At 39.3% G+C, this 72089-nt stretch overlaps 1 protein-coding gene across 2 annotated transcripts; it reads left to right on the top strand.

Moving 5' to 3' along the window:
- The first annotated feature begins 19234 nt into the window (after positions 1–19234).
- ankrd50 (ankyrin repeat domain 50) lies at positions 19235–52908 on the top strand. 2 transcript variants are annotated; one of them, XM_022759961.1, is made up of 4 exons: positions 19235–20367; positions 32940–33172; positions 48128–51663; positions 51973–52908. In XM_022759961.1, exons 1-3 carry the CDS (start codon positions 19859–19861, stop codon positions 51658–51660), a joined length of 4275 nt encoding a protein of 1424 aa, XP_022615682.1. In that variant the 5' UTR covers positions 19235–19858; the 3' UTR covers positions 51661–51663; positions 51973–52908. The 2 variants fall into 2 exon arrangements, with proteins under 2 accessions (XP_022615682.1, XP_022615681.1); XM_022759960.1 differs by having other exon boundaries at positions 48128–52908.
- The last annotated feature ends 19181 nt before the right edge of the window (positions 52909–72089 follow it).

The following is a 72089-nucleotide window of genomic DNA, read 5'->3' on the forward strand; positions in this document are numbered from 1 at the left end:
ATCGATAGATTATCTTAAAGTTAACCACGTTGTCATTATTTCATTATTGTAACCATGACAACAAAGATTGAGTAATCTTGAAGATGTATGTTGCCTAAACCTAACCAAGTAGCTTCTGTGCCTAAACCTTACCAAGCCATGATAATCTATTACTGCTGCTGTTTATTAATGTAACCATGACAACCAAGGTTCGGTACGTCTGTCACCGTAGGGGTGCTATTTCAAGAGACACTCCTATGGGTCATATCAGTAAAAAATGCACTATATGGTAATTATTCTTTATCCCCTCGGTTGATAATTAACTTTTTTGTTTTGTAATAATGCAGTTATACATATTGGAAAAAATCCAGTCAAGTATCTTTGGAGACAAATTAAGGAACAGAAAATACTTCTGGCTTCTTCGGAGCAGTAAACACACCCACTCTCTCAACCGGAACTAAACCTGCAACATTAAACAATTCAAACTGTGTATTTGGATAAAAAATAAATAAATAACAGTGAGAATAAAAGCTGGGTGTAGGTGGCTGTGGGCCTGCAGTGTCCCTAAACAGCCTCTTTTGTGTATCCTCTACTTATTCTATTGTATTTCTCCGATCCCACCATCAAAACAACAATGAAGGAAGACAGACTATGTTCTCTTTAAAAAAAAACAAAAAAAAATTGTCACCAACAATTTTAATTCACATGCTTTTTTTAAACTGCAGGGATTTTTTTTTCAGACCTGCACAGGATGAACAGTGCATTGGTATAAAAGGCCCATAGTGGCAAAGAGGAAAAGGAGTTAATGTCAATACACTCAATGAATACCATTCCTACGAAACAGAACTATTCTCAGCACCTGGTTCGGCGTAGAGCCCACCTCAAGCGATAACTGCATATGTGTCGTGGATGGGGCAGGAAGTGGCACGCTGTCAACCGCCACCTTTACAAACGTTGACAGAGCAAACGTCTCTGAAATGCATTGAAGGAGCGCCGAGGCACGCGCAGAGGGAGAGAGGGAAAGACAGGGAGCAGAGCTTCTTGCGAGTGATGCGGATCATTTGTATGTTTCTCAAGGCGTCCGGTCCCTGTTGTCGTGTCCGTTCTGCCTCCAGGTAAACACTCGTGTTTTCTCGTTCTCTTACATGCCGCATTTGTGGAATTAAATTGATGACTCTCGGTTCTATAGGTACGGTTCAGAAAAGCCTTGTTATTAATGACACCGGTGGCCGTTAAGTGAACTGCAGTCAGCATCCTGTTGCTTGTGCACGTGCTTGCACTCTGTATGTGGAGAGCAAGTGTCCTGAGCGACCTGAGTGACGTGACATATGCGAGATTGAACGTGATTGACCGGCATCATGTTGATGGATGAGGTCACTTAAGTTACACTGTTACTGTAGTTTGACGATTGACTATATATTTTGAGACTCTCCAGCATTGGCTCAGTGCTGAGACAAAGTGTGGAGGTAGGGCTATTGAAAACCATATGAAGAAACTATGACTTAAAGTTGGTAAACATGAACTTTCAGTGTGCAGTGAGGTGCCAGTCGAGTTCAATTGCAAATGAAGATGTCTTTAAGTCTCTGATATGATAGGATAGGACAGGACAGGACAGGATAGGATAGGATTTGATATGATATGGTATTACTGATATCACTTATAGTTCATTTTATCATAAATAAAATAGATTGACTGAAGAATCTTTAAAAGCAGACGTTAAATTTGGGGGTTGCAGAGAAGACAGATGTTTGTTAATTTTTTTTTTTTTTCTGGGTAACCTTTTGGCAACCCTTTCAAAAACTAGAGCTCATGGGTGGGTCGCAACAGGGACTCTGAAAAACATCTTCTAATTTTATCATTAAATTCGACTCTGTGAGGAATGGAATGAGATTAATCTCACTTTTCCAGCTGCCTGTGTGTTGCATATTTACTTAAGATCGCTTTCCTCATTATGCAAATGGAATAAAAATGGTTTAGTTGCCTCTTTTAGCCCTCATTTCCATGTGTTTACATTTGCAGTTAAAGCATTTTGCTGATACTCTTATGTTATTTACGATGAGTCTAACAGCAGTATCATCTTTAACACTGTAGATTACCGTGATTACAGTAAACAACCGGTGAAAAACAGCAGTTATCTTTGCGTATTACAATAAAAAAAAAAGATGTGTTAAAATATTGCAGTGACACAGAAAAAAATTAGGGACTTTCAACAGCAAGAGCATTTGCAAGAGCATCTGAGACAATGGTTTTCACTGTCCCTGACTGTCATAGAAGCAAAACGAGCCTCCATAGTATAAAGAGATCCATGTTAAATCCAAGTTTTTTCATTGCAAAGAGTCTTTATGATGCATTTTATGGCTTCTATACAGTTAAGTTGGCATTATGGGGATGTTTTACTGCACCTGACTTCAGCTGCCCTTCATATAACTTTGTGCAAGTTGACTTCTCCTGCAAGGCAGTGGTCATTAAGTCAAACAAATTAGTCCAAGTGGAAAAGAGAGGAGAAAAGTAAAGAGTGCAGTGACCTCTGAACTCCTTGGCCAGTGAACACTTGAGTGAGTGTGTGTGTGACTGTGTGTGACAGCAAGGGGTTAACCAAAGAATGCATGAAGTCTGCTGGTACCTCCGGATAATTGAGCCATTTGTTGCAAGGTCACTGCAGAGCAAACCCCCCGAAAAAAAGCCCCTGTTATCAGCAGCCTTGACCAGAGCAGCAGAATCAGGCTTTTGTAACATCAGCACATGGGAATGCAAGAGTCTTCCCTTGGTCATTTCTACATCTTTATCTTTGATATGGAGCGGTGGTGCAGCCAGAAGCAGAAAACATATATATAGCAGAAAATGCAGAATAGCAGAACAGCAAACTAAATAAAATAATAATAATAAAAAAGAGAAACTGGGGTATATTACATTACTTAACTGTTTTTTTTAATGCACATTATGCCTTTTGGATGAAGCTATTAATTATATCTAAAATTATCTAAATATATTCAGTCCTACACTTTTATTTCAGAAAACATGTCAGTATTTTTGTGGGGTTTTTTTTGTTTTTTTTTACCTGTCTCCAATATAAATCAACTTATTACTATTACTAATACTATTAATACTAATATATGTAATACCTGTAATGTCAATGTTACTGCCAGTGTTATATATACCTGCCAACAGTGTTAGAAAATTTCGCCAACAAGGGAAACCGCATGGTTGGTTAAATTACTTTTGAAAGCCAACAATGAAACCAAATGAATTGTTGGACAGTGGAAAGGTGTCAAATTTCAAATTTCAAATACTCTGAATACTCTGACATCGATGGTATCAAACTGGTTAAAATAAACAACATGGAAACTCCTCTCTGACTCAGATCTGATGATAATTCATTCTTTATGCATCGGTTCAGAAAGACTCTCCTTGTCCAAAAGAGGAAGTACAACAAACAGGAGCGCCTGGTGAAACCTCGCTCTAATTGACTTTATGGCCACCGCAAACACAAATTGCAGCTTCAGCTGAGTGTGTGTCCTTTAAACAACCAGTATCGTGGTCGTAAAAGCACATAGCGGAGCTAAACACAGGAGGAAATGTTGAGTGAAGGTTAACAAATGTTAGAAATGGGCAACAAAAAGAAAATTTCATTTGTTGAATTTCACAGAATCCCATTTAATTAAGCAATTTTCTCCACCGAGCATCATAAGCAGCCAGTTTTGGTATTATTATATTTTAGAGCAGAACACAGTGGCTTAGCTGTTCTGTCTCTGTTTGCAATTACACACCAACCAGTTTGTTTTTATTATGATGGAAAACAAAACAAGGGAATCATTAAGGCATACCACTGCATTTTACTATTATGTTTATTTAATTTGTGTTTACTTATTTTTGCACTATATATTTTTGGTGTCTGTAAAGTTCGGCAGCAGTTTGTCCAAACCTGGAATTGACGCTGGAAATCTCTGTGTTTCATATCTGACAAAACATTTATATATGAAATTACATATAAGTGGTATAAAAGTATATAGTATATAGTATATAGTATATAAAGTATATATGTAAGTTTTACTATCGCTACATAGCCAACGTTAGCATTGACAGCTATTTACTTACCAGTCTAGAACAAACATTGCGAGTTCGGCATCAACCTTCATTCCTTTACTCACCAAGAGCTGTTTCCAGCCGTGGTAAGCAACGCCAATGTTAACTCTTGTCTCTTACGTCTTTTCTGCTACTGAGGTTAGCATGCTAACCAACTAGCCCTCCCCTGTTTAGTCACCTGGGGACAGCGTAGACAAACTGTACACGCAACACTGACATTTTATTACCTTGAAAAAGTTGATATAGTGAATGTGTTGCCTACAGTACATTTTCACATTATCGTTAATTTCCGACTTGTTTGTCTGAACTCTGTTTTTTGGTCTCTACCAAATCTGGAGGTAAACAACCTAACTGCTACTAACTGTGTCTGTCTGCCATTTTATGCTGGGCAGGTAGTGTTCTGTGATTGACCTTCAGGACTCTTTCAGGATTCGTGGACAATTGATTATTTTCAGTCGAGTTTAATGTCTCATCTGCACAGAGAAAGTTGCAATTCTCAATGAATGCAGTCTCAAGTGGCATTACTCTATTAAACATGCAGCACAGTGTGTTAGGTACTAAGGGAGGGGAGGACAAGCTGTACCCATAGCAGAGTGTGTGTGTGTGTATATATATATATATATATATATACATTTTGTGCAAAGTTATACAAATTGGAGATTATTTAAGTTTGAGACCGCTGTGCTACTTTACAAAGGCCCCCCACAATCATTAAATGAATAACCACATCATGTTTGCATGCATTTGTTCACTCTTTGCTTCCAAACCCAGACAATTTCCACATCTACCTTTCTGAAGTAAGATTTTTAAAAAAAAGCAAATAACTGTGTTGTGTCATTGCCCACATACAAAGAAGCTGCCATTTCATTTCACGGAGTGCTTAGCGGGTCAAAACCTTTGGGCGACCAAGTAAAAAGCATTTGGAACAAAAACACTGAACCTCAGGATTTAGAAAAGAAGAGAAAGGGAATGAAGACTGATGCCTGTAACTTGTTCTGCAGTGGTTATGTAACAGAAACACAACAGGGTGATATTTTTAAATTCAGTCCTGTAGACAGGTAGAGGAACAGACATCACATACCTCGCTCACCTCTGTCATCTTCTCCTTCAGCACATTTGTCATTAATGATGCACAGAGCTCCATGAACTGTTTTACAGTGTTCACGATTCGATTGCCATGTCCTAGATTTCTGGAGATGACATGTAACTCTAAGACGCCTTTCACTGTTGGTTTAGAATCAATTATTCAAAAGGGGTTATGAATTTACAATGAACATTTTGTGTTGAATTTGAGAAGGGAAACTGTGGTGATAGCGTTACCTCGCAGCAGCTGAGGTGTTTGTCTTAATTTGCTTTTGGTGATGAAGACGATGGACTAACACATTCATTCATTCAATTATTAAATCATTAATTCATTCTTTACTTTTTGGGATTTATTTTAGTATTTGGTGGCTTGCACTCAGCAGTGACATTTAGGGTAAGGCAATAGAATATCAGAAATGAAGCCGTAGAGCGTGACAATGTTAACATGCTGATGTTTAGCCGGTGATACTAATTAATAATGTTAATTAGCACAAACTTTAGTTGTACACAACAAGAAAACTGTTGCACTTCCTCTTTGGTTTGTTTACAACCTGGCTGCTTGTGTGCTTGAGTTGTACCTGTTGTCATGTTCCCAGATCTGACCCATTATTTTGGAGACTACGGTGTTATCATAACTGATATAGATTATGTAAAAAAAAAAAACAGGTGAAAAAATAAGACACAAGTTGTAATAAGTTAGAATCAACCTTTGAGGAATTAACTTTCTTAATTAAAATGACCTCTGAAACTGAAACTGTGACTCATGAAGACTAAAAGACTTGCAGTTTCTCCAAACTAAAAGGTCCCATATTGTAGAAAGTGAGATGTCCATGTCTTTTTTCATTATGAAGCAGGTCTGCGTTCTATATTAATACTGTGCAATCCACAAATGCACAAAGCCTGTATTTAAAAACTGTGTCTTAAAACGAGCTGTCGGGACTTCTGCAACTTTGTGATGTCACAACAAATCATTACAGCGGCTCAGAGCCTCCTCTCTTCTGATTGGCTCACCAACCTGTTGTCACTAGAGCTCCAGAGAGAAGCCTGAGACAGGAAATGTAAAACTACACTGAGATGGTTTTTGGTTCTTAAAACCACATAAATATCTTCTTATCGATCAACACTTCAAATAAAACACCAGAAAAGTGTAAAATATTGGAACTTTAAACCAATAAGTAACATAGCAGAAAGAAAATCCCATCTTTTCATGGTTGAACTCCGAAGTCTGCAGGGAATCCTGATTAGTGTACATGACAAGCTCAGAAGTTAAGGGATGTCAAGGTATCATTGACAGTGACATAGAAGGGAAAAGCCTGCAGGCACACAGGGAAGAACCTTTGCTTTAATGCAGTGCACACTTTAGCTTGGATGTTATTTTGTGCCACTTCCCCACACACACACACACACACACACACATACAACACAGCTGCACAGACCCACACACTCTCTCCAGGGACATAAATATTTCAGAGTGTTGTTGTTAGTTCCAGTCTGCTGGGCCGGACAAGCCTGTAGCGAAGGAGCAAATACCAGTTCCTCGAGAAGAGAGACATGAGTTCATGACCCATATAGACAATTTAAAGTCAATAAAAGCAATTTGGCTCAATTATTTGATAGTCTGTTGCATCTAGAGGAAGTTTTCTGTGGTGAAATCAAAATTTACAGAATAAATAAAAAAAACTCAAGAGAGCAGTCCAGGTTGGTTTCTGTATAACTTTTCTTTTTCTTTATTTTTGTGCTGACAGTGGATTGTCTCAGTTGGTTCAGCTTTACCTTTGGCTCCCATCAAATCAGATCAGTTCCATGACCTTCATAAAAAATGCCAGACGCTGAGTAAAAACAGCTTCATCGGCTTACTTACAAAATATCAAAATGTTCGTCCCTTAAGCTTTTAATAAATCAACTGTTAGATCCGGTCTCTGTATCACAAAACAAAAAGAAAAAAAAATAAGGGTTATTTCATCTTAGAATCTGATTTATTCATTTCACAACATGTAGCTGCACCAGTGGGCTGAGATAGGTCCCCTGAAAACAGGATGTTACATCTCAAGTGTTTTATGGTTATTTGAATCCAGTGATTCCACTTTTCCCAATGCAATTTTATTTGTTTTATACACGAATTGACATAACAAATCAAGAAACTCTTGTTGAAACTGCTGTTGTCACATAAAACAACCTGTGAGGATTTCCTGATCCGCCACCTAATAAGTTTAAAACTGCACAAATGAATGTTCTTGATGTTGGCAACACTGGCAAAAGAAACTGTGGTTGAGTGGTGGTAGGAGAAGTGAAGCAAAGTCAAAGAAAACACTTTGTACATCCAGACCTCCTCTTTCCTCCAGTAACCTTGGGGATTTGCTTCAGTTTGACCTTTGACTCCCATGAAAACAATGAACCTCTTTGCCTTCATGAATGTTGCCGGATTTTGAGTCAAAATAGCTTCGGTAGTGACTCGTTTCTAAAACATCAACATGGCAGCCCCCGAAGGTGTTTCCACATTGACTGTAAGATCACAGAACATTCAAAAAACCTTATCTTGCCGAGTCATTCAGGCTTAGAAATAAGTTTGATTTATTTATCCTGAATCTTAAACTGTTGAAAGAGCTCTGCCAGTGGGCTGAGAGGATGAGGCTTTTTTTTCAGTGAAGTCTTATTCATTTCATAGAATCAAGTTTTGACATGCACAATCAAAAATAACATATATCCTGCCATTCATTTATCAGTTAAGTGCATTTGACTTGGAGTGGAACGATATGTCACGCATATTTTAAGTAAAATATGATTTTAGGAGAAAGCATAAGATGGATGAATGTAAGATGGATGTTCATGCAGTGCAATTTGTCAAAGTAGCATAAGCTAATTGGAAAGAATTCAAACTGTCCTTTAAAAAACGTGACAGTTTAATTTTGTTCCTTTCTTATTAGCGGATATATCATGTTTCCCCCCTAAAGTAAATACCGAAATATGCTTCCAGACTCCTGACATATTTATCACCGGGTCTCGCTGATCTGAGGAAAGCTCTGCTGTGAAACACAACATCATTTTCTGCCTTCAAACACCGAGCAGCCCAGTGGCCTTGAAACTGCCAAGTGTGCTCCCTCATTTTCCGAGGGGTCACTCGTCTGAATCACGCAGTTCGCCCATCAACTGCTCGTGTTGTGATCCTGAGGATGCAAAGCAGTGTAAGACCTGTCCGATCTGACAGGGAAGAAAGAACAATCTCTATTTACTCCGAAAGGCTCAGGGCTGTACAGCCGTCATAGAAAAGCAACATATTCTGAAAACAGACATGAAACCAAACCGACAGAAGATCTATTTAAAGATAGAGCCATCATTTGAACAATCAAAACACCTAAAGTATTATAGCAACGTAAGTGAAATAACCTCAAGTTACACTTCTTTATTCACAGAACCTGCGTCACCGGCGCCTGCGTGTGTGTGCTCTGTAAGTGCATGTGATGACATCACTCCCTGCAGTTGTGTGTGTCCTCTCCGAAAACAAAGGCACACTCGTCTGGCAGTCTTGCATTAGCAGGTTTACCCACGTTTAAAATATTTTGCTTCTACTCGCTAATCTTGGTGGAAAGAGAGTCCAGTCGTGCAGGCAGCTCTGAGTCTGCCGTCAGGCACAGCACTTTCAAGATAAATGCCATTGTCAGCATGTTAATGTCTCCACAGTGGTAATGCTAACATGCTGATGCTAATGTTCACCATGCTTACCATCTCAGTGTTAGCATTATAATTCGCTAATTAGCACTGATCACAAACTACAGCTGAGGCTGATGGGTCAAAAAGTCGATTAGCTTTGCAGATGTTTGATCATAAACCAAAGTATTGGACAAATCTAAATGTTAGCCTGATAATTACAAGAGGAAACATCAGGGAATCGAAGTTAAAAAGTCAAAATTAATCACACTTGAATTTGGTTTATTAAGAACATTTTGGCACTTTGACCATAATCAGGTAAACTTCTGTTGAGAAATAAACAAACCCAAAAACAAACCTATATTGAATAGAAATCTACAGAGGCTGACAGGTTTCTCTGCACAGAAATTTGTAATCTGTGCTTTCACATTAAACAATCCATACGCACAAATGAATGAGGACACAGTTTATAAACTAATAAAAAAATAAATTAAATAATTTTAGAGGATGAAATACAAATTTGCAAAATTGACACGTGTTGAGCTCTGTAGGTATCAGCTTGCTTCCAGAGTTTTTCTTGACATGAGCGACAGTGTCAGAAGAATAGAGAGAAAGAAATGAACTAAGATAACTCATTAAGTGTGAAACATACTGTCTGCTCTGTAGGTTTCTTCACTTGTTGCAAGAAAATAAGATTTCAAATACTTGATTACACAGAAAAATGACTTTGATAAGAAACTTTTTTTGCATTGTATTTGGTTGCTGGGTGACCACGAATCATTTCAATGAAATATTCTTCTCTAAATAAATGGACGCACTAATCAGCTGTGAATGCTACCAAGGTACATGCCAGGTTTGATCGGTTTTTGCACAGCTTTTCATCGCCCACAGTTACCGAAATTGATCATGCATCTGAATTATTTCTACACTTTGTAACTCATGAGCACACACACACACACACACACATACGTTCTCACACGTACGCACACCTACACAGACAGAAAACTCTTGGAGTGCCAGCATGTATAAATTGGCGCTTACAGGCCTGTAGCTTCAGGTTCCATGATTGCCAATTATGTTTCACTCAGCCTCCATTCAGAGGCTGAGTGAAGTGCTGTTGCATGAGTTATCATGGTCAGCATCCTCATTGTTCATTATTACCACATTATCATTCTGGGCGGTGAAATATTGATTTTGCTTGTCATTGTGTAGAAGTCGTTCCCGTGAATATGACGCCGTATTTGCTCAGCAGGGACGTGCACGGACATTTTGAGAGGCGGTGGCTGATTTTTTAAAATAAAGGCCCCCCCCCTGTTTTTTTCTCACTTCATTTTAGTGTCACATCAGGACACACATACACACTCATCTCTCATATGTATGCACACACACTCATGCGTTTAAGTCTCCTTGTGTGACCTACATGGTTTGTTATTTACTCTGACAAGTCAGAATCTCTGTCATTAAAGACGTCTGTTGTTTTCCAGTATTGTGATTTATCTGTTTGTCCCGTAACTCCATTCTGAGGGGAGACTATGTTCTCTTATCATGCTGAAAATCCCTTCAAAAATATTCTGAAATATATTTATAAATACATTTTTCTATGTATCTTTTTGTGATTTCTATAACTCCTTGTTATCCTGAGAGTCTTATTGAAATTATTTTGCTCATTTGGTTTTCCATGACACGGGCATTTTATGGACCTTTCACTTTGTTGTTTTAGCCATTAAGACTGAGTGCTCTTTGAATGAGCATTGGTCACCCTCTTCTGAACCTGCTCTTTGGTCAAATAGTTAAATCATACTTTTGACAATTTTAGATTACATTTGTTTATTTACTAAACCTTTGGTTAAATAAAAAAGAAAGAATTTTAGAAAAAGCATGTTTGTAACTCTCAATGTTGAACAATTTGAGACAACACCCAGCCCCAATCCTGCACGTCTAAATATAGAATTGGATGTGGAAACAACAGCTCGTATACCTGGATGGAAAACTGAAGGGATGATGCACCAAGTAGGACATAGAATATTTAGATGGAACAGCAGTGGTTCTCTTACATCATGATGTTATCTCTTTCCCTCTATCCCTTTTCTTCCTCTTTTTTTTGTCATTATTTTTATTTCCACTGTAAACAATATGAGACACCCAGTATGAACCTTTATTTATAGAACAACATTACCCGTAGCTAACCAATTAGCCTTTTGTGCAAAGCAAATATGAGCTCCAAGATGCCTAATTAAACATGGTTTCCATGGGCACAGAAGCTGCTCTAAGAATTATATAAACATAGACATTTTCCTAAATCTTAGTGAATATTACAAATATTAATCTCAGTTCAAAAATAACAACCACAAACCCAAATACAAATATAACCTCTACAGTGCCCTTAATGCTAGATAGCTGATTAATGTGAACCATTTAACTAAAAAAACCCTTCGTCTCTGCATGGTTTGGGTCAAACATGGAAAAACAACCACAGTAACTTCCATCCTTACTTGCTACACCGCTCTGGAGCAGCAGCCAAACTCAGAAAGAAGAAGACACACAAAACAAGGGAGACATGGACCAGTCCAACCGAATTTTCTAAAGCAACGCTGGTGTTCACAAGCCAAACCCCAATCACCCAGAAGTGCGTCATCACACTCATAATAACACGGTGGAGAATATTTCTGAATATTCACAAAAGAGGGAATAATCATGGCGACTCACGCTGGTCCACCCTCCTGAGGACGATTACTTGGATCGGTTGGCATTTAGTCGGCACTAAGACAAAAGAAATTGCTGTAATTATGTGAATTCGGCAGATTGGTGAGCGTGGATGGGAGTAGATACGCACATCAAGCTCGGTGTGAAAAAAAAGGAATAAACAGCAACATGCGTTTTTCTGTGGGGACAAGTGAGCTTGTAAGTTGGCTCCTGCTGATACTGGAATGGCAGTCAGATTGGAGAGCACCGCTGAGCACTCTCTAAGAACTGGCCACATAATGTGAGCGTGTGCCTGTGTATAGAGTGGTATAAAAATGCGCTTGTTCAACTGTAGGCCCATAACTAAAGGGTTTATTCATATCTATGAAACTAAAGTGTGAAGTGTGGACCAAAGTGTTACAACGGACCAACACTGCCATCCCCAGAGCCACGCTGGCTTGGCATGGCTAAATATGTAATCATGTCAGTATGTTGTCCCTTAAAAAAATTACAATGCCCAATCTTATGCAAAAATCTGGCCCGTACTTGGGCCGACATGCTTGTTTTCTTCTGGCCCAGTAAACACCTGGTTCCATGGCTGGAATCTGGCCCATATACAGCATGATTGTCAGATGCTACTTCCACATCTGGGCCAATTCTGGAGCGCGCACTCAGAAAATCACGCAAGATAACTGGATAGCCAGAACCTGCTCAGATGCAGAAGTATATGGGCCAGACTTGGGCCAAGGACACAGACATACGTTTCATGCGGTGAAGAAGTGTTCAAAAAAATGTCCTTTCCAAACCACTTCTCCTTGACCTCGATAGAAAACTGCACAATTCATAAGGACTTAGGAAAAGACAACCACGGTGCTTCACATATAACGGAGACGTGATATTGGAGCTCTGACAACATCTGACAACATCTGAAAACATATAGTTTTTAAATTGTATTTAACCTTGCTAAGCTTAATTGTAAATCCCTTGTCATCAAGGTGAATATGTGGCCTAAAAATTACAGTGATATAATTTTTGGCCCTTCAGCCAAAACGGTAATGGTGTTTTGATAGATGTTTTCATAATGAAGTTTGAACTTCTGGCTGTGGATGCTGCTGCTAATTACAGTTTTATTCTAATTATGCAGTTTTTATCCATAAAAAGAAGTGGGATGTCAAATAGTGGACTCCTGTAGTAAAGCATGTATTTGGCAGCTCACAAGTTTCTAGAAACCTTTGAAGGAAGTCACTTTTAATCAACTGACCTTTAATTTGAATTATGTATCTGTATGCTCATTTAAAAATGTTTGAAAGGACAATATTGTTTACAGCCATGATTGGAAACTGTGGTTGGAGAAAACATTTGAGAAGAACAGTAACTTGAAGGCCAAACCTAGTTTGTTTTTCTTGGTCAGAAAGGGGAAATTCTGATGCTTATAACCACATGCAGTGTTCCAAACAAAGTGGAGATGTAATGACTTCTAGGAAATAAGCATCAGGCATTAGATGGTGCGAGCAACAAATGCAAAAGCTGAACTGGTGATGCCTTGAAAACGAGTATTACTGTGCTATAGTAAAAACGACCTTTACATATGGATTAATGCTCCACTCAGTAGTGCTGAAACTGTTATTAGCTGGAATGACTGAATAACAGAAAACAAACGAAGAACGGATTTGTAGTGATTCATTATTTAATTATTTTTCACGCAAAAAGAATCATATCTCTTTGAATTTTGGACGGTTGCTTAGGTAAAACAAGCCATTTTGCAGCTGTCAGGTTTAATCAGAAACAGCAGAAGATCATCATTAGGTGCAGCCCTACAGTTACCTGGAGTAAGAAGTGAACTACAACACCTGGGCTGTTCATCTCCCTGCTGTCTCTCTCTTGTTTATTTGTTGAGGGGCAGGCGTTAGCAGGTGAGGTATCATGTGAGGTCAAACAGTGTTGGAGTCTGGAGAGCAGAGAGCAATATATGGATTTGTTTATTTCCTCTCTGAATCCACAGGGGGCACCTCCATTCTGCCAGCTCTATATGGTCACGCCAACACAACAGATGCATCCACCACAACACCGACCTCTACATGTTTTCTTTACACACAAAGTGTCACGGTTCACAAAAAAAAGGAACTCAAGAGCAAAACTCAGGAGGCAGAAAGTAAAGAGTCTAAAAACAAGGATACAAAACTCCAAGCAGCCAAACAGAGTACAAAGGGTCAGAGGGATGCACAATCCAAAAAAAAAAAAGGATCATGACCAAAACAGGCAGGCATCTGTGAAAGTGGAAACAGACTGGTATATATACTATGGAGGTACTGAGGGAGGGGGGAACCGGTGAACAGGTGAAGTGGGAGGTGGAGGAGCGGGTGATTCTCCTGGCGGGAAAGGCAGGCAGGGCAAGCCGGAGTGGCAGGGTCTGAAATGTCGGCAGAATCAGAGCAAGGATAAATGAGCGGACTGAAACTCAAAACCGTGACATGAAGCTCAATAACACGAGTCCCTGATGTGATATTTACTGTTTTAAAAGCTCAGCAGGAAAATCATTCTTGGTTCGTTACAGGACTGACAGAGGACAGCTGGTAAGTATTGAGAAAATGTTTTGTTTTCCCCAATTAGCAGGCTTCCTACTGTTGTAATAGTGCTTTTTTTTTCCACGCTGTTATTATCTCAATGGAGTGCTTGTTTTGCTCTTTGATAAACTTGACAAAAAAGATCACTTATGTTCCTGAAATGATCCAACTGGGACTTCTAATATGTTTGTGGAGCTCACTACTGAGTGTGTTTATGGGACCTTCCTTATCAGACGTTTCTATCATATTACTGTTGGATTTTCAGACATGGAGTATTTGGTTTCTCTGTATAGGCCTAGGCCATATTAATTTCTTGGCCTTGGGGGAAAAGTTGCCCTCTTAGAAATATGTTCATTAATAACCAGACATAATTAAGTTTGTAAAAGTAGATTTTAAAACAAGTAGTGCTGGGTATCGAACTTCGATATTGTTATGATACTACGTCAAGGATCAAAAAATGCCTTGTCATTTGAAACCAAATTTGAATACCTAAGGAGTAAATGAGTAAATCTCATCAGCTACAGTGAGCCAATAAGCATGCAGCATGCACCAAGATCTAAAGATGCTATATATATCTTTAAGAAGATGTATTTGTGGTTTTAAGAACCAAAAACCATCTCAATGTAGTTTTACATTTCCTCTCTCTCCTCTGGAGGTCTAGTAACAACAGGTCGGTGAGCCAATCAGAAGAGAGGAGGCTCTGAGCCTGTCTTCTGATTGGCTGACTGTTTTCTAAGTGACTGAATAAAAATATAGCAGGATCCTTCTTAACTGATACTTTCAGAATACTTTGCATATTCTTAAATACATTTGCAATCAGTTAATTTATTCACAACAAATTGAAAAGTAAACATGATACTTCGGAGCAGCTCCTTAGTAGAGAATCCAGCTTTGGTCGTAATAAATAACTGTTACTGGCTTTGGACACTTGGACTCTGCATTATCATTATGCTACACCATGACTGAAATGTCACAGGAATCCTGCTCATCATCGCCTCGGTCTGCAAACACACCCTGACCTGCTGGTTGTGTAGGTCACAGGCATACTTCTCACGAGACAAGTCTGCGGTCACTCTGCTTCATCAGTCAACGTCATCGCACTTCTCAGTTAGAAAATGTGCTCACTCTTTAAGTGCAGGAGTCGCTGAGGCTTTATCCAACTGTCAGGATCTTATATTGTGTTTTTAAAAAGTTTCCATCACTCTGTCTTTTTGTCTCTGAAAGTTTGAGATTGCTCATCTTGTCCTTTGCCAGTGTTGTGTGACATTATGTTTCCACACTGATTAGTGTTTCGTCTTGCTTTAACTTGAAGCAAACCTTAGCCCGAACCTCGACCAATCCTCTCTGTGATGTCTAACTATAACCGAACGTTAACCCAAACTAAGCCCTAACCCCAAACATGGAGTTCAGCACTTCAGAAAACACAATTTAAAGTGGAAATGGACTCCAACACAAGACTGAATTATCTTCATGTGAGCCCAGACGAGACAGCATCAGCCGGTAACTCACTGTCAGTTGTTACAACCTGCTGCGGCTTCACCTCAAAGAAAAAGTCCCTGAGGAAATTCTCCAGGGAGTGATAAATATGTTGTAAGATCAGCAGTCTCCAGTTTGATCAAAACACATCCATCCGAAAGCCCCGTGTGCATCCCCGCTGGAGGGAAGAAAGAAAACAAACTTTGGGAAATCACTTTTTGAAAATCTCACATTTCTGCTGTTTCATTTTCAAAGTGGCTGATGCAACAAAATTAATTTCTTCTTTCTTCTCGTTGCAACACAATTTTGGGGAAAAAAAATATATCGGGCGTGACATGACAGAGGAAGGCCTCCTCGAATGATTGTCAAAAGTAAAAAAAATCTAATTCCAAAACACACATCTGCCTGCTGCTCGCTAACAATGACAACATCTGGTGTGTCAGCTGTGAGGTTTGAAAACACATCACAGTTAACAGTTCGACCGTGGAAGCAACAACCTAGTAATTTTCTTTGATTTCTGATTAATGCATTATGTGTTGCATTAAATTGTGTTCGATTGTTTTCCAGCGGATGCATAAATATACACATGTAACTGAGTATTAAGAGATGTGGTTATCACAAAGGTTGCTCTGGGATGCAGCTGATGCTTCCCTAGTTTTATAAAAAAGGAGTCAGATCTGTGGTATAGCTGAAGTGACAACTTTACACACTGCAATTCTGTTGAGTACAAGATCTCATTGATTGAGAGCAGGTTCGCACTTGGCTGTCCAATGTCGTACTGTCAATCTGCTGCACATTAGAGCTGTCAGTGCTCCTGCAATGAAAAGCCAAGGAGTGACTGAAACCGTGGAGTTGATCATTTTCATGACAAGCTTTTAAAGATGGAATTGTTGCATCTCATGCCAACTCCTGGACATGTTCCACTGTTTCATCAAAGCAGCACCACCAGCATTCAAGGTTCCTACATGCACGCGCTTGTGTGTGTGTGTGTGTGTGTGTGTGTGTGTGTGTGTGTGTGTGTGCGTGTGTGTGTGTGTGTGTGTGAAAGACAAACCACAGATTTGAGCCTTGAGCAACCAGCTACAACAAATCAAATTTTGTTTCATGTCTTTCTTCTCAGACCTACAGGCCAGTGTTCAAATTTCCAGGCTATACTTGAAAGTCAGTGGCAGCTGATTTGTTTTGCTTTGAATTGTTTATTTTCATGGCAGGATTTTAAGTAGTCATTAAGACTGTGGGGGAAAGGTTCACAGTGTTATGAGACTAAAATCGCAATTCGATCAACTCAGTTTACTTTATTTCACCAAGAGTTCAGTTGGTGCAGTCTGTTGATTTCTTTGTCTGTGGAAAAGAAAATCAATTTCCACCTAATTTTGTGGAGAAAAAAAAAGAAGCAATTAAAGACTAAAAGATTTTGAGTATAGCTGAACTTTTTTGCATAGGATGAAATTGGACTAATCAATTGGACTCATATCATATCATATATCATATCATATAGCAAATAAAATAGAATAAAATAAATAAATAAATAAATAAATAAATGCAACATGGAGTGTTAATCCCTAATTTGCCTCCTTTAGGGTTTTGTGGCAGTTTTCACTGCTTTCGTTGTTTGATTAATAAACTTTAAAACATATAAATATAACAAACACATGTTTATTACTTTATTTTCTTTAGCTAAAGGTAAAGGTAAGGCTAATTTATACTAATACAGACTGGAGTTTTACAGTGAATTTTGGATTTGATTTTGTGGAGAGAAAAAAAAAAAGATTGGTGGTGTGATGAGAATATAATACGTATTTTGTTATTGTTGTTGTTTTTTAATCAACTTATATTTGACCACCTCTTTGTATTTTAATAATGGCGACAAGAAAGGTAAAACTCCAAGTCCCATAAGACCTTGCACCGCTCATTGGCGTGTGTGTGTGTGTGTGTGTGTGTGTGTGTGTGTGTGTGTGTGTGTGTGTGTGTGTGTGTGTGTGTGTGTGTGTGTGTGTGTGTGTGCTCTGCATGCAGTTGGGAGAAATGCAGAGTGTTTGGAGGCGGAGAGTCAGTCGGCTCACTGTGGAGCTGTGTCGGGCAGCAGGAGGAGCCGACGCCGACAGAAAAGACCGATTCAAAGAAAGACATAAACGCCGCTCAAATGCACAAAACAGGGGCTTGAATTGCACCGGAGGAAACGGTCGCACGGTTCATCTGCTTGGCTTTTAACGTGGACTGAAAGGGTGTTGACTACGGACACAGCAACAACCCCCCCCCCCCCTCTCCTAAAAAAAAAAAAAAAACAAAAAAAACAGCAAGAGGAATCGGCAAGAGGTGAGAGGAAAACCGTTCGTGGTTTGAGAGACGTTTGAAACTGTAGCGAAAACACTGAAACGCTCCTCTATCGGCTTAATTGAAGTTTAAGGAACAGTTTTGTTGGAGCGCAACAACCGGGCGACGTTTACCGTTTATTTATTTTTTTTGGAGGGTTTTTTCCCCTTCAAGCACGCAACTGTTAGCTAGTCTGGTCGGAGGGCTTTTTTGTTTTTTTTTTAAAAGCCCCCATAGGTGTAAATTGTATCCCATCTGAAATGGGTGAGGTTTGCCTGCTCATACAAAAGACTTGCGCTGCCTCTTCAGTCAACTGGAGTGAATCCGTGTCGTTTGGTTCTCGGTAGATTATTTGTCGCCTCCCGCCTCAAAACACAGCTGACCTTTCTCCTTTTTAATGTGTGTAACATTTTATTTGGAGAGCTTTGTGTTGGAGGCAGGTAGCGCCCCATAGACACGGGAAGGTGGAGATGTATGGCAGCCCGTGTAAAATCCATGTTATTTGGCAGCGTTGCAAAGTATCCAAGACTGTGTGTGTGTGTGTGTGTGTTTTCTTGGCTGGAGAGGCTGTGGAATATTTGCATTAGCTCCAGTGTAGAGAAGCAGTTGGCTAAAAAAGCGACTGAAATCAAATTAGGAGAAGCTTACATTGAATGCCCTTTCCCCTTTTAAAGATCCATCATCATTGCACTTTAACGCCACTTCCTAATCACTGACTATCACATGCACTCTGCATTAAACTCTGTAAAAATTTCTGCAAACCTTTTTTTTAAAGAAAAACAAAGCTGTGTTTAAGGTGGGGGTGCTCCTCCACTTCCACCCATGTACACGACCCCTGTAAGTGCAGGAAAAGAGGGTCCTCTCATTTTGGACTTCTTTTCCCCCCCTACAGTACAGGACGGATGTGAACTGTTTGGGATTTAAAGCCACATAGGAAGGAAGGGGGGGGGGGTGGTTGGGGGTGTCAGTGGATAGACTAGAGAAACTGGACGAACCCCTGCCAAGAATTTAGTTGCAGGGCAGGCAGGCCAGCCGTGATGTGGATTCTGGAGGATGAAAGCACCGAAAACCAACTCGCCCACCTTTTTGTAGCTGCAGGAGTAGAGTTAACCCTTCTCTGTAGGTTGGGACATATCTGTACGAATAACATGCATCACAATAAGTAGTGTCAAACTGTTGCAGCTTATACAGGGATATGTTGTTAAAGGCTGAAGGGATCGATAAATGCACTGTGTGTTTTCCGGATTTTCTGCTTCATCTCTGGTTCCGAGAGTATAAATTCTGTATACAAACACCTCTTTGAGTAATTACGATGGTTAATCGTGCATTAGCATAAAGCAGAAACTTGTATTTGAGGTTGTGTCCTAATGTGGCCTTTTTGTTTCTGTCTCTGTTTTCCAGGGGAAAGAGCCGGGCTTAGCATGTTATTGGAGAAACTGACTCTACGCTGGCAGTCTCTTTCATGCTAATGTAATGGAAACGCGCTTCGGTCACCCCCAGTAGCATCTGAAATGCATCAGCGGAAATATATCAGCAACTCCCATGGCTAATTGTATCAAGCGGTGGTGGCTTGAGTTTGCCAGTGGATGCACTCAAGAGCCGGGTGCCCTGCCATGCCCTCCGCCATGCTAAAGCAACACACTCATAATAACAAGGAGCACTCAGTTCAACCAGTGGGAAAGCTCTGGAAAAAGTTGGTGGAAAATCTATGGTTTGAGTCCTTTTTTTTTTTTTTTTAATTTTGACCTAGATATTCTGTAACGCACCAAGGCTCTGCTGCTTTTCCTGCCATCTACAGCAGCTCTGCTTCTTTCTCCACTTTCACTCAAGTTGCATTCATCCCGGCTCCTTCTTCTTAACATCAATACCGAGTACAGTTAAGTGCAACCTGCTTTCTGAGAGGTACAGTTTTGGCTGACGAAATGGATTTCCGAATGTACAGCTGGGCTTTGTGGGAGTTGAAAATGTGAGGGGCAGAATGAAGGGACCCCTATGAAGAGGAGGAATAGGTGGAACAGCAGCACAAGATCAAAATGGCCCAAACCAGTTTGCTGCAGGGGAAGCGCTTTTACTGCCGGGAGTGGGTCTTCCATAAGATCCAGCATTGCCTCCAGGAGAAAACCAACAACCTCAGTGGAGTGACCAGCACTCCCAGTAAGCAGCAGCCGCCGCTGGCGCCCTGCGGGGGCGCATCCAACCCGGGTAGCCTGACGGCAGGATCCACCAAGTCAGGTAGCTCCTGGGGGGTGCTGCTGGTGGGAGGGCCGGGAAGCGGGAAGACTGCGCTGTGCACGGAGCTGTTGTGGCCCACGTCCGCGCAGGGAACCCACCGGGGTCTGCACCAGCAAAGCCTGGCTTTCCACTTCTGCCGGGCGGACGACTCGGACACGCTGTGCGTCGGCGGGTTCATCCGGGGTCTGGTGGGTCAGATCTGCCGCAGCGGGCTGGTGCCGGGATATGAGGAGAAGGTGCGTGACCCAGCTGTGCAGAGCACTTTGCAGCCTGGAGAGTGTGAGAGGAACCCCACAGAGGCTTTCAAGAGGTAAGGACACACAAACACAAATACACTTCCCTTCTCCTCTTTACTTTCCTCCTCCTCCTCCTCCTCCGTACTACAGCCAGATGATTTCACTGATCAGCACACCTTCACATAGAGGAAGATCTAATCCTTTACATTATTGCTGACAATTTGTTGATCAACAGGAAAACAAATTGACGACAATCAAATTTTAGGAAACAAAATGCAGGATCCAGCTCCTTTTAATCTGAGGATTAGCTGCTTTTCTCAGCTGTGCATCATTATCAATGAAATGTCTTTGAGTTTTGGACTGATGGTTAGACAAAATAAGATATTTAAAGTTACTCTTTTATAGTGATTGATATAAAAAAAATAAATGAATCAACAGATTAATGTGTAATGGACTGTTGCAGCGCTACATGATATCACCCACAAAAATAAACCCTGCGTATTGTTTGCTCTCGTTTAGAATAATGATTTGTGAGAAACATGCGTTTTGTGACTCCACCCTGGTGTTTCCAGGTACTGTTGGAAATCTAGGAATTCAGTTTGGCTAGAAATGTAAAATGCAAAGCCAACCCCCTTCCCCCTCCCTTCCCTCTCCACCTTCTGACCCTGATGCACCCCTCCCCCCCTCCCTTTTTTTTTTTTTTTTTTTTTTTTTACTGCTGCTCACACGCATCACATAGCTCCGCCTCAGCAGCCCTCTCCACTTATTTCATGTCATGGTTTTGTTGGTTTTCCCCCCTGGTGAGGCATGCTGGGTGGGACTGTCCCCGCTTGGCTTCTGATTCAAGAAAGGTCAGATATTTTTAAGTTGCAGCCGAGCTCAGGTGGCCCCCGAGACTCATGTGGAAGGAGCTTTGAACTGCGACTGACTCACCGGCTGGCTGACTTACCGGCTGACCCGAGCCGCTGCGCTGCAGAAAGACGAGGTGAAACTGAAGTACAGTAGGCCTGTGGACTTCCAGCGCCTTGCCCGGGCATGTAACATGATCAACACGGACTGTTATTGTAGACACAGGCTTTAGACGGGGAGCTGCGCGTGAGCCTGTGTGTATGTGGGTTACTTGCACGACTTGTCTCCACAGCACAGGTCAGGCAGTCTCTGCAACACAGGCTGGAATGCAGCACTGAAAACACACACACACACAACTCACGCTTCTTGTCTGGCCATCTGGTGACGCTTATTGCACCATCTCAACATCACACACCGGGGGGGGGGAAAGTAGGTCAAACGTTCAGCAAGGTAAATCATTTTTTAAATGCTCACCAGAGTCAACAGCTTTTTTTTTTTTTTTTTTCACATACTCATTCCCAAGGAAGTGAGCGCTCCTCTTGTCATCTGCTCGTAATCATGCCGATGACTCTGACTTCAGTTTGACCCTCTCAGATAAAAGGCAGGTTATCGTAAGGACATAAACAGAAGAGTGAGCCCAGCGGGGACGGACTTCTCACTTCAGCTCTGGTCTGTGTCACGCTGGATGTCGAGAGCCTTTTGCAGACAGTCACATTAGCTGAACGCGGCCTCATGAAGCAAATATTCTGTCACACTCAAGACCTCGGGCCCTGCATTTTGCGCCCAACAAAGACACCGGGCTTTATCGGCGCTGCCTGTTTTGTTTGAGAGGCAAATAAGCACTTCTGTGAAAGCCTTATCACCATCTCAGGTGTAAAAATGTCCCGGGCACCGTTGTACACAAATAATCTTAACGGCTCCCCTGCTGGTCTAGATGCTATCTAGTTTCAGGAAAGCCAAGATTGTCGGCTGTATCTGGCAGTAACATGAAAAAAAATAAAACCAGAGCAAGAAATAGAACCATGTAAAACTTTATTATTATTCCTACATTATAACCACTAATTTACATCAGGGATAAAGACTCACAGGGGGTGCATACCTCATTTTGATTGAACAGATTGAGGCCTGTACTTCACTCAATAAAAGTTATACGAGTTCCAACCACCCCCACCTACCCACCCCTACCCCACTTCTAGCTGTGATTTTAAACGTTAGCTAGTGACTGAATGCATGAGGCCCTGCCAAATTCTTTAGCCTAGTCAAAGACAAACAGCTCTGTTTGTTGATAGTAATCACCAGTCGTGTGTTAATACACCGAAACTGGTTCAGACACGGGTTTACGTCCTCTCTGTGCAACTTGATCGTAGCTTTTCCAATCTGTACGTCTGCAGCGTCAGAGTCAACCAGACTGTGGAGGTTTTAAAGTTGAGTTTGGGATTTTCTATATACAAATCTCCCCACACTGCACTGTTATCTATTTACACACTTGTTTCCACGTTTTATTGTTGCATTTGTATTACCTTAGCTCTGTGTTTTATGGCTGTTCTAACATGAAAAGAGTCAAACTATATGAAATATAAGTGGTAACATTTAGAACCTGTATTTAAATAAAAGCAGAAATTTCAGGTTAAGTTCTTATATTAATGATTTTACTTAAGTAAAAGTAAATATGTATGAAATGTAGTACTCATTTAAAAACTGATGTAATCAATAATTTAATATAGTAGCTGGCCAAAGTGGAGTTAATTTCAGTTTAAAGGAACATTAAATGGAAATACTCAAGCACCACACAAACAGGACTTTGGAAATACCAAAGTTATGACTACAAATTCCTCTGGCAGAAGTGCACCCACCTCAGAAATTCTTGACTAGCCACCAACCAAACTCTGTATAAATCTTCTGAGTATTTAAAAATCACACAGTTTCACATTTTATTTTTCACTCAACTGTTGAGTTCTGTTTCTATTGGCCTACATATGATAATATAAGTATATAATTGCCCCTGCACTTAAGTCTTCAGTGTCTAACAGTCTCATCTTAAGTTACTTTAGTATTGAAAACAAGCTTTATAAAACCCACATATGTTACATACATTGTAAATGCACTGAATGAATGTACTTGGTTAATTTGAACCACTGGTGGTAGCTGAGGTAGAAGCAGAACTTTACATTTGGATATGTGCGCAGTAAAATACAATCATTCACTGACTTTCAGCAGAATCATATTGTAATGTAATGAAAGAGGGAAAATTATATTTTCTGCTGTACAAATGTATTATTAGCATTTTTTTGAATGGCTTTAAGATTACTTTATGTGGTTTTCCTCACATTTGACTTGAAGTATAATTGCTAATATCACGATATTGATATCATTGGTATCACTGAGCCTTACAGGACTGTTTTTTTATTTCATGTACTACTTGTGAAGCATGAGTAGTGCAGATGTCTACCACCACAGGTCATGAGCCACAGTTCTCCAGATAAGAGGCAGTCTCCCCTCTCAGTCTTAACTGTCTTCTGTCTACCAGTCTGAGCTGATGTCTGGTTCAGACTGACTGACTTGACTTCTTAGATGGGTCAGACTCATTGCCATCGCTGCTATCTGAAGGCTTTGACACTTGGACTGTAGTGTATCACCAAGGATTTTATTTCTAGACAAAACCAAAGCACATTCCTCGGTCTCATTAGTCTTATCAAAGGCCACTGCCATGTTTTGACTGGAGTTTGAATGAATTTGCGAGTTTTAAACAACCAGTCAGCCTCCTGTCATCCCACCATGCTTTACTTTCTCCCTTCAGGACAAAAGAGCTGGCTTCAAATAGGTGGAATTAACCCAGTCATGTGGGTCACACTAAAGGCAACAGGTTTTTTTTTTTTTTTCTTTTTTGCTGACGGGACAAAGCTGCCTTTTAGTCTAGGTGTGACTTTATGTGGATCTGCTGTCGGGCTGTTCAGCACCGAGTTAAGTTTATATTGCAGTTGGATCAGTTTCTATTTCTTTGCAAAGGGCACTGACTTCAGAAATGATGAATGACCATGGTTTAAATTTGTGAACAAGATGTGAAGGTTCTTGGCAGCGTTTCATTCCCTCAGCGTGTCTGCGGAAGAAACTGATGCTGCAAGTTGGACTTTTTTTTTCTTCTTCTACAAATGATTAAAAATGCTGATTTTCTGGCAGAAACATCAAACGTTTCATTGTAAACGTTTTCCCTGTTGCTTTGTTCCAAACAACTGTTGATAATTCAGAATTGTAATCAATGCAGAAGTATGATTAGATCTAGTCTTGTAGCCTCCAGTGAACATGGATATATATATATATATATATGTTTTTATTTTTTTAAGTTGTCATTTCACAAGACAGCGTAGCATTACCGGCTTACAGCAAACTTTTTTTTAAAAGTACCTCTTGACAAGTGAATTCAAGTTATTGGCTCTTCTGAGGAAATTGTGAGGTGCAAAGCCAGAGATATAAATAAATATGAAGACGTTTGCAAAGATGACGTGACATCCTGTGATCTAATGGTTACCCGAATGAGAGAAGCCCGTCTAAGAACGTGACATTAGTCATTTCACCAATGTGCCTGTTGCCTCTCTTTGTCTCAATTTGAACACAGTTCAAGTTGGGGCACATTTCAGTCTGAAGAAAATACATTTTTTTTTATAAGTTGGTGAAGGAGCTTTGTGGTTTTTTTTTTCCCCTTTGTGTTGACTTTTTGACTGTTGCACGTCGAGCGGCCCTTCTTATTGGGAGCTAAGGGACGCAAAATGAAAGCGGCCCTCCCTCCCTGTGCCTTTCATGTGGTGCATGGCTGTGGAAAACTTGCTGCAGATCAGGGCCACATTTTACAAACAAAAAAAAAAAAAAAAAAAGACTCTCAGTGTGACGCATCAACTCCAGTCGAGCAGATGAGGAGAAACAGCAGCGCTGGTGCGACTGCAACGATGACTCAGCAATCTGAGGCCAGCCTCTGTCTCCACACCACTGTCGGATGGTGTGTGTGGGGATGTGTGTGTGTGTGTGTGTGTGTGTGTGTGGATGTGCCTACATGCTTGTGTGGGCATACACAACTCATTCATATTATTGTTATCCCACTCAATAAATAAACTCATAAATTGCGGTGCTCAAGCTCATTTATCGGAGGTTTAGATTCATTCATTAGGGCGAGGGAGGGCTTTACTTCCCAAACAATCACTTAGTCTGTAAAATATTGTAAAATGGAGAAAAATGCACATTTTATGTTCCCCACAGTCAAAGGTTAAGTGTTCACATTGATTAACATTATCCAAACAACAGTCTATAACCCAAAGATGTTTGATTTACAAAGAAAAAAAAACAGCAAATGCTTTAGAAGCTAGAACCATTGATTTGGAAATGGCATTTTTGCCTCAGTTACTATCTTAATGGTTAGATCCCCTGAAAACCTGGTTTCAGATCTTAAGTATTTCTCTTCTATAAAGGCCCCATATTGTATAAAGTGAGATTTTTATGTCTTTCTTGATTATAGATCAGCTCTAGCCTCTATATTAATACTGTGAAAGTTTCAAAGCCTCAGTCCACAGAGAAATGCACACAGCCTGTATTCAGAAACTGAGCCTTAAAACCAGCCGTCAGGACTACTGTGACTTTATGATGTCACAACGATGCAGTCACTGCTCTGCCACCGGCAAACCTTGCAGGATTTGTTTTGGGTGTAAAATTTGCGACCTTTTATATATTCACAACTAAATAAGTAACAAAGTTAAAGTTTCAAAGTCAAAAATGAAACTAATCTGCTTCATAAAGACGGTGTGGGTGTGGTTTGATCACATCTGAGAAACGGCGTTGGCAGCGAAAGCAAGAATACTCTTGAAATCTGATTGGTGGATGTAAATATGTGTCATCACCATTTTCCAACTGGGTCTGCCCTCTTCACACCAGTGAGGAAAACAAGGGGAAAAACAAATATACTGAAATCTCTTTTGTGAAATAACCAAAATTGTTTGAACTTTGGCAGAAATGTTTGTGTTTATGCAGGACCCGTCGCTCAGTAAGAAGCTGATTGGAAAAACAAATGGTTAAAGCCTTTAATCAGCATAAAGATTGTTTTCTGATGATGACTAGTTGCCTCAGCATTAGATTGTTCATCTCTCCCTTGCCAGAGCTCACACTGCTGCCCTTTGTTACAAGAATCGAGGTAAAGCCGTGTACAAAATCCTGTCTTGGCCGGCTCGGGGCGGCTTGCAGGTTTACCTGTCTTGTGTTGAAAACCTGGCGAAAAGCGCGTATTTGTGTGGACAGACAGCTGTGTGTCTGTGCATACAGCCGGAGGAGAGCAGAGAGTGTTTTTGGAGGCAAACTCTGGCAGGAGTGTCGGCAGGGAGAAGAGGGAGGGGGTTGAAAAGGATGAAATTTCAGATTCCTTTGACAGTATTGGATAGCCGGCCAGGAATGCACACCTCGTCTGGGTTGGGAAGAGCTTTGGGGATTTGGAATAGTTATCTGAGGTATGTGTGCTGGCCAGAAAAGAAGTGTGTCTGTTTACACGTTTGCAAATCATTAATAGGCTGCGTTATAAAAGTAAACAAGTATGATCTTGTTGATTGAAGAGGCAAGATTTTAATGCTTTAATCAAGACCCAGCTCATTTCAAATAACTTGAATTTTAACAACCTATTAACAAGGTAAATAAGTTGACTTGAAAGGGCAAGTCAGGAGAGAAATGCACTGTGTAGCAACAACAGTTTGGTGTGACGTAGTTGAAGGGTGGGGAAAGGGTTAGATTTCAGATGGACAGTACTTCCAGATGCAGCCCCTACCCTCATAAAAACAACCACTGTTTATGACCTGTCCCATGACAGTGTGAAGAATCAAAAACGTCATGAGACTCCATCTCATAGATCACCAGACATCAACTTAAGTTTGTCATTTTAAGGACAATAATATTATTATGACAATTATAATAATAGTTGTTTTTATGTGTGTGTAAGTGGCGCCCGATTTGCTTCCCACGCGCCTCTCGCATCCCCCTGACCAGGCACTCATCTCTTGGACATTGTTTCTCAGACAGCTGGAGGCATTTGTCTGCTTGGAATCCAGCACAGAATTGATTGTGTAGATCCATTAAGCCAAGATCAATTGTATTGCAATTGCATTGTCTAGCATGTATAAAGAATAGCAGAAATAAGCACTTTTTAAACACTTACAGGAAACATTTAAAAGTCGTTTTTTTAGTCGTTTTTGCTGATGTTATGTCATTATATGAGGTAATCGGCTTTTGACAGCTGACAGAAAACACCTGCTTTGACATTACTGACTGAGGTGTGGCCTGAAGTCCACCAAGCTTGGGAGTTTCAGCTTGTAGATAGCGGGGATGGATAACTAAAAAGAAATATGGAGCCAATAAAATATTCTCAGTTGTGACTGACTTTACACAAGCTGCCACACAAGAACCTAACAGAGGAAATAATCTCAAATGAATGAAGTCTTTGTTTATATCATGAGAAATATTTTCAAATTATAAAGAAACAAGAGTGAGTCTGTGTTCCAGGCCAACTTTTGGTAGCTCAGATTGGTACAGTTTTCATGACTCTGTATTGTAAGTATTGAGATCTGAAATCTAGATACAACAGATACAAAAAGTTAGTTATAAATAACTTGGTAAATAAGACCTATAATTAATTTCTAATTAGAAAGTGTTTGCTGTTTAGCTGATAGGCTTTAATAAAACAACACTTAATAGTCAGCAGCCATACCAGGTTATATTTAGACACAGCTACACTTTGAGCAAGATGCTAACGTCAGCATGCACGCTGACAATGACGATGTTTATGTTTATGCTATGATGTGTAACATGTTCACTGTCTTATGTTTGATTGAGCACGAGGCTCATGGGAATGTAGTTGCAGGTATTTGGTCATAAACCAAACTTCTGGATAGATCTCGTAGCAATCCACCCGATAGTTGGTAAGATATTTCAGTTTGGACCAGAGTGGAGGACTTACCGGCCGACAGACTGAAAGACTTGATATTACCATCCCAGGAGCCATGCCAGCAGAGATAAAGATTCAAAGATCCATCAAATTGGACATTAGCAAATTCCAAACTGCAGCTGAATCTTAAAAAGCGAAACCCTGCGCATGTAGCAGAAAATTCACTGAGATATGAGGTGTGGGCAGAGTAGCGTCATGTCAGGGGAGACGTTGATAAAAATGCACGTTTAATCAGAATAATGTCGTCATGCTTTTAAGCTCATTTGTGCCTCGACACGATGCAGTTGTTCAAGCATAATAAGGATTTATTTAAAACGCTGCCCAATTCTCCACTCAGTCGTTTTGAACAAATGATTATAATGACCATTTCTGTAGTTTTGAAAAGTAACTAATTTAATGCTGCAAGGTCGACATCCTCAGTGGGTTATCTGTCTAATGAAAGGCTCTCAGCTTAAATTATTGTAAATATGTCTGTCCGCGGCTTATGTAATTGCGGTTCTGCTCCTGTGTAACCACTCTGCATCAAGCCTTTGATTTGTAAAATAAAAAAATAAATAAAGAAGCTTTATTCGGTGCGTATCCACGTTGGAAAAACCGTAGTAAAGCCTTGGATTTGGAGTTTATGTCCAATCAGATAAAACTGGCGAGAGATGATAACAGATTGTGGAGCACACAAGAGCATATGGAGGATGTAACAGGAAGAATACAGTTAAACTGTCTGAGCCGGGCTGTTGATAACATTTGCTCTCAGCCCCAGTCGCTCCTATTGTCCTCATCAGTGTGATTACTTTGAACGAGATGATTGCAGTAGTGTTATGCATAATGTAAGAATGCTATAAGAAAAGTGTGAGGGGAGAATCTGCAAGATAGTTGTCTCTTTCACTTTGGATGAGCTGGTGCATGAGTCAGCTGTTGTCGCTCAGCTCTGTGGCACTAAGCTCTCCCGACTTCTCAAAGACGCTGAGCAGGCTCCCTCCAAATTGACTCGATGCTAAATGAAGAGATGGTGGGGGGTGGTGGGAGGGGGTGGTGGCGTTCTTCTAATGAAAAGGCCTCTGGTTTTTTAACTGATAATGGTGGAAGGCTTTGTCAGTATCACTCTGCGTGGTGATCTGTCTGAAGCTGAGAGCTGCACTCACCTGCCGGCCATCCTTCCATTAACAGAGCGGTGTCGAGGCCAGACGTGCATTGTGTGTGTGTGTCACCCTCCTGGTCAGTGTTTACGTGTGTTGAGTGTGTGTGGTGGTGTTTGGGTATGTGGCATGAATTTCAGGCTCCGCGCCCGCTCTATAAAATGAGCTGTGTAAATTTGTAAGGCTCTGGCTCTGGCTCGGTGCCCGGCGCTGCCCCGTCGGCCCAGACATCTTCACTAAGCGTCACACTGAAAGCTTCACTTTGCACATTGTGGAAGGAGCAATGGCCGCCGCAGTCGTGAGCACAACATGACAGATGGCGGGTGCATCAGATGCATTTCACATCCCCCTCTCTTTCCCCCCCTTTTTTTTATTTTCTTAAATAGCAATTGGCACCAACTTGGGCATATGTTGAGGAATTGAGCGAGAACCAAAATAGTTGGTAGAAACGTCCAAGACCGCCGCGTGTGGCTGAAAGACTTTTAATTTTCTGGCTCAGGTATGCTGCAGGTCTGCATGGCAAACTAAATCAGCTTTTCCTGAGCTTATTTTCTCTCCATCTCCCATATCCCATGGAGTTTTCTTTGTCTGCAGTCCTCCTCTTTTGACTCTCTGACAGCCCCAAAGTAGCCGAATTGTGATAGAAGAAAGGCTCTTTGTTTTGCCCACTTGCTGTCACTGTGGATTTGATTGTCTCAGTAGGCAGCGTGGCCTCAGACACAACCATTCACACACACTCTCACACACAGTCACCCCTGTGGATGGACATTCCTTTTGGCAGGGCTCCCAGATGGCACTGCAGGTCTCTCTGTGGGCTGCGGCCATCAGAAGGAGTGATTGACTGCGTTTCTGAAAGGCTGAGCAACATCACGGCGGAGCGTGAAGGTTGGAGAGCCTTAACATTGCTTTTCTTTCCTGCTGAGAGTTCAAACTGCTCGGGAGAAAGTTATGAGTACAGCTGAAGATTGTAAAGACTTTGGGAAAAAAACCTGATTTAAGTGCCCAGTGTCTAGCTGAGGGGAGGCTAATGTACATTTTGAAGGATTTTCATCTTGTGCTGAAGTGACCAGTTGATTAATGGAGGATTTGAAAGGCAACAGCATTTTGGGCTGTTTGTCCGATTAATGAAATCTTATCTCAGAATGGTAACCCTTTAGGAAAAATGTCTAAGAAGTAGTGCTGTCTATTGGTATGATATCGTATATAGAATTTCAAAACACCTGAAAGTCAGCTGTACACTTGCAAATCAGACCTGTAGCACGATGCAGACTAATGCTGCACGATATTAGAAAGAACTGACATTGCAATATTTTTTCCTGCAATATATTTTGTGATATGAATAAATACAGGAATTTTCAACCAGTGAGTAAATCTGCGCCTTACTTTGTACATCCGACATGTGACTATTGTGCATGTTTACACTGCAATAATGATGCTGTAATGAAACGTTGTGCAGCCCTAGTGTAGATCATCAGCACAAACCTTTCCAATACAGCGTAGTTCCACTGCAAGACATTTGCAAATGCATTCCAATATATTGGAAATTTAGTCAAACACTGGCACTTCTCTTCAGTAACCAAGGGAAAGTCACTGGAAAAAAAATGGCCTCCTCTGTGTGTTCTTTGGACTGAAAGCACGCAGGCCTTCACCCCAGCCATTTCTGCTTCCATGTGCTTAAGGATAATGAACTAGGGGTAAGATGTAAGCCTAAAGTGGTAGATGCTTAAAAAGGGAATGGCTTTGGAGCCGCAGGGTTAGTGACAGGCTGTTGAGCATCCTGAGGAAGTCTCATTAAAACAGTATTTTAGTGTTTTATGACAAAGCTTACAAGCAATGTCAGTTCCATTAAGGAAGACTGGTAGTTAAAGAGACGGTCCCATCATCTGGAAGGTGACCGATTTTATCTGCGCGACAGCTACCCGTGAAAAGCCTCAGATGCCCCCGAGGCCGTCTCTACTCTTGAGTCAAGTTTTCATGTCGATTAATTGATTTGTTCAACCCTCTTTAAATGTTTAATTAACCTAGACCCAGATTAAAATGTCACTAATATGAAGTCCTCAGATCCTTTATCGCAGCCAGCTGAGCTGGAAGTAATTTTCTGAGTCCTGGGAAATGACATTCTCCCAAACATGCGTCTTATGACTGGCTTCAAACCGTTGGTGGCAGTCACAGTGGAACAGAAGTCTTGCCAGCACAAACATCCTTTCATAGAACAAAATATGCATTTGTTAACCATCTCGCTTCAGTGAGTGTTTATGTGTGAAGTTACACATTAGCACTGGAGCAAGTAGATTCTATGTGTTGCTTACAGTTTTGCATTGATAGGAGGTTAATGCAGCATTTAAAACGTGCCACAGGGCTGAATTTCATGGGTGTTCATATTCAAACATCAATATTAATGTTGCAGGGAGATTTGTTTAGGTTTGACTTGGATTAAAATCTTGCGTGTTTAGCCGTCATGATAGTTGCTAAATAAAGTTTTCTTCACATCTTTAAAATCATCTCAAGGCTGAGCATTTAGCTGTCGGGCAAAGATTTTTGTTGAACAAAAAAGGCCCACTGAATTATAAATGACTGTATCTGCTCTGGATGTTTGTGTGAGCTCAAATGATCTGCAGTGGGCCTGTTAATGGTTGCAATTTGGGTTGGATGGAGACATATTTAAACGCCTACACTCTCTCCCAATTGAGACTGATGAACTGAGATTGATACGCCTCAAGAAAATCACTCTCTTGTTCGCCATAAGTGTGTGTTGTTGTTGTGGCACTGCTGCATCATACCAGACAAACTGGTAGGAACAAATATATCCTGGAGTAAAGCTTGTGCCATGCAGAGGAGGATAACAATGGAACCCTTGTTATTATTTTATACCAAACACAGATATTTTTTTATTAACGTTATAGTATTAGAGGTGTGTAGGAGTCCGAAAAAAATCTGTTTTGGTTTAATTTGGCCATAAACCAGTAACGGCTCTCAAAAGTTTGTCACACCAACTAATATGTAAGACTAAAGATATAATGAAATTTAGCGTTATAATAATAATAATTATAATAATAATGATAATAACAATACACTTGATTTATATAGCACTTTTTTTTCAAATTTAAGAAGCGATTTACAAAAGAAATAAAGTTAGGATAGCTTGTAAGCTGAAATGACTTTTCATGTTCATAACCAACCATTACTCCCTTGTTACAATAGTTAGCTAACTAGCATAAATTGCAAAGTAGCGAGTGACAGCTAGCTTGCTGATTTGTAATGATGCCAAAACTGCTGAAATGATTAGTTAATTAACTGATAAGTTGAGCAACAGAAGATTAATAAATTAATCACTGTAGTTGTTAATCAATGAAATACCTGTCTGATCTGCTTTGGGGATTCTACTGTTGTTAGTTTTATATCTTTGTCGACCAAAACAAGTAATTTAAAGATGTCACCTTGAGCTGTTGGAAATTATGTCAGACATTTTTCTCCATTTTCTGACATGATGGAAAACAATTCGTCAGTTAATTGTAAATATACAGATAGAGTAATTGATTTGAAAAATATTTTTGTTGCAGCCCTAAAAGAAAATAACTTTTTGCCAAGTTTAAAATGCATCACAAAAACCACAATCTGATCATTCATCCCGTTTGTCAGGCACAATCATTGAGATGAAAACATGATTAAAAAATCCTCCTCGTCTTTCTTTCCTCAGATGTGTCCTCTTGCCTCTCCTGAGCGTGAAGCCTCCTCAGCAGTCTCTCTTCCTGCTTGTGGACTCTATCGATGAAGGCTGTCTGTTGGGCGAGGGGGAGCAGAGGTCGTCCCCCGGCTCCCCCAGGACCATCGCCGAGCTCCTGGCCAGTCATCACGAGTTCCTGCCTCCGTGGCTCCTGCTCATCTGCTCCGCACGACGACAGAACAAGGCCATCACCAAACTCTTCACAGGTAAATATCGCAGCTTTTTCCTGGCCCCTATTCTGTAAATGAAGAAATTTCAACCCGAAGTTTGAATTTAAAAGTGAAGTAATCCCCCCCCCCCAAAAAAAAAAGACTCAAAGTGTTGTATGTAGCATTTTCAAAATCCATACATCATTGTCAAAATAATTGTGATACCTTAATCACAACTGAACTGAGCTGATGTAAAGAGACAGTTTGATAAATGAGACAATATTTGAACTTGTCAGCACAGCTCCGTCCTTCTAGCAGCTATTTTTCAGTCTTATTATGATACATTTCACCTGAAAACGCGGTTACAAAACAAAACCTGCGTTGTGCTTCCTTTTTCTGTCACTGCTGTTCAGACAGCACGGACGCAAAAGGCTTGCCAACATCGCGACATGTCCAAGAAGATTAGGGTCACGGTTGCAGAACTCTTTTAAAGAGTTGCAGCACTTCCTTGACGTCCTATGACACTGTACCGTACCAGCTGCTATTATCTCCTTGTCAGCCCAGCAGCCTACTCTGTGGTGATGAGCTGGAATAACATTCATCAAGAACCTGACTGTGTGGGAGGAAGTCTCCTCCGCAAGCTCGCACTGCTGCATATCCCCCTCTACCTTTCCAAAACCACTGAATGTGGGAGCTTCTCGTGCCCTCGGCTTGCCTCTCAAACCGTTACGTAATATCCCAGCAGTCTAAGCGGCCGTTCCTGCGCTGCTCCCCACTCAGGAGGATGCATGAAGCCAGGTTCAAAGCTGAATGAGCTACATGGTTTCTTCCTTTGTTGGCTGCACAAATGGCAGTGCACAGCCCATATAGATAATAATGTTATGATTACTATGACCTGGACGAATGAGAACATTCACAGACAGATAGCCCATATAGATGTAGTTCAGATAACTATAATTTGTTATTTTGTACATCATTGATATTGAACAAATAAAAACAGGCACGGAGAATGTGAGCGACGGAATGCAAAGAGACAGAAGAAGGCTTTAAATCTCGTCTTGATCTTTATGTTTTCTTCTTGCTGGTGTTGCTCATGTTTGTATGATGAACATTTTGTAGAAGTGGAGGAGCTGCTGTGTTGTGTAGAGCAGCACAATAGGCTGGTAGTCAGGAACCTGTATGATCTTGTTTCCATTTGTCTCTGTCAGGGAGTGTATTGTGGTCAGGAGGAACATTTTAAGATGATGTAAAGACAAAATTTACACAAATGAGGCATTCAGATGCTAACATAATAAAATGTTATTTGCTTTGGTGACCGGTTACACTCTGATATTTAGCCCCAACTATAACTTTGCCCAGCATTTGGCTTTTAGTGGGCAGTATATTTCACAATCTGGCATGTGCTCAGTGGACTGCAGCAACGTTTTTGCAGGTATGCTAGAAGTCAGACGGCAGGATGTGTGGGCATGCTGTAGACTAGCTGGCCAGTTTTAAATGCAAACAATACAGATAATGTATATGCCCATAATAGCAGATGAGTTCCTGTGTAAAACTGCAGTTTACAGTTTTTGCAGGTGACTCGAATACATTAAATATTCTCCGGTTCCAGCTTCTTCAGTGTGAAGATTTGCTGATATTCCTCTTGATTCCTGTCATTGTGAGCTGAATATGCTTTGTACTGTTGGTTGGAGAAAAACAATTAATCAAGAAAATAACTGCCGTATCAATCGATAATCATCGGTCACAGTTGGTTCAAACCATGTTGGTCCATTTGGGCTCAGCGACCCATGTGCAACTAGCAGGGCGTTCGGACTCGCGCCCTGTTTTATGTGTGTCAGCTGTGTATAATTTTCGCGGAGCAGATCAGTGTCACCATCGTCGGAGCACCTGTCTCATTAGACTGTCACGTGTTTACACCTCGACTCCGCTATGTAGTTTTGCAAGTAAAGTAAATGATTGTGTGGCTCAGCGTTTGGGATTAAGTGAAAGTGTAGGTGTCAGACTGGTGGAAGTGTAGATCTGATTAGTGTTGACAGTGGCAGCGAGGAGTTGGGGGGAGGGAAAGTTTAATTTTAGGATACTAGTACTCCCTTTGAGTCTTTTGTGGGAGTCGTGCATCTAATTCAGCAAAAAAAAAAAAAAAACAACTGTGATGCAAGCTGCCCATTTCATAATTGCAAAGACACACCCACCCACACTTTCCTCTTAACATCAAAGCGTCGACGTAGGTGCCCGTGCTTGATTAGATTCTGGATCGGTATCAGAGTGTAGTATAAAGCAACCCTCACAGCATTTTCCCCTCAAAAAAGTTTGAGCCCACAGACAAGAAGAACTTTTATATTTGATTTCTTTTCAGCAGCAATTTGCATTCAATCGTATTTTCTGGTTTATCCTGGGTGTGTGTGTGTGTGTGTGTGTGTGTGTGTTCTTGAGTATGTGTGTGCTGTCTGCTGTGTCTGGCCTCAACCACAGTTTTAAATCGTCCGATTTTATCTGGAGTGCATATAAAGTTGACAGTGCAGTCAGCAGGGGAATATATAGCCGTATATGCCACAGATGTAAATGCTAATGGGGAAGTTTTTATCTGTAACTTACTTCAGAGAATCTCAGGGAGTTCTGTGATTGCCTATTTTCTTTTTCTTCACTTATGTTTGTAGCTGATGAGCTGTCTGCTCTTTTTGTTTTTGATATGATTTGAAGGGAATTTCATCTTGGAACAATCTGATAAACAGCAGTTATCTTCTTTTAGTTTCTTTCTTTCCTTTTTTTGGACCGGATCTCATTGCTGCCTCTTTGATGACGGCCAAGCTTTTGTCAGGTTCGTATTCCAACTGCCAAGCGATTGCTTTTCAAAAAAACAAATCTCCTTTTGAGCGGAGGAACAGAACCAAACTCACACATCAGATTTGATGACCCCATTTTAAAGAAGTGAAGGACATATGTTTTTCCTTTTTTTGGGATGAAAATGTTGTTCTAGATTAAAATCTGTATCTTTTCATTGGATCCTATTGAGTTTGTGCATTGAGATGCTCCTGCAGACCCACAATGAGCCTTGGCCTTCCTCCTCTCTGGTGCTTTTAGCAGCATCTTTGTTTTGTCTAGATTCAGTCTTCCGCTTTTAGTTCAACACTGGAAATTCTTCCGCAAGACTGGCTTTTTCTTTTTCCTCACACATAACATGGATGTAGACTCGCACACAAACACACTCACCCACTTACCGTGTCCTCCATTAACTTGCACGCCTTATTATGAAGCAGTCTGAATGCTCCTTATTCATGCAGCGCAGGACTGAAAATAGACCAAAGGACTTCAGAGTATCAAATTGAGGCCAAGTGTCCCCTAAAAATACCCTCCATATTGTTTACAAGTCAGAGATGGCAGTGACCTGCCAAAAGCCTCCACTTTCATGCTCTGTGCGAAGCCAACTCCTATTTTATATGAGTGGCCTTTTTCGTCTGGGGTGGAGGTTGTGTGGGTTTCCCAGTATACTCTGGTCTGCGGCGATGGGAACTTTGTGGTTGTGTGAATATAGTGTCGATAAAGTTTGTGTAATGACCTTTAACCACAAGGTCATTCTGCAGCATAAGTTGCCGGGGGGCCAGAAGTCAGCCGCGATGCTTTTAAGATTACTGAAAGAATTTTGAAATGGCTCTTCCCCTTGCTCAACTGTTATTCCCTGTGTCCGTCTGAGAGTGGAATGTGCTTTGGGAAGTTTTCAACACCTCTGAGACCGAGCAGGAAGAAGGAGGCATTCTGACTTCTGCAGCAGAATGCCCCGCTCGCATCCGCTCGGCTAATGCCCCACAAACAAAGACTGTTCTGTCCGTGAGCAGGAGTACAAGAATTTTGTAGCAGGCCGACTTACATTATATGATCACTTAGTTTTGATTATACCTCAAGTCTTCATGTGTTACCCTTTGAAACTGACTAAAACTCTTTAGATGTAAATAAGCCCAGAATCATAATGAAAACTGAAATATGCTCAATCTGTTAGCGCTGCTTCTTTATGTCCCATGTGACAGCCGACCTATGGAGAGAAGCTTGCTTTTTCTGTGCTTACCCCCCTCCGTTGCGCCGTGCTACTGTAAGACCATGATAGGGGTAGCGGAGTGGAAACACTTAGGCAGCGATTTTGGTTTGGAGCCGGGTAGAATCTGTGCCAATTTAACAAGGCCTCCGGCAGAAGGGAGAGCAAGGGAAAAGGGAAAGAGAGGGCGGGGTGGAGGTGGGAGACAGTGGGGTTGGGCATTTAAATAGAAACAGCCTCTCAGACATTTTTTTTTTTTTTTTTTCAACAGCTCATACCTCAATCTCTCATCATTTTCATACATGCACACGACTGATAAAGCTGACAATTTGTCAAAATTGGACAGAATTTATATTGTGCCGGCTTAGCAATGCCTCCTATAACTTCTGGAATTCCAAATTAGACTTATGCAATGAATTATAAAGCAGAAATTTTATTTATTGTGGAGTTTTTGAAGTCTCTACTTTTTAGTTTTTTAGCATTTTCACTTCGCTAAGGGTCACATTAAAATAATTACAGCCTCATTTCAATCATAATCCCCTTCACAGATTTTGACCCAGCGTAGTGTGTGATCTTTTTATCGTGTGGAGGCATCACTGAACTGTAATGGCTACCATCTGCCCAATATTGTTTATGGTGCATGCTTGTCAAAGTCGCTGTTTCTCAAGCAGCAAGTATGTGTTGGCACCCTGGTAGGGTTAGCGGGGAGCGCTGCACGGAGTGTACGAGAGTATGTCCTAAAAAATCCCTGAGAATATCTTATGAGAACATGCTGATAAATATTTTATTTTTGATAAGGGAGGGGTTGGAAATTAGTCTTATTAAAGCACAGCAAACACGTGATGTGGTGGGAAGGTTGAACCACCAGGCTGCTCAGCAAGTCCACACATGACTGGTATTAATTTGATATTGGTATTTACTGTCAGAAAAAGTATCCTGTCTGTTCCTGGCTGAGTCTGATTCCATTTAACCTCAACGTTGACTGAGGCCTAAATCAATAGCAGCTTAGAATAAGAACAGAAGTAGAAGACTCTGCTTTCCTGGTTTGACATAGTTTGTGACATGCAGCCAATAAGTCATGTAAGGTCGCAGCTACAGAGCCCTGACCACCTCACTGTGAAGAAAGGATGGGGTTTACCTAATCTGAATTTATCACCAAATCTATGAAAACTGACTGATTTTGAACGTCTCACTGATCCAGTTTCAGCAATTATAAGCAACAAAAGTTATTTAAGGTCCCATATTTTACATTTTTCCGGTGTTTTATTTGAAATGTTGCTCCATAAGAAGATATATTTGTGGTTTTAAAAACCAAAAACCATCTCAATGTAGTTTTACATCTCCCTCTCTCTGGAGCTCTAGTCACATCAGGCCTGTGAACCAATCAGAAGAGAGGCTCTGAGCCACTCTTCTGACTGTTTTCTGAGTGATAAAATATGAATAAAAATATAGCAGATTTCAGGTAAACAATCAGAGAAGCCAAATCCTGCAAGGCTGGATGATGGGTCCAGGTGGGTGGGGCCTGCAGCATGGCTGAGAGCAGTGACTGCTTTGTTGTGACATCACAAAGTTACAGAAGTCCTGATGGCTCGTTTTAAGGCTCACAGTATCAATATAAAACCTAGACCTGCTTTATAATCAAAAAGGACATGGACATCTACCTTTGTACTATATGGGACCTTTAATAACTTGTTTTTTAAAGTTTAGTTTAGTAGTTTAACTTTCTGTAGTCTTTGCTTGTCTCCTTATTTAGCATACAGACATAAGAATGATAGTGATCTTCTCATCTCCCTCCCCACAAGAAAGTAAATAAGCATATTTCTCAAAAGGATATTGCTTAAAGAAATAAAACGAAGATTTAATAAACATTCAAGAAACAGAAATGTAGAGCATGTAGTTAGCTGAATAACAATGTCAAAAGAAAAAAGATAAGATTTTTTATCTTATCAAGCCTATTTTACTGGATCCAAATACAGCCAGCTATCAGAACACAGGCATATATGGAGACAAAAAAAAAAAAAAAAATCTGTTAAGATCTGAGATAATCTGAGTGAGGAGAGTCTTGTGTCTTGAATCCTGTGTGGAAGCATCTCGTGGCTAATCCGCGAAAACAGGAGGAGGAGGTAGAATGACAATGATACAGACCAGTTTAGAGGAAACACAAAACAAAACCTCGTGCAAGCTGCACTTAGGATTTTGAGAGAAAAGCCAACATGAGCGAGGGATGAGGAAGGATGGAGAAGGCCTGGATTTGGGAACTGCAGTGCCAGTAGTTATAATAATATAGTATCAGTGTGCTACTGGAGCCGTGAAAGATAATAGCTCCCCTCAAACAACCACATTCCTGCTCTGCAGTGTTACAGCAACTTCAATTAGATTGATTTCCACTATCATAAAATACATTATTATTTTCATTCTTTCCCCAATTTTTACTCCTTAGTTCTTCCAGTTGGGCAACAAGGGGCACTTGGCGGGAGTTGAGGATTTGTAACAGCCAAAAAACTTGGAGAACAGCCACACAAAAATACCCACACACACACACACACACACACACACAAAAGCCCCTCTTAGTTATGAATCACAGCTGTAATTAAGACGGTTATATTCCTGGCTCGGGCTGAGGAATGTTTCAGGAGCGTGTGGCCACTTTGAGGACACTCATCCTGTGAGGCATTTTGATGGGGGGGTTTTACTCATTTCCTTCCTTAGATGACACATTTGCTCATTCTCTTGAGTTGGTCTACTTGCATATCCCACAGTGCGTAGATAATCATCATAAACTGCTGTATATTAAAATGTACACTTTGTGACTCAGGGGTGGGTTTGGGTTTTTGTTTCCTGTATTTGCTTCTCATCGGGGGGGGGGGGCAGTCCACCCTCGCGAGGACCCCGAACCGCATCTTCCCGCTCTGCCCGCCGTGAATGGAGCTTTCTTCACCCGCCCCGCCGAGAGACAGAACTGATTTACCACCAGTGGTCACAAATGAAAAGAGCAGCCCTGTTTTAAAAAAGTGTGCGGCCTCTTCCACCTCTCTGAGCAGCCCTTTGTCCCGAGGCATACGTTTGAATCTGACACAGGGCAAGGCCGCCCCCTCCACAAAAAAAAAAGAGGAAAGGTCAACAAAACTTTTAACATCTCCGTGGATGTGCTGCTTTTTTTCTTTTTTTTTTTTTTTGGGGGTATACTTTTAAATGTAAGACCTCACTGGAGAGACCGCGAGATCTCCTGGCCGACTGACAACACAAACACAGTCGTAAAGCAGCGAGGACGGTTTATTTCTTCTGCGCTGTGGAATGCTCCCTGAAGAGAGACGAAGATTGGCTCTGCTTACGGACCCCTCGCTAAATGACATTTTGCGGCATCAGTTTAGATGATTGTGTAGTCATGAACGCAACAGATGAATCAGAAACTCAACTGTGAAATAAAATTGGAAGTTTTAAGACAGATTAGATGCGGAGGACAATTTTAGTGCTGAAAGGAGAAGGAGTCTTTAAGCAGAAAATTAAAAAGCCTTTATTAAATAGTTTAAAGAACTTTAAAAACCAATTCCAATAGATTTTGGCCACGCTGCGGCTTTCTCCAGAGAGCCGAAATTGCACCACACTAAACCAAACAGAACATTTGACAAATACCTCCTGCAAGCAAAACCTAATAAAAGCCCCTCTCTGTTCTCTCCTCTTAGAGTTTTTGGTATTGATCGTTTCTAGGCCTCGATTCCTGGCTAACAAGAGCAAGGACGACATCTTTAATGAGCTTACCCCCCCTTCTTTTTTTTTTTCTTGAAATTGGCTTACACAGACAAGCTGATTTATGTCCATATTCATGTATGAGTTGTCGTCTGCGAGGCTGCATGTTGAGCCTCACTTTGGATGAGCTGAAGACCATAATCCTCGCTGAATACTGTAATTTACCACCACGCAAGTCTGACAGCCGGGCAAATTACAGGTCTACCGTGTCTGTATCTATAACACCTTGGGTGCTGCACTGCAGTAACACGATTCTGAACATGGCCGACGAACCCCGGCTGGCCTCTTTCCTCCTGAGGTGATGCCCCTTTGGTATGTGGCATGCCCCTGCCAAATCTTTATAGACTTGAGATTTTTTTTTTTTTTTTTTTTTTTTTTTTTTTCAAGGCTGTAGCACAGAGCACGACTTGTCAGATTTTTCCTTTAATTGAAGGGCGTTTTAATTAAGTTTTAATTTAACTTTAGTTGGAATAAATGCAGTGGAATTCTTGGCAGTTTTCTGGCTGGTTTTGCTGCAGGGGGGAAATGCCTCCAAAGTAAAGACAGGGTTTTTTTTTTTTTTTCTTTTTAATACCACACTCCCTCTTGACCTGCATGCCAAGGATGACTTTGCAAGTACCTTTTGCAAGATTTCACAGCAAGCTACCACAACTTTCCTTCTGCTGAATCTGTTGTCCGGACATTTCCCTGTGAAACGTTTCCAAAATTTGTTCCAGGCTTTTCCTGGCGCTGCGTGGTGATGGCAGATAATGGCTTGTTTGACTGGATGGCTAATAAAACATGACTGACATGCTAGGCAGAGTAGTCTCTTGTGCAGGTGAATGGAAAACATGTGGCGGCGGGGCTAAATGAGGTCACAGGGAGGTCAGCCGATGTAATGATGAACAAAAACATGGGCAGGAATTGAGGGAATTCGATCCTGAGTGGGGCAGGGAACGGCTTACTGCCACCATGAAGACCTAAAGTTTTGTATCTCCAGAAAGAAACTGACAAAGAGGGCTTTTCTTTTTAATGACAGTTGGTTTGGAATTGGTTTTATTGTATTTAAGATCATAAAACCTACTTAGCTATTTAGCTTTTTAAACTTAAGGGCAAAAAATGAAAAGGATTATGCGGTATGAAAAGAGGGATTATTGGCCCTACTTTTTCCCTCCATTGCTAGAAATTGGAAAATGCACAGTATGTTAAGTTAAGAGTGTTTATATTCTGTTGGTCCTGTTTGATCTGTGTGTTCCTGTCCTGACAATCTGTTCTCTATTGGATTTATTTTTTTCACTTGGATAAAATTTCCAGACATCTGTGCAGCTGCAAGAAGCTCTTGTGATATATAGTGACAACTAGAGTGGATATCCATTATGGGATTGAGTGAGAGGAGGCACATGTGAGTGACCAGGTGCACTGTCTTATGACTCAGTCTCTTGTAACCATCTTAATGAGCTTCTGTCATTCAAAGGCATAAAGTACGGTTGCTTTTTTTTTTTTTTTTCCCTGCAGTGTGCTGCGAAGTTTATCATATGATGGATGTGTTTTTTCTTCATGCAGGTGGTTGGATACGTAGCTATGCACCTCTCAAACCCAGCCATGCTGCATGTGTTAAGTGTATTCCTGTTTGCCCCACCCTCCCCCCACCACCACCACGGCCACCACATCATCATCAGCCCTGTTCAGTTGCACCACAACAGGTTTGACTGGAAAACCCTTTCACATCCCGTTTGAACGTCGGCAAGAGGCGTGTTTGGGCAGGAGTGTTTTCATGTGCTCTGCCTCTAGCATTACATAAATTAATTGTTAAAGTGTAATCATTTCAGCGTCTCGCCTGGTGGTCGTTCAGTACGTCGGGAAATATACAGCGCACATAAAATGCAGCCACTAATCTAAAATGATTTTCTCCTGCCTGCAACAGTTATCTTTGCACAGTTGAATTAGGGCCTTATCAAAGCTTCTCAGCACTTTGCTTTGTCTTCTCTCACTTGTGAAAAAGCCACATTTATCCCAGATAAAATAGAAAGTGTTATCTTTATTCGTCTGTTAGAGTAGAAATTAGAGAGTGAACACAATCAAACGAGGTGCTCAACAGCTATTTTTCAAAGCTTAAATGGCAGCGCACTTTTCAAAGGACCGTTGTTTGCAGACCGTTGGAGCTGACTCTCATCCACATACTTGTGTTTAGGAGGTTGGCGCGCTCGTGTTTTTTTGGAGCCGGGGAAACTCTGCAGCTGTCGAACAGACGTTTGTCGAGCGCGGGTTTACTGGAGAGCCCGAGGAGAAGGGGCAGCGAGGCTTGGGTTTCTGTTTTCTTTATGGATCCGGTGACTTAAGATGGTGTCTCTCGCGCAGAACGTGCCAAATCTCGGGAGCTGCCACTCCGAAAATCCCGGGTTGATGAGCTCGGACCTCTAGTTTTCTCGATGCGCACATGCACGCCGCCTCGTTTGTCATCTGAAAAATTAATCTAGAAGGCAAACAGTCCCTCTTTTGTGCGCGGGGCTCTGTCTGTCGTGGCTGGTATCCAGTTCTGTAACGAGCAGCAGCTGGCTCAGAGGCCTGTACTCGGGAGCTGCATCCCTCACCCTGATGAATGTGTCATTTGTTGCTTGTTTAGCAGTCGCCTTTGTTCAGACTCTGAACCATCCTCTCACACACACATATAAATAGCCTGAACACACACACACACACACACACACACACACACACACACACACACACACACACACACACACACACACACACAACACACAGCTAGAGTTTGTGTAGCCCTCTTCTAACGGTGCAAAAATCCAGGCCTCATCATGACTGCTGGCTTTTTGGAAAGAAAGAAAATTGTTCTTGGAAAGCATTTGAACATTTATAGCCAATGAGCATTCTTGCATTCTTCTGTAGTACTTAATAGTAGTTCCTCTTACACCACAGTCATCAAATACAGGTTGGATGACTTTCCCCCTGTGGTTGTTTTTAATGTTTTTATCTGCAGGAGTAGGGCATGACTTCACAGTTGACATCCAAGCCTTATAAAGTGATGTCTGTATGCTGATGAAGTGGAAACTGTAGGTCATCTTGCAACCACCATGCAGTAACTGAAAGAAAAGATTCTGACTGGAGGCTCTTGCTTGTTCGATTCTTTTATTTGTTGCACATAGAAATTGATTTTAAGGAAGCATTTTTTTTTTTGCTTTACTTTATGGAGGCTGCAGTCAAATCTCTGTCCCCTCCTCCTCCTTCCCTCCCTCGCTCCCTCCTCCAGCTTTTCCCAGTCACTGTATCTTCATAATTGGTGTGTCAGCGACCGTGGAATGTAGGAGAAGCTGTTTATCATAAACTACAGCAGAGCAGCATTTTTCTTTTGTGCCCCATGAGAAAATATCCATGATAGAGTAGCATCTCCTAGAATCAGGCTGTAATGCACACTCAATGTTTTTCTTAGCCCCCACTCCCCCCACCCCCCAGTGAATACAGCAAATCTGAACATCAACATCAAGACTGAATATTAAATGTCACACTTTTCTGAAGTCACTGGCTAAGTGAAAAAATGTTGTTTTTTTTCTTTCTTTTTGGTCCCTTTTTTTCAGTCCTTGTTTTTCCCCTTTAATGGCCTCTTCCCCCCTTCTCAGCTAGTGGGTTTCCTGTCCCAGCTGGAACAAACCCAGAATGTCCAAAGAAGGATCGGGTCCAGAAGGAGTAGGAGGACCCAGTCAATGACGTCAGAGCATCAGAAAGTTACACACATAGGCGAAGCGTCACACCAGGCCTCAGATGTCTGTCTTTAAAACATAAAAGTATGATCAAAAATTTGATACTATTTCCTTTTGTTGACTGATGCACTTATAATTGTGCATTAGCCTGAAATACAGAGTTCAAAAATACAAATAAAAGGGGAAGGAAGCATGTGCACAGCTAGTTAGGCCTTCAAGCTAAACAAAAAAGCACCAAGAGCTGGAGAAACATAAAACATACGGCTGGAGAAATGAGTGATGATAGCACAATAGGCTGAAATTCGATCTTTAATGCTTTTAAGTCTGAGCCAGAGGAGGAGAGGAGCAAGTACACAGAGAACAGGAATGCACATAAGGATCATGCAGTACCTTCAAGTGTTTCTGTACCTTTTTGGAAGGTAACCATCCCCCACACTCATGATAACCCATTACAGCTCTCCTGTCAAAATGAATTAAAAGTCAGAAGCAGAGGTTTGAAATATACACAGTCTTTAATGGTTTTTAGTCCTTGAAGGTAGAAGGGCTTGAGTGTTTTTACTTTACCTATAGCTACTCTGCATGCTCACCATGAATCTGGCTCCTGGAATGTCAGTGTATCCTCTAGGACTGGGGTGGGAGCTGGTGCAGGGAGGGGGTGGGAGCTGGTGCAGGGAGGAGGTGGGAGCTGGTGCAGGGGGGTGGGGGAGTAGAGGGTGGAAAATGCAAACAGCCGCTGAAAACAATGAAAGACTGAAAGTGGGTTAGGGTCAGTGAGTTTCTGTAATTATTGGGCTATTATATTGTATAATGCTGGAGAGTCATACTCTAAGTAGCTTTATTAATTTAAAGTGTTTGCACAGCTGTTCTTTTGGTAAACATTAAACTTTAGACATGAATATTCAGAATAAACAAAATGTGGATTTTTTTTTTTTTTTAATTGTTTTTACATTTATCTCAGGTTGGTCTGGTTTAGATTGTCTGTCCATATGATCCCTATTACAACAAAGCCCTTAAACCCAAAAATTTACCCCCTACTCCTCTGGGGCTCCATCATAAAATATTTTATGATAGGTAATTGGTACCTATCACGAAGTCCAACCAAAGAGTGTGTTTTATTAGAATGAATCCAAAAAGTATTTTCTCTGATTCTCTCTTCCTGTCAAAGGAGACAGTTAAATGTAGTCATGAGCTCAGGTGTGAATGCTTACATTTAAACAGTTATATCACAGGTTGAAATATAATGAAGGCCTCAAGGACAAAGTGAAAGGAGATTATTGTGAGGCACTGTTAGTGGGAGTAAGCTTATCTTAAACAAACTCAGAAGCAGGTGATAAAGGAAACCCATCGCTCCTCTGTTTACCAGGATCCGCTGGCCAAACTGTCAGTACCTGCTTGGGAACTCTCGTTAAACTCATCAGGTTTGTTATCTGGCTTCCAGGTGTGGTTACCGCAGGGAGAGTGTGGAATAAGTTCTCACAGCCTTCTCTACCCACACAATCACACTCAGATGAACAGAGCACCGCCTCGGGCTCGGTGACAGAGTCTGATTCATATTGTGTACAGGGAAAAGTTGTTATATAATCAAAGCAATCACATTTCGCTGGTGAGGATGAAAGTGTTGGTGCGGAATTTCTTTTCAGCAAAAGCTTTCAGAGTTCTTTCCTGCGAGTACATAAAATGTTCAGGCAGTACCAGAAAGCCTAAAACTAAAACCTTGATTACTTATGGCGGGACCGTAACATCAGGGCCGGCCCTGTAAACATGACAGTCGCTGACTGACTGACTGATCAAGTTACACCATTGATCAGGTAAATGCCATGAGACTGTGTTGAAGTTACACAGTTGGTCGGCCAACCGAGTCTTGGATATTCCTCATTGGTTGTTGCTCTTAAAAAAGTTAACTGGCGCTATTCAGGTGCGGGTGTTGTCAACTATTTACAATTTACAGACTGTTCTTTAAAAACGTACAAATCTAGCGACTTTCTGAACAAACCTTAGCCTAGCTACTTTCCATAGAAGAGAGTCGCCAGTTCTGCCCTCTCTCTGTGACTGCTCTGTTCAGTGAGTGGTAGAGAGGTGGAGCAGCAGTTTGTTACCCAGACAGAGGCTAAGAAAGATATTCTGTCCCTTCTAACTTTCTCTCTGAGTGATCACTGTACAAGTAAATATAGCTGAAATTACAGCACAGCCTTTCTTGTCTTGTCTTAAACTTGTGTGTTTGGAGATTTTGTCAGAGGTCACGGTTATGAAATCAGGATTTTTAGCAGCAGCAAGAGCAGCAGCTTGGAAATGACTGCCGGTTAACATTTCATGCTTGTTCCGTTGTCTGACAACAGAAACAGAAAAACATGTCAATGAGAGCAGCTTTGAGATTTTTGCTGTGTTAAAATACTGTACATGTATATGTGAACACAGAGTAGGGGAGAAACAAACAGATAAAGAGCCAACACAGATAGAGCATCTGGGGACATTTTTTTTCCTGTCCGAGTAACCCCCGAGAACCATGGGAACTGTAAATAAAAGTATGCAAAAATGCTCTCCTTGCCCTCGAGTTACAGGCTGCACAGACCATGAACAGATTGTTTTAACATGAAGGAAAGTTCACTTTATGCCCATTAGCAGAGGCCATTATGGAGCTATTTTTTCATGTCTCAGGGAGGAACTCCTATTAAAGATCATTCATTAAGACCCACTGTGATAATTTCCTTTTTTTTCAGAAGGATTTCTAAAGGTCTGTGCTGGGAGCATGTAGCACAATAATAAGTGAGGCACTGGATGTGCTACAGGCATGGAAATAATGTCTCCCTTGCTCTCCCCCATTTTGATTATTGTACATCTTCAGCCCCTACTGCAGATTTGCTCTTGTTGATTAAGCACTAATAACCTCTACAGTCAGTGGATGGGTTGAATGACCAGTCATGTGGGCTTCATTGTTGAAAGGAATTGTATTTTTAGTATCTGGGTGTCACATTTTGCAGACCATTATATCTGTGTTTTTCTGTGAAGACTGGCACTTTCTTTTTTTCTTTTTTTTTTTACTTCTTCTGTCACTGATTATTTACATTTGGGTTGTAGCGGTACATGGTAAGCTGCAGCACAGGCATATTTTAATATAATATATTCATTATTTCAGTAATTTTTATACTGAAATTATTGCTGTTTTTATCCTCACACAGGCACACTCTAAATTATTGCAACTGAAATTGCTTCTGCACCAGACATAATGTCGAGCACTAATTGGCATGAATTTGTTTTCCTTGGTGCTTTATGGGCTAAACTGATAGCGAACTCCCGCTGATCATGTCTGCTTCCACTAGCCAGAGGGGTTGTGCTCTCAATTCCTCTGAAAGGTTTTTTCTATAGAAACATGGCTTTACTGTTAATTATCCTATGCCTTAGGAAATTAAAGGTTGGCTTAACCTAATTATCCAAAGGTACAAGATCAGTGGATAAATACTGGGTATGATCTCAAGGTCAGACTTAAGCTAATGACTCAAGGAGCACTGTGGGGAACTCAAACTCATCCAATGTCTGTTTCCTCTCTTTCAGGATTCCGCAAAATCAGCCTCGACGATCTGCGCAAGGCCTACATCGTCAAGGATGTGCAGCAGTACATCCTCCACAGGCTGGACCAGGAGGAGGCCCTGAGGCAGCACCTGACCAAGGAGACGGCAGAGATGCTCAACCAACTCCACATCAAGAGCAGCGGCTGCTTCCTCTACCTGGAGCGAGTTCTGGACGGCGTGGTGGAGAACTTCATCATGCTTCGCGAGATCCGTGACATCCCTGGCACTCTCAACGGCCTCTACCTGTGGCTCTGCCAGAGACTATTTGTCAGAAAACAGTTTGCCAAAGTCCAACCCATCCTCAACGTAATCCTGGCAACTTGCAGGCCACTCACAGTCAAAGAACTGTACCATGCAGTCTGGACCAAAAACATGACACTGACTATGGAAGAGTTTCAGAAAAAGATGGACATTCTCTCCAAGTTGTTGGTTGACGGTCTTGGGAGTACTAAGATCCTTTTTCACTACAGTTTTGCAGAGTGGCTACTGGATGTTAAGCATTGCACCCAGAAGTACTTGTGCAATGCAGCAGAGGGACACAGAATGTTGGCAATGAGTTACACCTGCCGGGCAAAGCAGCTTAAACCACTCGAAGTGCAGGAATTTGCACTACACCTCGTCAATTCCAATCTGCAGATTGAGCCCTTTAATCTGGCTCTTTGGATGGTTTGGAATGGAACTCCTGCTAAGGACTCTCTGACCACTTCCATACCCAGAGAGCAGGAGGTCCTGCAACTTCTGGTCAAAGCTGGAGCTCATGTAAACAATGAGGACGATCACGCCTCATGTATTGTACAACAGGCTCTGGAAAGAGAGGACTCGATACGGACATTACTTGACAATGGGGCATCTGTGAACCAGTGTGACTCCACTGGAAGAACTCTGCTGGCCAACGCTGCATACAGCGGAAACCTCGATGTGGTCAATTTGCTCATATCCAGAGGGGCAAACATGGAGCTAGAAGACAACCACGGACAAACAGCACTTACTCTTGCTGCAAGGCAGGGCCACACCAAAGTGGTCAACTGTCTAATTGGCTGCGAGGCCAACATAAACCACACAGACCATGACGGGTGGACGGCCCTCCGCTCAGCAGCTTGGGGTGGACATTCAGAGGTTGTATCTGCTCTGCTCTACGCTGGTGCCAAAGTGGACTGTGCCGATGCTGATGGTAGAACTGCTTTGAGAGCTGCAGCTTGGGGAGGTCATGAAGACATAGTGTTGAACCTTCTCCAGCATGGGGCCGAGGTCAACAAAGCAGACAATGAAGGAAGAACGGCTCTCATTGCTGCAGCGTACATGGGGCACAGAGAGATTGTGGAGCACCTCTTAGACCACGGGGCTGAAGTGAATCACGAAGATGTGGACGGGAGGACTGCCCTCTCAGTCGCTGCTCTCTGTGTCCCCGCAAGTAAAGGCCATGCCTCTGTCGTGAGCCTCCTGATCGACAGGGGAGCAGAGGTTGACCACTGTGACAAAGACTGCATGACCCCTCTCCTCGTGGCTGGCTATGAAGGACACGTTGATGTAGTTGATCTTCTTTTGGAAGGCGGAGCCGATGTGGATCACACGGACAACAACGGCCGCACCCCTCTCCTTGCTGCTGCATCAATGGGCCACGCCTCTGTTGTCAACACATTACTTTTCTGGGGGGCCGCTGTTGATAGCATCGACAGCGAGGGAAGGACTGTGCTGAGCATTGCATCTGCTCAGGGTAACGTGGAGGTGGTCAGAACTCTGCTGGACAGAGGTCTGGATGAGAATCACAGGGACGACGCAGGCTGGACCCCGCTGCACATGGCTTCGTTTGAGGGCCACCGCCAAGTGTGCGACGCCCTTATTGAGCAAGGCGCTCGTTGTACAGAGGTAGATAATGATGGTAGAATACCGCTGATATTAGCTGCACAAGAGGGACATTATGACTGTGTGCAAATTCTTCTGGAAAACAAGTCATGCATTGACCAGAGGGGATACGATGGGAGGAATGCTCTCAGGGTGGCTGCACTAGAGGGCCACAGGGACATTGTTGAACTGCTGCTGAGCCACGGTGCTGATATAGATTACAAAGACGCAGATGGACGCCCAACACTCTACATATTGGCACTTGAAAATCAGCTGGCCATGACAGAGTATTTCCTTGAAAATGGAGCAAATGTGGAAGCCTGTGACACCGAGGGCAGAACGGCCCTCCACGTGTCCTGCTGGCAAGGGCATGTTGAAATGGTGAGGCTGCTGATTAACTATCACGCTGATGTGAACGCCTGTGACAATGAGAAGCGATCAGCCCTCCAGTCTGCTGCGTGGCAAGGCCACACAAAAGTCGTACAGTTTTTGATAGAGAATGGCACACATGTGGATCATACTTGCAACCAGGGAGCGACAGCACTGGGGATAGCTGCGCAGGAGGGTCACATTGATGTTGTGCAAATACTTCTTGAGAATGGCGCCGACCCCAACCACGCTGACCAGTTTGGACGCACAGCAATGAGAGTGGCAGCGAAAGGTGGCCATTCGATGATCATAAAACTTCTGGAAAAATATGGGGCCACAACTCTGAATGGCTGCAATCCCTCCCCAGTACACACCATGGAAGAAAAAACACCACTGACCGTGACTGGTAAAATGCAGTCCCTCACTATTAAATCAAGTAGTTCTGGCAGCACCGGCGCAGGAGATATGCAGTCGTCCGGACGCGGCATACCCAACGGACCTGTCCACGCTTTCAGTTCGCCATCAGAATCTCCTGACTCCACTGTAGATAGACAGAAATCCTCCTTGTCAAATAATTCCCTCAAGAGTTCAAAGAACTCCTCTTTGAGAACCACATCGTCTACAGCCACAGCACAGACTGTGCCGATCGACAGTTTTCACGGACTGACATTCACAGAGCAAATCCAGCAACACTCACTGCCTCGCAGCCGGAGCAGACAGTCTATCGTGTCCCCTTCCTCCACAACTAAGTCCATCGGTCAGCAGCCGTCATCTCCATCCAACGACTTTGACTGGTCTCAGTTAAAACCAGGTCTCAAGTCAACAAAGGGAAGTAAGACCGGAAATGGGACCTCAAACGGTAAAGGAGACAAGAAAAAAAGCAAGAACAGCAGCTCAACACAAGGTCAGGTTTTGGAGTACGAGATGACGCAGTTTGACAAGAGGATCGCCCTCAACAAATCAGTAGCGAACATTTCAGTGAAGGATCCCCACTGTAAGATCATGATCGGCGGCTCAAATCAGCAGGAAAGGGGACAAGGCCAAGACCAGTTCTTTATCCAGCAGCAGAGCTGTGCTGAGAAGAAGAGGAACGGCATCATGACCAACCCCAACTATCATCTACAGGGTAATCAGGTTTTCCTGGGTAGGGTATCAGTTCCTCGGACTGTGCAGAACAGAGGCCACCAGGACGTTCTAGAGAACTATCCCATAGGGGAAACCGAGCTAAGCCTTAAACAAGCCCTGAAACTGCAGATTGAAGGATCAGACCCTGGGTTTAACTACAAAAAGGAGACTCCATTATAGCTGGTAAGACTTGCTTTTCAAAAATAATCCTCCTGTATGTGCTTGTTCAATTACATCAAGCATTTGTCTCAGAGTTGATGTTAAGGTCAGGGTGACAGCACGTAGGTAATACTTTGGCTTGTCTGTTCATTCACAGTGGCTAATATAGAGACTAATAACAGACCTTTAGTTGCTACTGGTTACTTGCACTCAACAGAGCCATCATTAGCTGGATTTAATCAGACTTGCATGAAGAATGCCTCAATCTGGACAAAGCAGACTTTTTCCCTCCCAAACAAAACATTAACCCAGATTATTCCTGTACTGTTTCAGATGTCTTGAATGCCATTCGTCATGCATACCATTGGAGGGAATGTGCCAAAGCAACTGTTCTCATCTGCATAAAAAAAAATACTTTTTTTTTTTGTTCATCAGTGGGAGACCTCAAAATAATAATACCTAGGGAAGATTGTTGATTTGCTGCCTAAGGCTTATGTGAACTGATACTTCGATGTGCCTACATCTGTTACAGCCTTCTTCATGTATTCATGCAAACTATCATTTTAATTTAATGTAATGCTATTTAATAAACAGTGTATGCACTTTTAAAAGAGTAAAATGACAGACATGCATTTGTTCTATTCACTATGTATCCCATCCATGTTTTATCAACGTAATTGTTTGATAGAAACATACCAATGCTTTTTTTTGTTTTACTATTATTTTATAATATGTTTGTTATGTCTGTTTTTATTTTTTCACACTGACAGCAATGTAACACTGAATACATTGTCACAAACCAGAGGACATAACAGTAACTGATGCCATGGTATGAACTTAAGCGCATTGATAGTCTGCCTTTCTAGAGACCCCAAATAATCTGTGTTAACCTTGATCAGTGTGCTAAGCCTATGTTGTGTGTGATATGTTAATAGCTATGGCAATTTAACTTCATGAGTATATACGAGCATATTTATTTTTTTGGAAAAAAGCCACTTTTGCTGCATTTTTGTGTTGCATTACGCTCTACCATGGTGCTGTGTTCAGAAGTTGCCTGCAGTTATTTTTGGACTCCCAATTTCTTGGCTTTGTGCATTTGTGTATTATTACAAATATCTAAGAAAGAGAGGGGTGCATTGAAAATTTAAAAAAAAAAAAAAAAAAAAAAAACTTCATTTTGTCCCTATGGGATTTCTGAGTTGTTTGTGTGTTATGTTTTTGTGTGCATAAAAAGATATTTAAATAACCCATTGTGTACCGTCAACAAAAGTTTGGTGCTAAAATGCAGCGATTTCAAGTGACAGCAGTGATTTAAAAAAGAAAACAAAAAAAAAACATAAAATGCATTTGTCCGCAGAGTTACATGTATAACCTACTGCACTGCAAGAAACAAAATCCAAGCTTTGTTTCCTTATTGTCATGTGGTTAATTTTCAGTAATTCCTGGTGGATTTTTTTTTTTCTGGGGCATGACACAAAACAGCTCAAAAAGGAGGGTTCAGCCATTAAGACGACTTGTAGCGGTGTCAGTGATATTGTTTGAAATGCAGAGTTGTAAAGCCAAAGTTGAAACAACATACTCTGTCCCACCTCCGCCCTCCCACCCCCCTGTGAGAAGCTGAATATCAGCTCAACAGGACTTAACCCTGCGGGAGAAGGGAGGAGAAGGGGGGGTGGGGGTGCTTGACTGTGACGCGGAGGGAACTGAAACATCTGTTTCTCATGGACTATGTGGAGCTGCGTTAGCGTTTACAGGCTGTGTCATATTTTTGCAGGCTTTTCATAATGTTAACAGTGAGCTATTTTTCGCCAAGAACTGGGAACTTGAGGGGAGGGGGGGGGGGAGTAGAAACCTATCGCATGCACAAACACTTATAAGCCCTAGTGAAAGCTCTCAGCTCTTCAGTACTACAGTAGCTCAAAAAGTATGCCATGAAGGGTCAATAGAAGGATTCAAGGCAGGATCGGGTCTAGAAACAGTGTTGGAAAACATACTGTATAGTCTTATTAAGCAGTTATCTTGTTTGTCTTGACTGTGTTTTGTCTGTCATCTTTGATTTGACTGTCAGTGATTGGATTGTAAATAGCTTCCCATGTACATTCAACTTTCAGTTAAAAAGAATTCCTGTATTATATGAAGTGGAATTTTCTGATGTATATTAAAGTGCTTAATAAACATATTTGCTTTACTGCTGAAAAATGTTTTGCATTTTTATTCATATACAGGGGCTGGCCCCTCTTCTCATTAGCTGATTGGCTATATATATGTATTATACATACACACATTTATGTACCGGAGGTATATATATATATATATATATATATATATATAGCCAATCAGAAGAGAGGCCCAGAGCGTCTCCTCTGATTGGCTCACCAACCTGTTGTTACCAAAGCTCCAGAGAGAAGCCTGAGAGGATATGTAAAACTACATTGAGATGGTTTTTGGTTCCTATAACCACAAATATATCTTCACTTATATATTTATTTATATGATAAAACACTGGAAAAGTGTAAAATATGGGAACTTCAAATGAACATGTCTAGCATTTATGGTGAAGGTGATGTTTCACTTCCTGTCTTTTTCCAGTGGAAATGCCAAATCCTCCTAAAATTCAAGGCTGATTCTGACTGATTGATATGTCTTGGACAGAAATGCTGATGCTCCATTAACTCTAAAGAAGTCTATAATTTTTTGGAAGATGGATAATAAAATAGACGGCAAAAAATAGCTGAATAGGTGATTGAGAAAGGAATGACAGCTACCAGAACCTGACAAACCTGCAATGACAGTGATTATTTTTTCTCACAGATATCCATTCCTATAACAGTTACCTCTTGTTTTCTTTGAATCCAAAGACCTTTTTATTCACTAAAGTGTTTTTTTTCCTCCCTGTATTGAGGCTGCAAAACCACAGGCCATGCTGTTAATACCTATTTCACTGTTGGTCATTTGATGGTGGAGGGCCAAACCAGGACACTGCAGGCATTACAACACATGGATCAAGCTGAAGTGGAACAGGCAAGCGTGCCAAGTGCTATCGCTGCCCCCCCTTCCCTCCAGTTCACTCGGTTCATCTCAGTTCAACAGGAGCTGCAAGAGAGATCGAGAGAGAGACGGGGTTTAAGTTAATACATTTTTTAATGAAATCTTACTAAATTACACTTCATATAATAATAGGAACTGGATTTTGATTCCTTGATCTATCAATAGGAATCATCCTTACAAGTCATTTAGAATCAAAATAGAGGAATAGCATTAAAGAACTTGTCCTGTGTTTCAATTTAATTTAACTGAATGAGCAGCATTTTAGCTTTTGGCTCAAAGAGTGAGGGTTGGACAAAGATATTACACTGACTAATTAGGCTTAATTGCCATCACCCAACATCTCATGACATATTGTGCCACAGAGAAGCCGAAGAGGCGTTCAGACGTTTGGACCTTCAGTGCAGCCTCTGCTCTATGTTTTGAGAGGGTGGGTGTTAATGAGTAAACCATCTGGTACTGATGTCATGTAGCATGTACTGTCCAAGCTTGGAGAATCTCCTTGTGAAACCATCTGCCAGTGGCCACATCTGGTTCCTCTCCACCCATGCCCTTGTTTTGGATACAGTGCTAACAAGCTCCCACGCTGTATACATAACATGGCGACGGTCGCGGGCCGACTCGTCCCAGAAGCAACTTTAAACTCAGTGGCCTTCATTTATTCTGTGTGCCATCGTGAACCATGTGTGTGCAGGTTTTTTATTCCAGAAAAACACTTTAGCAGATGATTTCTCTGATTAGCACTATTCCAGTTCAAGAGAACAGGAACCACTGAGTGAAATCAGCTGTTTTCTTTTTTTATTGTGCTGAAAGCCCACATGCATATGGCTCAAAGCTGCCTCAAGGTAATTATCAAATCAAAAAATAAAATGCTGATGATTCCTGTGTCCTTGTGTGGAGCATTTTTTTCCCAGCTTGTCTTTGGAACAAGGAACTTCACAAGAATGCAAACAGAACAGAAGATTTCTCTGCAGTTTGGCAGAGCTGTGTGCTTAGCGTCTTGCTTCCAGATAACTCGCTGTGTGATCGCATGCTGCGTTTCAGTATAGCTGATCACAGGACAGATGTTGTCACAAGACAGTGATGCATTAGTCTTTTTGACATGCCTTGGAGCACTGTCTACTACAACTGTAGTGTGAGGCCAGTATTCTCAAAACTAAGAGGTTGTCAAAAACTTTTTTTTTTCGGTTGGTGGACAATCCAAGCTCAGTTGGCCAAAAGCTGAAAAGAAATATGTTGCACAAAGCAAAACATTATGTATGCATGTGCAATGTCAAAAATGTCATAGTATACTGAGGCATATTAATGTCAAAAAACATCATATTATAACATGACAATATGATGTTTTTTTGACATTTTATGCCTTCCTGTACTATGACGTTTTCTGATGTTTTATGCCTCAGTATACTATGACGTTTTTTGACGACTTTATGCCTTAGGATACTATAACGTTATTTGATGTTTTACGCCTTACTATAGAATGACGCTTTTATGACATATTATAGTATGATGTTTTTTTTTACATTTTATGCCTTACAAAACTATGTCTTTTTAATGCCTTACTATACTATGATGTTGTTTGAAATTTTATGCCTTACTATACTATTACATTTTTTGATGTTTTACACCTTACTACACTATGTTGTTTTTATACCTTACTTTACTATGACATTTTTATGCCTCCGTATACTATGACGTTTTTTGACATCTTTATGCCTTAGGATACTATGACGCTTTTATGCCTTACTATACTATGATGTTTTTATGCCTTACTATACTATGACGTTTTTTGACATCTTTATGCCTTAGGATACTATGACGCTTTTATGCCTTACTATACGATGATGTTTTTTGACAATTTTATGCATTACTATACTATGACATTTTTTGACATTTTTATGCCTTACTATACTATGACGTTTTTTGACATTTTATGCCTTACTATACTATGACGTTTTTTGACATTTTTATGCCTTACTATTCTATGACATTTTTTGACAATTTTATGCCTCACTATACTATGACATTTCATGGCTTTCATGGCTATGACGTTTTTTGACATTTTTATGCCTTATTATACTATGACGTTTTTTGACATTTTATGCCTTACTATACTATGATGTTTTTATGCCTTACTATACTATGATGTTTTTATGCCTTACTATACTATGATGTTTTTATGCCTTACTATACTATGATGTTTTTATGCCTTACTATACTATGATGTTTTTATGCCTTACTATACTATGATGTTTTTATGCCTTACTATACTATGATGTTTTTATGCCTTACTATACTATGATGTTTTTATGCCTTACTATACTATGATGTTTTTATGCCTTACTATACTATGATGTTTTTATGCCTTACTATACTATGATGTTTTTATGCCTTACTATACTATGATGTTTTTATGCCTTACTATACTATGATGTTTTTATGCCTTACTATACTATGATGTTTTTATGCCTTACTATACTATGATGTTTTTATGCCTTACTATACTATGATGTTTTTATGCCTTACTATACTATGATGTTTTTATGCCTTACTATACTATGATGTTTTTATGCCTTACTATACTATGATGTTTTTATGCCTTACTATACTATGATGTTTTTATGCCTTACTATACTATGATGTTTTTATGCCTTACTATACTATGATGTTTTTATGCCTTACTATACTATGATGTTTTTATGCCTTACTATACTATGATGTTTTTATGCCTTACTATACTATGATGTTTTTATGCCTTACTATACTATGATGTTTTTATGCCTTACTATACTATGATGTTTTTATGCCTTACTATACTATGATGTTTTTATGCCTTACTATACTATGATGTTTTTATGCCTTACTATACTATGATGTTTTTATGCCTTACTATACTATGATGTTTTTATGCCTTACTATACTATGATGTTTTTATGCCTTACTATACTATGATGTTTTTATGCCTTACTATACTATGATGTTTTTATGCCTTACTATACTATGATGTTTTTATGCCTTACTATACTATGATGTTTTTATGCCTTACTATACTATGATGTTTTTATGCCTTACTATACTATGATGTTTTTATGCCTTACTATACTATGATGTTTTTATGCCTTACTATACTATGATGTTTTTATGCCTTACTATACTATGATGTTTTTATGCCTTACTATACTATGATGTTTTTATGCCTTACTATACTATGATGTTTTTATGCCTTACTATACTATGATGTTTTTATGCCTTACTATACTATGATGTTTTTATGCCTTACTATACTATGATGTTTTTATGCCTTACTATACTATGATGTTTTTATGCCTTACTATACTATGATGTTTTTATGCCTTACTATACTATGATGTTTTTATGCCTTACTATACTATGATGTTTTTATGCCTTACTATACTATGATGTTTTTATGCCTTACTATACTATGATGTTTTTATGCCTTACTATACTATGATGTTTTTATGCCTTACTATACTATGATGTTTTTATGCCTTACTATACTATGATGTTTTTATGCCTTACTATACTATGATGTTTTTATGCCTTACTATACTATGATGTTTTTATGCCTTACTATACTATGATGTTTTTATGCCTTACTATACTATGATGTTTTTATGCCTTACTATACTATGATGTTTTTATGCCTTACTATACTATGATGTTTTTATGCCTTACTATACTATGATGTTTTTATGCCTTACTATACTATGATGTTTTTATGCCTTACTATACTATGATGTTTTTATGCCTTACTATACTATGATGTTTTTATGCCTTACTATACTATGATGTTTTTATGCCTTACTATACTATGATGTTTTTATGCCTTACTATACTATGATGTTTTTATGCCTTACTATACTATGATGTTTTTATGCCTTACTATACTATGATGTTTTTATGCCTTACTATACTATGATGTTTTTATGCCTTACTATACTATGATGTTTTTATGCCTTACTATACTATGATGTTTTTATGCCTTACTATACTATGATGTTTTTATGCCTTACTATACTATGATGTTTTTATGCCTTACTATACTATGATGTTTTTATGCCTTACTATACTATGATGTTTTTATGCCTTACTATACTATGATGTTTTTATGCCTTACTATACTATGATGTTTTTATGCCTTACTATACTATGATGTTTTTATGCCTTACTATACTATGATGTTTTTATGCCTTACTATACTATGATGTTTTTATGCCTTACTATACTATGATGTTTTTATGCCTTACTATACTATGATGTTTTTATGCCTTACTATACTATGATGTTTTTATGCCTTACTATACTATGATGTTTTTATGCCTTACTATACTATGATGTTTTTATGCCTTACTATACTATGATGTTTTTATGCCTTACTATACTATGATGTTTTTATGCCTTACTATACTATGATGTTTTTATGCCTTACTATACTATGATGTTTTTATGCCTTACTATACTATGATGTTTTTATGCCTTACTATACTATGATGTTTTTATGCCTTACTATACTATGATGTTTTTATGCCTTACTATACTATGATGTTTTTATGCCTTACTATACTATGATGTTTTTATGCCTTACTATACTATGATGTTTTTATGCCTTACTATACTATGATGTTTTTATGCCTTACTATACTATGATGTTTTTATGCCTTACTATACTATGATGTTTTTATGCCTTACTATACTATGATGTTTTTATGCCTTACTATACTATGATGTTTTTATGCCTTACTATACTATGATGTTTTTATGCCTTACTATACTATGATGTTTTTATGCCTTACTATACTATGATGTTTTTATGCCTTACTATACTATGATGTTTTTATGCCTTACTATACTATGATGTTTTTATGCCTTACTATACTATGATGTTTTTATGCCTTACTATACTATGATGTTTTTATGCCTTACTATACTATGATGTTTTTATGCCTTACTATACTATGATGTTTTTATGCCTTACTATACTATGATGTTTTTATGCCTTACTATACTATGATGTTTTTATGCCTTACTATACTATGATGTTTTTATGCCTTACTATACTATGATGTTTTTATGCCTTACTATACTATGATGTTTTTATGCCTTACTATACTATGATGTTTTTATGCCTTACTATACTATGATGTTTTTATGCCTTACTATACTATGATGTTTTTATGCCTTACTATACTATGATGTTTTTATGCCTTACTATACTATGATGTTTTTATGCCTTACTATACTATGATGTTTTTATGCCTTACTATACTATGATGTTTTTATGCCTTACTATACTATGATGTTTTTATGCCTTACTATACTATGATGTTTTTATGCCTTACTATACTATGATGTTTTTATGCCTTACTATACTATGATGTTTTTATGCCTTACTATACTATGATGTTTTTATGCCTTACTATACTATGATGTTTTTATGCCTTACTATACTATGATGTTTTTATGCCTTACTATACTATGATGTTTTTATGCCTTACTATACTATGATGTTTTTATGCCTTACTATACTATGATGTTTTTATGCCTTACTATACTATGATGTTTTTATGCCTTACTATACTATGATGTTTTTATGCCTTACTATACTATGATGTTTTTATGCCTTACTATACTATGATGTTTTTATGCCTTACTATACTATGATGTTTTTATGCCTTACTATACTATGATGTTTTTATGCCTTACTATACTATGATGTTTTTATGCCTTACTATACTATGATGTTTTTATGCCTTACTATACTATGATGTTTTTATGCCTTACTATACTATGATGTTTTTATGCCTTACTATACTATGATGTTTTTATGCCTTACTATACTATGATGTTTTTATGCCTTACTATACTATGATGTTTTTATGCCTTACTATACTATGATGTTTTTATGCCTTACTATACTATGATGTTTTTTGACATTTTTATGCCTTACTATACTATGACATTTTATGTCTTACTGTACTAGGACGTTTTTTCGACATTTTTATGCCTTACTATTCTATGACATTTTTCACATTTATATGCCGTACTATAATATGACGTTTTTTGACAATTTTATTCCTTACTGTACTATGACATTTTATGCCTTACTATACTATGACATTTTATGTCTTACTATACTATGACGTTTTTTGACATTTTTATGCCTTATTATACTATGAAGTTTTTTGACATTTTTATGCCTTATTATACTATGACATTTTATGCCTTACTATACTATGACGTTTTTTTTGACATTTTAGGCCGTCTTATACTATGACGTTTTTTCATATTTTTATGCCTTACTATACTATGACATTTCATGCCTTACTATACTATGACTTTTTTTGGCAAATTTATGCCTTACTATACCAGAGGTTTATTGACATTTTTATGCCTTACTATTCTATGACATTTTTTGACAATTTTATGCCTTACTATACTATGACATTTCATGCCTTACTATACTATGACGTTTTTTGACATTTTTAGGCCTTATTATACCATGAAGTTTTTTGACATTTTTATGCCTTATTATACTATGACATTTTATGCCTTACTATACCATGATATTTTTTGACATTTTTATGCCTTATTATACTATGACATTTTATGCCTTACTATGCTATGACTTTTTTGACAAATTTATGCCTTGCTATACTATGATGTTTTTTGACAATTTTATGCCTTACTATACTATGACATTTTATGCCTTATTATACTATGACGTTTTTCGACAAATTTATGCCTTACTATACTATAATGTTTTTTGAAAATTTTATGCCTTACTTTACTATGATATTTAATGCCTTACTATTCTATGACATTTTTATGACAATTTTATTCCTTACTATACTATGTCATTTTATATCTTACTATACTACGATGTTTTTTGAAATTTTTATGCCTTACTATACTATGATGTTTTTTGACATTTTTGTGCTTTACAATTTTATGACATTTTTTGACAATTTTATGCCTTACTATACTGTGTCATTTCATGCCTCACTATACTATGATGTTTTTTCACATTTGTATGCTTTACTATTCTATGACATATCATGATTTACTATACTATGACGTTTTTTGAGATTTTTATGACTTATTATACTATGACATTCTTTGACAAAATTATGCCTCACTATACCATGACATTTTTTCACGTTTTTTATGCTTTACTATTTTATGACATTTTATGCCTTACTATACTATGACGTTTTTTGAAAATTTTATGCCTTACTATACTATGACATTTTATGTCTTACTATACTATGACGTTTTTTGACATTTATATGCCTTACTATACTATGACGTTCTTTGACAAATTTATGCCTTTCTATACTATGATGTTTTTGACAAATTTATGCCTTACTATACCAGACGTTTTTTGACATTTATATGCCTTACTATTCTATGACATTTTTTGGCAAATGTATGCCTTACTGTACTATGACATTTCATGCCTTACTATACTATGACGTTTTTTGACATTTTTATGCCTTATTATACTATGACGTTTTTTGACATTTTATGCCTTATTATACTATGACGTTTTTTCACATTTTTATGCCTTACTATACTATGACATTTTTGACAAATTTATGCCTTGCTATACTATGATGTTTTTTGACAATTTTATGCATTATTATACTATGACATTTTATGCCTTACTATACTATGACTTTTTTTGACAAATTTATGCCTTACTATACTATGACGTTTTTTGAAATTTTTATGCCTTACTATACTCTGACGTTTGTTGACATTTTTATGCCTTGCTATACTATGACGTTATTTGACATTTTTATGCCGTACTATACTATGAAGTTTTTTGACATTTTTATGCCTTACTATACTATGATGTTTTTCGACAAATTTTTGCCTTACTATACTATGACGCTTTTTGACATTTTTATGCCTTACAATACTATAAAGTTTTTTGACAATTTTATGCCTTACTATACTATGACGTTTTTTTGACATTTTTATGCCTTATTATGCTATGAATTTTTTCGACATTTTTATGCCTTACTATACTATGATATTTTATGCCTTACTATTCTTTGACATTTTATGACAATTTTATTCCTTACTATACTATGTCATTTTATATCTTACGATACTATGATGTTTTTTGACATTTTTATGCCTTACAATACTATAACGTTTTATGACAATTTTATGCCTTACTATACTATGACGTTTTTTTTGACATTTTAGGCCGTCTTATACTATGACGTTTTTTCATATTTTTATGCCTTACAATACTATAACGTTTTATGACAATTTTATGCCTTACTATACTATGTCATTTTATGCCTCACTATACTATGATGTTTTTTCACATTTTTATGCTTTACTATTCTATGACATTTTATGCCTTACTATACTATGACGTTTTTTGACATTTTTATGCCTTACTATACTATGACGTTTTTTGACATTTTTATGCCTTAGTATACTATGACTTTTTAGACAAATTTATGCCTTACTATAGTATGAGTTTTTTTGACAAATATATGCCTTACTATACTATGATGTTTTATGACATTTTTATGCCTTATGATAGTATAACGTTTTTTGACAATTTTATCCGTTACTATACTATGATATTTCATGCCTTACTATACTATGATGTTTTTTGACAATTTTATGCCTTATTATACTATGACATTTTTTGACATTTTTAATCCTTATTATACGATGACGTTTTTTGACAATTTTATGCCTTATTATACTATGACGTTTTTCGACAAATTTATGCCTTACTATACTATGATGTTTTTTGAAAATTTTATGCCTCACTTTACTATGATATTTAATGCCTTACTATTCTATGACATTTTTATGACAATTTTATTCCTTACTATACTATGTCATTTTATATCTTACTATACTACGATGTTTTTTGAAATTTTTATGCCTTACTATACTATGATGTTTTTTGACATTTTTGTGCTTTACAATTTTATGACATTTTTTGACAATTTTATGCCTTACTATACTATGATGTTTTTTGACATTTTTATGTCGTACTATCCTATGACATTTTTTCACATTTATATCCTTTACTATTCTATGACATTTTATGCCTTACTATACTATGACGTTTTTTTTAATATTTTAATGCCTTACAATACTATGACCTTTTTTGGCATTTTTATGCCTTACTATACTATGACATTTTAGGCCTTGCTATACTATGACGTTTTTTGACATTTTTATGACTTAGTATACTATGACTTTTTTAGACAAATGTATTCCTTAGTATACTATGACTTTTTTAGACAAATTTATGCCTTATTATACTATGATGTTTTTTGACATTTTTATGCCTTACTATACTGTGACATTTTATGCCTTACTATAGTATGACTTTTTTTGACAAATTTATGCCTTACTATACTGTGACATTTTTTGCCTTACTATAGTATGACTTTTTTTTGACAAATTTATGCCTTACTATGCTATGATGTTTTTTGACATTTTTATGCCTTACTATACTATGACGTTCTTTGACAAATTTATGCCTTTCTATACTATGATGTTTTTGACAAATTTATGCCTTACTATACCAGACGTTTTTTGACATTTTTATGCCTTACTATACTCTGACCTTTTTTGACATTTTCATGCCGTACAATACTATATTGTTTTTTGACATTTTTATGCCTTACTATACCAGACGTTTTTTGACATTTATATGCCTTACTATTCTATGACATTTTTTGGCAAATGTATGCCTTACTGTACTATGACATTTCATGCCTTACTATACTATGACGTTTTTTGACATTTTTATGCCTTATTATACTATGACTTTTTTTCACATTTTTATGCCATATTATACTATCATGTTTTTTGACATTTTTATGCCTTACTATACTGTGACGTTTTATGACATTTTTATGTCTTAGTATACTATCACATTTCATGTCTTACTATACTATGACGTTTTTTTTTTTACATTTTTATGCCTTACTATACTCTGACGTTTTTTGACAACATTATGCCTTACTATACTATGACATTTTATGCCTTACTATTCTATGACATTTTTTGACAATTTTATGTCTTACTATAATATGACATTTTATGCCTTACTATACTATGACATTTTTAGACATTTTTATGCCTTGCTATACTGTGACATTTTAGGCCTCACTATACTATGACGTTTTTTCACATTTCTATGCTTTACTATTCTATGACATTTTATGCCTTACTATACTATGATGTTTTTTTTTATATTTTTATGCCTTACAATACTCTGACGTTTTTTTGACATTTTTACATCATACTATACTATGACTTTTTTTTAAATCTTTTAAGCCTTTTCATATTATTATTATTTTTTGTCATTTTTATGCCTTATTATACTATGACATTTTATGCTTTACTATAGTATGATATTTTTTGACATTTTTATGCCTTATTATAATATGACATTTTATGCCTTACTATACTATGACGTTTTTTGACATTTTTATGCCTTACTTTACTATGATGTTTTTTGACATTTTTATGCCTTACTATACTATGACATACTATTTTTGACATTTTTAAGCCTTTTCATACTATGACATATTTTGAAATTTTTATGCCTTACTATACTATGATGATTTTTGGTATTTTTATGCCTTACTATACTATGACATTTTTATGTCCTACTATAAGATGACCTTTTTTTGCATTTTTATGCCCTACTATAAGATGACCTTTTTTGGCATTTTTTTTCCTTACTATACTATGACTTTTTTCACATTTTTATGCCATACTATACTATGATGTTTTTTGACATTTTTATGCCTTATAATACTGTGACATATTTTTGACATTTTTAAGCCTCACTATACTATAACATATTTTTGACATTTTTAAGCCTCACTATACTATGAAGTTTTTATGCCTTACTAAATTCATAGTAAGGCATAAAAGTCACAGTATAATAAGGCATAAAAAAGTAATATTATAGTAAGGCATTAGAATCTCTAATTAACCTTAATGTGCATTTCTTTGGATTTTGGCAGGAAGCCAGACTCTCCGAGAAAACCCATGCAGGCACCAGAAGAACAATCAAACTCCACACAAAAAGGCCTCAGTCCTGGGATTTTAATTCCGAACCTTCTCGGTGTGAGGCAACAGTATAGGAACGCATAAAAAAGTCATGTATGGTAAGGCAAAAAAACATCATAGTGTGGTAAGGCATAAAAATTACATAACAAGGCATAAAAACATCATTATAGTAAGGCATAAAAACAGCATTGTATAGTAAGGCATAAAAATGACATAACAAGGCATAAAAAGTAACAATATAGTAAGGCATAAAAACCTCATAGTATAGTAAGGCATAAAAATGTCATGCTATTGTTAGATTTAAAAAGTCCTTGTATTGTAAGGCATAAAAAGTCATAGTATAGTAAGGCATAAAAAATTCAGAGTATAGCATGGCACAAAATTGTCCTCGTATAGTACGGCATTTAAAGTCATAGTATATTAAGGCATAAAAATGTTATAGAATGGCATAAAAAGTCGTAGTATAGTAGGTCATAAAAACATCATGGTATAGAAAGACATAAAAAGTCATAGTATAGTAGGTCATTAAAACATCATGGTATAGAAAGGCATAAAAAGTCATCGTACAGTAGGTCATAAAAACATTGTATTATAGAAAGGCATAAAAAGTCATAGTACAGTAAGGCATAAAAAAGTCATCGTTAAGTAGTTTTTTTTCTCAAACTGAAAGCAATTTACTCAACAATTCAGAAGAGGAAGCGACTGCACTTCAAGTACTTTGAATGAAAATTCATGTTGTGGTTGGAGGTCCAATGGCTTTGAGAGAGGCTTTAAATACATTTGCCACGACATTTAATAAGTGTTATGTTTTTTTTTTTATGTGATTCAGAAGTTAGGGTCAATTACAGTTTTGTCATTGTTTCCCCTCATTTGGAAATGCTGTTTCTATCCGTAATGTACCCAGAAAAGACTTTTGTTGACCCCACCTGTTCTCAGAAAAGCCCTGGTTCACATGTATACACACCATAAAGTCAGACTAACTTCTGCAGGAGGAAATAGCACATATTTTCTCTTACCAGTAAAAAGTTGAACTGATTGCTTTAAGAGGGGGTCTTTCCCAAAGCTAAACCACCAGTGCATATTAAGATCCCCATGCTGATTTTACATTAACAGTGCACACTGTTACTAATCTTTTTTTGCTGACCAAGGAGTTGCAACATCACCATCTGTCTGGCATGATTGTGTGACCTGCAGTAATAAGAAGAAAGTAAATTGCAACTGTGATGGTTAGCAAAGGTAACGTCTGTATTAACAGGCAGTTGTGGAATAAAAATATTGCTTTATCATTAGTCTTTCATTTTTAGCCTTCATGGATGAAAAGTCCTGTGATGCAATCGAGTAGGTATCTTCAATCTGGCAGCTGTGTGTTGGTTTATTTTGTCCCAGCAACAAACCTACATGCAACTTCCAGGACCTACAGTGTCCCACTGCTGCGGCTCAGCGAGGAAACTGTGTCAGGAAAAAAGAAGGGGACTTGTACTGAAAAGTGGAGGGAAAATGGAAAATACCTTATTGTTTTGGCCAACAGAGACTGCTTAATAAGCCTTGTATTAGCTTATGCTTGCACACCATAAAGTCTTAGTGACATGTGTGAAGGATCAAAAAATACTTGTCTGGGGATAAAACAAAGAATACTGCTCACTTGTACTCACTTTTCTAACAACACTTCAGTCCTCCGACCTTTTACCATTTGGCAAAGGTAAATATATATATGGAAAAAAAATATATAGAAAAATGTTTGTCTCGTGTCTGGACCCGAAGCATTGTTAATAAAGTGGTTACAAATGATGGACAGTGTGAAAGATTCTTTATTTTATTTCACACAGATGAATTTTAAAACGCATTTTTGTATTGAACAAGGACTATTTTCACAAGCATTTTTGCACAGATGGGAGTATGGGGACAGACAGTAAATGAGGGGAAAGAGTTGGGGGCGTGACATGCAACAGTCGGAACTGAACATTAGCAGTTTCATGGTGTGGGTTTTAACGATTTGGCAACCAGGACACCCCAGTTGTTCCCCATTTCTTACAGCGTAGTTTCTCAGTGACGGTATCACTTCACAGCCACTTCATCAACTTTCTTCACAGCCAGTACAGAGTAACAGAGGAACTCTTTCACTATACATAAAGCATATCAGTTTCGTATTATCCCAACAAATCTTTTATTGACTAGTTGGTGGTAACCTTGTAACCCTTGGTGCCTCAACTCCCATCCACATGAGGCTCTGCAACTTGTTTTCCGCTCCTTGCTCCTATAACAACCGATGACAGTCTCAACATCAGCCATAATTCATAGAGCCACAGTTACATGTTTAACTTCAGTTATAGTTCCAACAACCTCCAAAGTGAGTCTGAAAGCCAGAAATCTGTGATCATCCTGAAGTAGTCATTGAGTTATTGGTATTGATCTAAAACCCCATCATTCCCCCTGCAGATACATTATGATCACTTTTATGCTATGGGGCAGTATAAATCTCAGTTATAGCTCCTATAAACTTTTGGACTCCCACAATGCCAACAAGCAGTAATCACGAAGTTGGTTTCAGATGTTGTGACAGCCAGCCCGCTGAATTTTATACTCTTTACTGGCAACAGTTCAAACATGGAGCGTTTGAGTTGAACAAGGCCATTCTAGTCCGGATTTGTGTCAGTGTAGTATAGCAGGTGGGGCTGGGGGGATATTCATTGGCCTTTCATGAACTGAGCATTTAAAACATGGCTTAACAAACATGCTTGTGCTCATCTGTTTCGCTGTTAGATCTATAAAAAGGACTGAATGCACTTGTATGAATGCAAATTGTACAAAAGGAAGAATTTCAAAGACTTTTTTAAAATATATAATTATACCCTACTATCTGTTGCAGTGCAGCATTAACTCAAAAGTTGAATTCAAAATTTGGAGAAAAAAAGGCCTGTGCTTAAATACAGGCAGCTTTGAAAGCAGTCTCCGCTCAACAACAATACACCAACTCACAGCCAACAAAGCTGGAGAATGAGAGATTATACATACTGTACTCCTCTTTGTTGCCTGTTTACATAATCCCTACAGTCTCTCATCAAGGAGCGTGGATGAAAAGCTTTCATCAAGTCTCTGTGGAAAACCTGTTTTCTTCTTTGAAGCTCAGCACAGTGGCCAAACATGCACACAGGTGTTCCACTTTCACTGCACACTGAATAGGATCATTAACACACCTGAATGCAAAATCTGAAGTCAAAATGTCTGTCTCGGGGCGGACAAAACACTGAAGCACTGGTCTTTTGAGCGTGGGTGAGTTGGCTATAGTGCACCGTCATACTATGCGTCATTAATCATTACGGCTGAAGCCAGGGACAATAAATGGACTTGAGTTTAACACGATGAAAAGCCCATAGCTCCACAGGCCGAGATATTCTGGTGCGAGACAAAAGCAGCTGCCTGTAAGTCAGAGAGCTCAGTATTTCGTTGCCCCATGCTTTAGTTCCATCACTTTCAGATTCAAACCTTATATCTCCAAAATGTCAGCTGTAGAGAAGAAAAACTGCTTGGTTTACAGCTTGAGGAGAATCCAGTTTTGAGAGCAGTCGGTGTTTGAAAAGGTTTCATAAGACCAAGAGGTCAGAGAATTTTTTCCAACCTCCAATTCACCCCTGTTGGAGTTACAAGGTTTGCCCCTGACAGAAATGACATGTGGGAGGGTGGATCCTCGAAGAAGCAGCTGGGAATTGAAAGCTTTCAATATGTGCAGGGAAAACTCCCAGAGAGCAAGCTCTCTTTTCCAGGAGTGTCCTCTTTATAGGGTCGTACAAAATAATAACCAGTACAACTAGATGCAGTTTCAAGAAAAAAAAGAGAACTTTTCCAAACTAAATATTGCATACAATATGAATAGTTACATGATGAAGATATAAAGTTCACAAGTGAAGCAGAGAACTAAAGATTAAACCAGACAGATTCTGCTTGTGGCAATGTTTCAATGACTGGAGCAAATCGAGAGTAACCAAGTGTGCCAAGTCCAATAGATGATTCTGATTGTTTATTCCATTGCTAAGGTACAAAGTTACTAAAAGCTGCTTTTCCAAGGTTTGTCTTAATCCTAGGAATCTTAAAAGACGGCTGCACTGGGTTTGGCAGAGTCACAATGAATTTTAGAACTGAAGGGTTCTGCTAAGATACATTCCTATATGTAATTTTTCATTAAGGCTTTACAAATGAAAGGTAAGTGGCTTTGCTAGCACCGATGAGAAAGAAATCTGAATCCTATTGATTTGATGATGCCCTAACATTTTATGCGGGCCACCAACAGGTCAGAATCTCTCAACATTTACTGGATGGCTTTGAATAAAATTGTGTACATACACTAAAGGATCACAGACTTTTCACCTAGAACTATCATCAGGTCAAAATTATTACCCAATACTTCTGCAAAACGTTCCCATCAGCTGCAGAAGCACTTTGTGTTTCAACAAAATGTTAGTATGCTAACATGCAAAACTTCGACAGTGCACATGATAAAGAGTATTCCTCATATACAAATACACTCTGCTGCAGTGTATTAAGTGCACTTTTATTTGTGTGTACATCTGTAAAGTAGTATAGTGTCAACTGTAAACAAGTAATCAACAATTCTGAAACGAGCAGCGCCTAAAACTGAACCTTGAGGAACTCCTGCGTTTGATTATAAGAAACAGAGTGCATAAAATCAGCCACTTCCCACTTAAGTGTGTTTGAAAAGGAATTTCTCAACCACCTACATGTAGCGTTACCAAAGCTGGTTTTCTGTAAAGTATTTCAACATCATGTGTTCTGTATCAATCACCTTGTCAGATCAATAAATACACCACAATATTATTATTATTTAAGCTGGAATGATCAGTGGCATCCTGTGAGCTCCCCACAGCACCTTCCTTCCTGGTTTTACTGTACCTGAGCATTATGAGTACAGCACAAACAGAAGCAGATGAGAAGCAGATTTCACTTGAAACACAGCTTTTGCCCATCAAGCTGAGAAAAGTGAGCACCACCTGGGTGTTTTATTGGTACTGAGCTGCTAAATCGGCTTATTATGCAGAGCTATTATCGCCGGGAGTTGAGGAAATTTCACAGAGTTGGCAAAGGTTCTCTCTGTCTCTCGCTCACTGGCTCTGTCTCTCTTCTTGGCGGTTTCCTTTATTTTTTTTATTTTTTTTTTCATTTCTTTCTTACTTGCTTTCAGTCGCAGTTTTTTCCTGTCATTCTCTTTCTCCCTGTTCACTGTCTAGGTTTTTCACTCTCTACCTTGTTTGTTTTCCCAACCTGTCTGTTCGTTTTGATTTATCTTTCTTTACCGGTCTGTTATTCTTTCTCTTTTTTTTCCTTTTCCATTACCCTCATTCTCTTTGTCTGTTTGTTTCTTACTTTTCCTGTCTTGTCTGTTTTCTTGACTTTTCATTTTCTTGCTTTTCTCATCTCTCTTGTTGTTTTCCTGATGCTTTACTTCTTTATGGCTCATTCTCTCTCTTCATGTCACTCACTCCTGTTGTTTATTGTCATTGTTTTTCTCTTTGTCTTTTCATTGTTGTCTGTCTCTTTTAGGCTTTTCCTCTTACTCTTATTTGTCATATCCGCCTTCTTTGTCACTTTGCTCTCTTTGTCTGTTTTTTGCCCTCCCTTGCCTTTTGCTCTCCTTCCCTCCGTTTCTTCCCTCCGTCAGCAACGAGCAGCCCTCAGCACGGGTGCTGCAGAGTTCACCTCAGGACAAAACCCTGCTGTACTGCTGCTGCTGCACACACACCGTTTGTCGACCAAATCAAAGTCCTGGGTGTAACGGGGCCTGGGGACAGATGGAGAACCGTGAGGATGAAACAAAGACATTCTTCGAGTTCCACTGACGCACACACGAAGGGGGAGAATATTGAAATGACAAGACCGGTTAAGACTAAGAAGCCACATGATATCACAAATGGATGCTGTTCAGTAGTGTTTTGCACATTAATATGTAAAAAAAACTGGCAGAGACTCTGCCCTCTTGGCTTCAATTTTGCAGTCTGTTTGCTCCGTCTTGCTTCTGCCAGTATTTAAATTTGTTTTGTCAAGAGTGCTTAACAGATTTGACCTGATGTGACTTTTGTAGCAGATGTTAATCAGCAATCTCAAGACCATACTGGATATCAGTTTTCACAGTGTATACACCACAACACAGTTGGAAATTGAGGGGTCAGATTCCAGGTGGACGTTTTTGGACAAATACATCAATTTTAGTCATCTAACACTACAATGATGCAATAAGATAAAAAGAAATCACTGTGGGGAAAAAGCACCAGCAGTGGGTTCCCAGAAAGTCTTTTTCCATGGCT

Source organism: Seriola dumerili, unplaced genomic scaffold (genome assembly GCF_002260705.1).
Source record: "Seriola dumerili isolate Sdu_G_001 unplaced genomic scaffold, Sdu_1.0 BDQW01000331.1, whole genome shotgun sequence".
In the NCBI taxonomy this organism is placed as follows: domain Eukaryota; kingdom Metazoa; phylum Chordata; class Actinopteri; order Carangiformes; family Carangidae; genus Seriola; species Seriola dumerili.

Coding starts and splice junctions, on each gene's coding strand:
- ankrd50 (XM_022759960.1), top strand. CDS start 19,859: ATGGCCCAAACCAGTTTGCTGCAGGGGAAGCGCTTTTACTGCCGGGAG. Junction 20,368..32,939: donor CCCACAGAGGCTTTCAAGAG/GTAAGGACACAC, acceptor TTCTTTCCTCAG/ATGTGTCCTCTTGCCTCTCC. Junction 33,173..48,127: donor CATCACCAAACTCTTCACAG/GTAAATATCGCA, acceptor CCTCTCTTTCAG/GATTCCGCAAAATCAGCCTC.